The 60,948-nt window shown below is 38.6% G+C and overlaps 1 protein-coding gene across 1 annotated transcript; it reads right to left on the bottom strand.

Annotated features, from left to right (window-relative positions):
- Positions 1-1,023: 1,023 nt before the first annotated feature.
- Positions 1,024-39,882, bottom strand: mrps5 (mitochondrial ribosomal protein S5). The gene is made up of 13 exons (XM_003438318.5): positions 39,783-39,882; positions 30,482-30,580; positions 28,657-28,809; positions 26,663-26,788; positions 26,012-26,125; positions 25,448-25,567; positions 21,094-21,128; positions 6,794-6,884; positions 6,113-6,159; positions 4,857-4,914; positions 2,957-3,019; positions 2,637-2,773; positions 1,024-1,632 (listed from the first exon to the last, which is right to left on the bottom strand). The coding sequence occupies exons 1-13, from the start codon at positions 39,829-39,831 to the stop codon at positions 1,408-1,410; spliced, it is 1,317 nt and encodes a 438-aa protein (XP_003438366.2). The 5' UTR covers positions 39,832-39,882; the 3' UTR covers positions 1,024-1,407.
- Between the last annotated feature and the right edge of the window lie 21,066 nt (positions 39,883-60,948).

The following is a 60,948-nucleotide window of genomic DNA, read 5'->3' as shown; positions in this document are numbered from 1 at the left end:
TAAAAATACGTCAGAATCTAGACTTGACTAATATCACAAGCACAAAAGCTCCAGTGGCGCAATTGGTCAGTGTACAGTACTTATAAGACAGTACTTTGTAGAGCAATGCTGAGTTTGTGAGTTCAAGCCTCACCTGGAGCATCTTGACTTGATGGTCTTTAAATTGCTGAGGCACAGACCTTTCTAGTGGAGATATCATCTGAATTTCACACCCACTCTGGCCTCAGGCTATATTCATGCCCCACCCTCTCTTCCTTTCCTTCATTCAATTCTCGTTAGTACATGGGGATCTGCCCGGGCTGGGAGCCATCGCCAGTCCCCTTCAAGGCCTTCCCCCAAACCGCAGCACCAGTTCACACTTCCTCATCTCTCATTGCCCATCGTTACCGAGGATGTGGTCCCAGCTAGTGAAATGTTCAGCTTTGTAAAAGATTAAACTTGCATTTAGGCATCAACTGTGTAAAAATCAGACTACTGAGACAATGGCAGCCAGCAGTAGGTGACTTCTCTGTTTGCAATGAGTCAGGATTTCTGGAATTACTTTGTTCAATCTAACCCTAGTTCAAACTTTGCTGCTCATTTTATATCACCTATTTATCACTGCCTATATCTGTAGTTCCAAGAATATAACCATTTTCACTTTGCAAATCATTGACTCCATTTAAAGAAAAAGAAAGACAGGTATGCTTTAGGGAGTGGCTTTGTTATTCATGACAAGTTGCTACTATGACTACAGGGTGGCACTTAGATTGTAGGTTTTGTGTTGAACATGCACAAAATATGACAAAAAATCTACAATATTATTACTATTATCATTAGTTTTTATTATTAATATATATTACTGTGCACTGTTGCCCAACGGACATCAAAAGTGACACAAAAATATAACCTTTGTTCAACACTTTTCAATTTCTTTGCTCCATAGTTGCAGTAAAACGTAAGAGGTATCCATCAGCCTCAGCTAATCAGGAATTTCCCGCATTACTAAATATATCCAAGGCAAAAAAGGACAAAACCCTCCAATGATTTTAATAGATTTACACTTTATTATTAGCACATGTTGTAATTTGCAACAGTTCAAAATTAATTCTCAAGAAGAGTCAGAATGTAAAATATGTCTTCTGCTGTAACATTGTCACTATTTTGCATCAGTATCATAGGTTTGATATGGACAATGAAGTTGGTATTATACTGAAAAGCACTGAACTTTAGTCCTCAGTTGAGAAAATGATGAAACTCTTACAAACAGAATCCATCACATGTTGAGACGTTAACAAAAACCAAAATTCTAGCAAACAAGTTCCACACATACTGTTACTAGAAAAAAACAAGTCAGATAATCCATTTGACACTATTGGTTTCCTTCAGTCCACTTTGGTCTTATCCAAGCATCAGCCTTCCCACGCATTACCAGATGGTGCGTTTGACACCTGCCCAGATCGAGCGTTTCAACCCCTGTGCAGCTCGTACGTCATCCCAGTGCAGCCGGGTGTTGGGAATCTCATCCTCTGACTCTGGGTTGGGTCGTGCGCCGTCTTTAGGACTCGCCACCACCATGGGCAGAAGGCCACGCTGCGACTCAAACTCTACGACATGGAGTTGCTTCTTGTCAGCCAGAGTCTGGTGGGTTTCCTATGGAGAAACAGAGAAGGTAGACATTTTTAAATGGAAACTGTTACTGGGTGCTATGAACTTAGCAGCTTCTATAATATCAACATTTTCCATAAACTTTACGTTTTTGGAACTACAAAGTTAGTGACTTGGGACTCGGATAAATAAAATCCAAATGAGTATTTTCAGCAATATTTAGACAATTTTTTAAACATTATTTTCATAAAGTTAAAAAAAAAGTTGCTTGAAATCTAAATATATTTTGACTGAAGACCACATGAAACCAGTGATGTGGAGATAGCAAAGGAAAGAGAAGTTAGGTTCAGACTGTGAAGGGCAAAATAATGGTACCTACAGCTGCACTGAGAGAGCTTGGGTGAAACAGCCATTTAGAAAATGTGCTGGATTTATAACAGAAGACATCACAAGAAAATTATTTGAAAAATAAATGCAATAACTGCTTCATCTCAAATGTCTTGTTTTCATCACCACTGAGGCCCCAAATTGTAACTGAAAGTAAAATAAGATTAGTTGGCCAGAATTATTAAGGAGCCAGATATTTCCCCTCAGGGATAAGCTGAAAAAAAGCTACAAGTGGAGGGAATGTTGCAGTAACATTACTCAGGTGGACGCAAATACAACCCCTGTCTAAACAGGCATCCATTTACTGGGAGGTTAGCTGTACTTACAAGGTGATAATATGTCACTATTGTGTTTTCAGCATTCAGAAGGCCACCTGATATGGTGCAAATGACATCAGCAGTGAGTGTCCAGTTCCATCAGAGACCTTTACTGCAAGCCTGCTGCAGCCACTGCTCTCTTTCCCCATGTTTGCTCTCTCTTTCTCTCTATTGTTACAATGGAGTAACAGCCAAAGTGCCAAAAATGATCTTTATAAAATTAAGAAAGTTAATAAGAATCTTAGCTCTTATGCTTTCACAAAGGTTTATGTTCCTGCTAAAAACTTGTATGCTTTTCCAAAACCATAAAACCAATTTGTGAAAACGTCCCCAAACTTTTCTTACCTGACTGGCTAATCCGGTGAAGAGGGCCCGGGTGATGTTCAGGAGATTGACTGATCCCTCTACTTTGCAATACATGTCTTTTATGCCGATCAGCTTGCAAAGAGTGATGACCGCCCTGTGGCAGTGCAGACCGTGACCTGCAGACACAGAGAAATATTCAGGACACCACGGATATCTCAACTGCTGCTGAATGTGCAAACAGGTATCTTTCTGCGGAAAGCTCAGCTGTACTAGCAAGGCTGGTGGAAAATGTAAAGTTTTTTCTTTTAGACTTTAGCAAATTGTGCAATGAAAGAAGACATTTGGAAACAGAAATATACCTTTGTTTTGTTTTTTCATGCGGAGTGTCGTCCTCTTAAACTTGGAATCAATGTCATGGTAAACTATTGGAAGAGAAAAACAAGCTTAATTAAACTAACTGGCTGCAGAGCAGAGAGAAAACAAGCTGCTGTACTGAAACACAATAATCAGACAAAAATGATGCCAGAAATTCGAGTTTATTTATCTTTTTACAAGCTTTGTGCCATTTCTGAATGAAAGCACCTGTGTTATGTTATGCATCTTTTCCCCTGCTCTCCCTCAGGTCTCCTGTTTCTCTACCTGCCCACCAGATGTCCTTACACATGCCAGTATCGCCTGCTCACTGCAGCAGCTGTGGCTAATTAGTTATTCAGCGACACACAGTCCCTGAGAGGGAACTGTGTGCTGCTGAATGAAGCCGATATCATAGCTTCAGGTTAAAATCTTGTTCTTGCGTTAAAGCGCTTTTACACACTTCATGGGACATTGTAGATGAGGGGAATTATCAGATCACATGTAGAGAGAGCTGATTTGTAGCAGCTGAAGGTCCTGCTTTTTTCTGTCAAAGTGACAAAGTCAGAGCAGAAAGAAATCTTCTTAACTCCCTTTTCTAAACTTAAGTAACTGAAACACTGAAATAAAACTCTAACCTGGTTCAAACCAGTTAAAATGAGTGTGGGAATTGACTGCTAATATCAGCCCAGGATGTTTTGTTCTCTTACAGGTGAAAAGGTTAAAGGTGAAAACGTACCTAAATCAAACACAACCAAACTCGCTACTGCATTTAAAGTAATTCAAATTCAAACAGTAGCAACTGTAAGATCAGTGCAGCTCACTGAGTATCAGACAAACAGATTGGTTAAAACCTTGCAGCAAATAAGACTTGAGCGATGGAGCAACAAAGGTGACAGAAAATTAAAATTATCCAGGCATAATTGGAGCTTTGATACAATTATAACATTCAAAACAAGAAAGTAAACAAATGAGTCACACTGTCAGGTTGCAGATGGACACATAGGGAGAGCTGGCATGTGCTAGCATCATCTTTCCATGAGCCTAAAAACATTTTCTCAGTTTCCAATTCAAGCTGGTTCGAAATACAGAACCACAGATATACACGCACACAAAGACACTGACAGTGACACACATGCCGTTCTTCTGGTGTTAGGCCAGAGCTGGAAGCTAACTTTCTCCTCCGGTGGGCCAGTGGAGGCCGATGACTCATGCTCATTAATCTTTCTGGCTCTGCTCTCCAGCAGCAGCCAAAGAAGCCAAATTGAGTTTTACAATAAGAACGTAGAAGCGGTGCATTTTAACTCCCAAACCTTTCTTTACAAATGAATATTATAGATCATATCCTTTATATGAGTACCAGCAGGTAATGGGAGGGTACAGTATTGAATCAGAGGAGTACATGGAGATAAAGTTGTTGAATGAAAGTGATGCAGAGTGGGAGAAGAGGGAGCTGTAATTCTAAATTTCATGGTACTCATGTCTTCTTCAGTTAAACCCTTTACCCATGCTCCTCTAATACTTACATAAGAACTTACACTAAGTTAAACTTTTACACACCATCATGCTTGTCTTTGCATACTGCATACGTGGCATTAAGGAGTAAAAGCAATTTTCAGGAAATGAGTTTCCTCGTTAATATGCAAATTAATTTATGCAGCAATATGCCTCAACTAAGGCTATAATCAGATAGCCTTTTCAAAGTAGAATGAAGCATGAAATTTTGATTGTTCTGTATCGTGTTCATCAGATTCTGTTTACAGAGACAAAGGCTGACAGGCAAGCAATAATAAGCTAACATAAGCATATAATAACAGATGGAAATTTAAAATGTGAATAAACAGACCGAAGTTTTATGAAGGAAGAGAGGAAGAACGAAAGAACAAACGAAGATTCAAAGTCACTTACTGGTGTGGTCATTGTATCGTTCTATATAGTACAAGTAGTGGATGGCTCTGTTCTTGGCCTGCAAATAAGAGTTACATGATAAAAGACACACAGATTGAATCCAGCAGTTACAAGGGCATTAATATAGGAAAATATATTAATATTATTAGTAGAAAAACGCCGTGTAGTACAGTCCTTATTATAAACATAATGAAACGCATGAAAGGAAGTCTTGAGTCTTGTCTCTTTAGATGCCATTTAGCTCACTTAATCATCTAATGTATAATCATAATAAAGTGAGTTTAAATGTGCTATATAAACAAGCTTGATTTGATTTGAAAACCTGTTTATGTTGCAGGTTTCAACAGCAGTTACCCAGCAAACACTGCTGAAATATCAATGTTATTTCCCTAGTCAAAAGTTAAAAACTTGCATGCTAGATGATTAGATATGATTCCTGGGAAGCACAGTGGTCTGGTCAGGCAGTCTGTTACAAAGTGAGAATTATGATCAGATGAATGAAGAAATCAATTGTAATCAGATCTGATATCCCCGTGTTGATCTTGTTTCTACATCATCATACCAATGCTGGTTCCAGTATCAACCTTGCAGTGTACCTATCATGTTGCCTGAGCTAATGCTATAGCAAAAAACTATCACCAGCAAACCTAAGTTGATAATATATTTGTTATCTTGCAGACATTCATGAAGAAAATAACTGAATAATTGCATAAAGTCATGTTTTCCATTGGTCAGCTGCAGTTGATGCTGGACCAACATGATTATGATGATGCAGGAACGACACCAGCACGGGGATATCAGATAGCTACGTGCACAGGTCCACTTCACACACGCAGACTGGATCCTCACTTTAAAATGATAACATCAGATTTCTGCATATGCTGATGTGGATTCTGTCACATTGAGTGTTTGCCACTTGTCTGGACTGACACAACCATCACCTCCTGATGTCAGTTGTATATGCTTATTCAGTGAAATAGGCTTCAGAGTGCGAGGTCAATCATAAATTTGAATCTTGTTATGTGTCGCTTACCCTTTTCAAAACTTTTTGGTACAAAGTCTATTATGGATGTCCAGCAGATGACATGGTAACATCTCCAAAATCTTTCATTTAGGAGATATTTTTTAGCCAAGACCAGTCGAAAACCTCAGTTGACAGTTATTTAACAAAACATTTGCTGGATATGTGACCTTAAGCTGTCACAAAACTATAAACGGCATCTGAAGCTACACTGATATACAGTTTGTGGTCTTACCTTCCTCAGAGCCGTGTTCCTGTCTGCTGCTTTCCCCAAAGCAAAGCCTGGAAGGAGGAAAGAACAATGGTCTTAAAACACCTCTGAGTGCAGAGTGTTGAGTAGTCACTGACGCTTGTGAAGCTCAGTGTAACAGAAAATGTAAAATTCATCATAGTAGGATTCATTAAAAATTAAACCAGATTCTCTTGCAGAAATCACAGCTTGTGATGTTTTTCCAGTGTCATTAAACTAATGACTGTGAGTATTTATGCTAATGAGCAATAACATGATGAAGTTTTTGAAAAGCAGCAGTGACACACTCTATAATAAGAGGTTAAGTGCAGGCGAGCTTCAGGAAACTATGCAGAGTTTCATCAGCAGTTTTTCCTTTTTTTGCTGCTGCTTGAGGATGAAAAGTGTCAAACCCATTTCCTGCACTTCCCCATATCGACAGAGGCTGAGGCATTTTAGAAAGGCTCAATTAAAATAACTGTCAAAATCAATTTTGGCTCGGTCTCATGTCTACAGAATTCAAAACATGTTAAATTATGTTTCTTATCTCTCTTCCTCACACTATAATACCTAGCATTTTTAATAAACGTGATTATCAGGGACAGAACGTTTAATAGACTGCATTTATCATCTTAAGTTGCTTCCAGAGTTTATTTATTTATTTATTTATTTTTTAGAGATTCAAACCTGCGGCTCCGTTGCCATTTCCCACTGCGACCAAACAGCTGATGGACCTCTTTCTGCCTTCTTTGGCTGTCATGTTGAACACACTCTTCACCTACAAAACAACAATCACACACAAACACTATCTTGAGCTCTAGTGTGGCTATTATATCATACACACTGCAAATATAAACATAAATAAAGATGTGAGAGTTTTCTGCAGATGTGCTGCAGTCAGTGTGGTTCTGCTGGCTGTGAGCTCCAGCATGCTGTATAGCCTTCTGTAGCCCATTATGAAACAGCTGGAATGAGCATAAACAACTCTATAACTGAAGTCCTCTGCTGGCAAACAACCCTGCAGTCTGGGAGAGAGTTTCTACCTCAAGTGAAGCAGTTCTAGTACCTTAGGTGGGACAGAGAGAGCTGAGAGGTAAAGCAAATCTCATAATTTATGAGCCCATCTACCATCCCATCATTACCTGTGAGGTCTGGGCAGTGAAAAAGAAATGAGATCAGAGAAAGTCAAAATTAGTTTTCCTCACATGGGCTATGGAGTGATGATTGGGAACAGAGTGAGAGCAGTAATGCTGCTCCTTGGCATTAAAAGAAGTCAGCTGAATACATTTGCACATCTAACCTCACTAGAGAGGCTTTTTATGCTAGAGGGACTGTATATCTGTTCTAGCCCGGTGCAAGTGGCCAAGGATCAGTCCAGCCTGCTATTTTGCTTAGTGTGCTGCAGCTGCAACCACATTCTGGATAAGCAGGGGCAGATAATAATGACATAATGATATGTTACAACTGCAATTATATACTGAGATTAATTTATATACTGAGATCAGATATCAGGACAACAAATCAGCCAATTACTTTCATCCGTTTTATGACACAAAGGCTCAAAAGATGAATGAAAACAGGCATTTGTTGTATAACTTCGGTGTAGTATCATTTGATTTTATGCATTTTGGCTTTTACGCTCAAGTCAATAACAGCCAATAAAGTTAATGAACCGACAAAAACAAATGTGTGGAGTAAAACATCTGCAGCTATAGCACCACAACAAAGCTATTAGTTGTGCATTTGTGGTCAATCCAGACCCGCATGCCTTCCCAGATTTAAGTGACTTTCATTGATCTGTTATTTAAAAAAAATCGGCAGTCAACTATCTCTCTCTCAGAGACACACATATCCTAGCCTCCACAAAGGCTGATCAACTCTTGGCAATATGACTTTGAAACACCAGGGGGCAGCATAGATCCACTACAGAGGTTTGAAAGAAGAGCGGGAAGAAAAGAGGTGACAGAGGTAGGAGCTGACCGAATGAGGGGTAGAAGACAACGGACAGAGAGAGAACAACAACAAATTAAACTAGAATCACAGCCAGCATGTAGGGCTGCAGTTTAGACTAGATATACGTGTAATGACAACTCTCAAATTCAAAGGATTTAATATGTGGGGACCAAGGATTAGTGTCACCAATTCAAAATCTCATGAAACGTGAGATCTCGTCACAGCCTCCCGTTCTGTGTCAGTTATGATGTTGAATTATGGCCTGACGAGAGCTCTTGTGGAACATTATGACGACACAGTGACGTTGACCTTTTTCATACAAATGTCATCACTTCATTACTTGATCTTATTAGACATTGGTGTGAAATCTTGTAATTAGTGAATGTATTCTCACATTACAGTCAAAAACATGCTCTGTGAGATCACACTGAACTTGACCTTTGACCACCATAGCTTAACCGATTCTTCCTGAAGATCAAGTGACCATTTGTGCTGTAATGAAAATTCTCTGTGGGTGCACCTAAGAAAACACAATGATAGAAAATAACTGATGTATGGACATACACGGTGGTGTGTGTGTGTGTGTGTGTGTGTGTGTGTGTGTGTGTGTGTGTGTGTGTGTGTGTGCGCGCATCCTAAAAACACAATGCTAACAAAAGAAAAAAAAATCAAAGAACAAGAAAAAAGGATGAGTAGAGGGTGAAAGATCTATTTGTTGTGAATGTTCTAAAAGCTGACTCAAAAAAACCTGATGAAATGCCTGAATGTGTGAAAATGAAACATCCATTTGTGTGTGTGACATTTGGAAACGGATGTGTCTGCATCTTTGTCTTAATAAGAGATGTGCAAAGCACCAACCCTCAAAGAAGCCTCAAAAAGAACTACACTAAATGCACACAGAATAAATTCAGCTTAAAACCAAGAGGCACAGTAATGATACAGAATACCAGCGATCCCGACTAGTTCATTAAGCAAATTTAATTAAGATAATTATAGTGCTAATTAGAAAATATTTTTGGTCTAATTAGAAAATATTTTTTGTCATAGCACCTTTCATAGTATGTTTCATTAATAAAACGTTAATTTTAAAACGTTAAAACGTTAAATTAAAAGCTGGATGAATTTTACCACTGAACTCCACAACAAGCTGCAAAAATAGAACAACAGGTACCGTAATCTAAATTCTAGTTTAAGAACTGCTTCATGGAACTCTGATTTAAGCTGTTTTTTGGATTCTAAACCTTCCTGAGGAAAATATCTGACTTATTACTGGCTAAATGCTGTACTGTGTTCACCAGCTTGTCTCTGAATATGTCCATCAAATGCTTATGGAAAGCTTTATGACTGAAAAAAGGTGTCTGCTGCGGCAAAAAAAAGATTCTAAAACACTGAAGAGCTGCAATTTGGCAACCCTCTGTTGGATCATAACCACTATCCGCCCCTTTAATATTGAAATCATTCAATAATTCACTGTTCATATGAAAAAACAATGACTCCAGTGGCTTTAAGCATATAATAGCTATGATATGATTTGCAATAACAGGTATTGAGTTGGACAGGTTTAAATATTGACTACAAGACAATACTCACACAGACACACACAGGTCACACAACTGTTTACACAGAAGGTCTATATGAAAAATCTGTGTATCCATGTATTTTTAAAGTTCAATACTGGTTTAAGCATTGGTGGCAGTTTGTGTTACTTTGCTGCTTATGTATGGCAGTGGTTTGTGGTGTTCATGTTGCACTTGTGTTAGTATCTGTCTTGTTGATGTGGAAACACTGTAGTTATTTCTTCAACTCCACAGTTGGATATTGCTTCAAAAGTATTCCCTCAACGATACACTCAAATACAGAAATATTACTGAGGTGGAAAGACAAGTGAAGAAGCGATTGTACATTCAGCAATAAAACACCCATCAAATATTTATTTATTCTCTAGTAAAGGCAGAAAATCAAATATTAAAACTTCCTTTGCTCATTCTTTGCGAGTGTGAATGAGAGGGGAACAATGATAGTACAAAAAATGTAAAACTAAGAATGTGAATGGAGCAAGTCTCAATGAACTGAATGGACAAAAATCAGTCTGCTGATTTTAAACAAACAAACAAACAAAAGAATCAACAATTAAGCACAGATGCATTTATTTCCCACCACAGCCTGAGTATAGTATAGAAAAGTATTTTTTTCAGGCTGGAGCCAGAGCCAGAACTTCAAACCTTGTGGCTCTGAGTTAGGGCAGTCACATCCATAAGTATTTGCATGTGACTGAAGTGGACACTTTAAGCTTAATTCAGGTGGTTTAACTGTTTAGATACTTTCTCCAATTCTTATATATAATTCCTCATTTTCACAGGCTCAAAATTAAACTTGCAAATATAATTGGATAAAAATCCTTTGGAGTCAATGATTGCCTGAAGTCTAGAATCCATGGATCTCACTAAATGCTGCGTTTCCTCCCTGCAAAGTCTCCTACTACAGCTGCCTTCAATTAATGCATGCTTGAAAGTCATTGAGGAATATCTCATTTCTTTGTCTTGAAAAGCTTTGGGGTTGCTTTTACAGTGTGCTTTGGGTCATTATTAATTTGCATTGTGAAGACTCATCTAAATAGTATTCTAGCACTTCATCATCCCGCTTCTGCTATCATCAATAAACATGAATGCCCAGGTTCCACTTGCAGCCATGCATGCCTATGCAACAACACTGCCTACACCACGTTTGACAGATGATGTGGTATTCTTCAGCTCATAAGCAGTCTGTTCATTTTCCATATTGTTCTCTTCCCATCATTTTAGTGCAAATTAATCTTGTTTTCATCTGTCCAAACACTTTTTAGTTCTTTTTCCCCCAAGAACTACAAGCTCTTTCAGCTGTTTTCTGGCAACTTTAATCTTTTTGTTACTGACTTTAAACAATTCTGGGAAACAATTCTGTCATCATGCACTTTTAGTTTTATAACACTTATAAGGTGTTTTGGTGTTGCTGATCTAGCCAGCGCATTCCTTTCTTTTTAATCCTAATGATTACCTCCTTCACTTGCATATGAAGAGTTCCACCGAATAACTACCAAAGTTCAACACTTGGAATCAACTCCAGCTCTTTTACCTGCCTGATTATGAGGGAACCAGCCTCATCTGGTTAAAAAACTGGTCAACTGCTCACCGACTTTCATGCCTCTGAAAAAGGTGGACTATGTACCCTGTACAAATACTTATAGATTTGGCTGTACATGATTTTCATTGTGCTAGGTAAAGATCAAGGTATGGTTATACATATTATGTATTACAATTTCATATAAAGATAACCACCAGCAACATAAAGAAACACCAAGTGAATGCAAAATGAAAACAAGCCATAATAATTATGAGCTAAAAACTGAATAAAACAAGCCAATCGAGTGTGAAATTGTCTGAGTATGTAAATGTATTCCATACTCCAGTGATAAGTGGCAACAAAAAAAACAGTTGTAATAATACGAGTGAATGCAACTCAATCCCAAGTGAAGGACCTGCCTCATCAAGGGGCTTCTCTTTCCCTCCCCTCATGCTCCCTCTCTCTTTCTCTGAGTCTCTCCATCTCTCTCTACACCAGCAAACTGAAAGAGTGAATTTAGCTAAAGGGCATATCATGACTGGTGGGAAAAAATGTATTTATGAGACAAGCCAATGCTTTGAAATGGGAGTCTACTGGAGCCAGCACATAGCACCAACTTGTTTCTGACAGACTGCATTCAAAACACCTTCAGCTATGACTGTGAAAGGGAGGTAAAACATCACAAAAACTGAAGGACATGCATCCCTGCAAATATGAATAGTACTTCATGCCTACTTGTATGCATTTCTGTATGTTTTTCCTATGAGCTCCGAATAGATCTTGCACTAGCGCCCTTTCATTGGACTAACCCCACACCACCTCCAAAAAATAGTTCACCTTGAGGCTTTTATCCCTGTCAGAGAGCGCAAGTGATAAAATAGTGTTGAATTCCAGCAGAGGGAACTTCAAAGTCAAGATGTGCCTTGAGCGTTGCTAGTTACGTAACATAAATTTTAGTAAAGGGTTTATAATATGACTGCAGGGCCACAGAACAAGGATTGGGGTCAGAGTCGAAGCAAACACCAAAACAATGAAAAGACAACCCCAAGGACACATGCAAACACATGGATGCACAAAAACAGTGACTTAACGACACCTCTACATGCCTCACATATTTTTTGCCTTGCACTAGCCTTTACAAACCAAAGGGGCACACACATAATGCTCCAAAAAGTACATGCCGTAATAACTGCATGTACATTTTTCTTGCACAATGTGGCAGCAGGTCTTAAAGGGAGGCAGCAACATATCCTTCCTTACTGTCAAGTTTAAGTGTGTAAGGAAACTTGCTGTTTATGCCAGGTTCGGACCAGATGGCACATGAGCACTGTTTCTGTAAATCAAAATCCAACAAGTTATTAACTCTCAAGTTTCAGCGTGACTTATGGCTGTTGGCAGCCAGTTTCAATTAGAAGTGTGTCTAAAAGCCTCCAGTGATGTTGAGTTCTGGGCTTTACATTTGTCATTTGAGGTGAAGATGCAGTAGTTTTGGAGGAGCTTTAACAGCAGAGCAGATGGGCTGAGTTTTTCTCTGCCGGATGAGCAACAGCATGGCAGTGGGAGGATGCTTCTAACTCGCTCTCACTTCTGTTTAATCTCTTATTTTCTCAATCTGTTGCTGCATGTTTTCCTATCTCTATCAGTCTATATGCTGCAGTGGAAGGGAGGAGTTTTAACCACATGAAACCAGTTGCGCTTGCATAGAAACACCATTTTTTCCCCCTCGAGTATCTTGAGTAAAGATATCAACAAGTGAATAGTTAACAGCTTTCATTTGCTCAGGCCTAGCTACAATTGCCATAATTAGTCATACTGGTGCATAATTTAAACTCTGCTAGATTTCTTTGTGTAATTGTGACATGTGATGTGTTGAGAGCCAGATGGCCATATCTGAAGCAAAACACTAGATTCACAGACCTGTTTTTTTCTAACAGTGGTGCAAAAGGTAATCAGCTCTTTTACATAATGAAATAACTAATCGCAAAAAGAGAGTGCAGTCATACACTATGGTAAATGGCTATTACAATATTATAGCATAAGTGTCAAGTTCTTCTTTGGCCCCTCTCCACTAAGTTTAAGTTTAATTAAAAAAAAATCTTTCAGATATTTGTGACTGAGAAGGAGAAAAAGAAAGAGTTAAAATCCCTTTCTGAACTAATGTGTGTTCAAATGAGATGACAAGCTGCTGTCTAAAGACTTAGCAAAAAACAACATTTATAACAGTGTAGGGAACTGTGTGTTAGTCATGCAAATGACTCAGACATGCATGTTTGTGCTTGTGAGAGTGAAGGGACGAAAATAGGACTAAATGACATTCAACTGTAAAAGTATTTTTTGGAAATTAAACTGATCATATAGGGCGAGTGAAAAATTTGCTTCCCTGTTCATTTCCTTAATGTAGAACATTTTCATTTGTAATATGTATTACTCTACAACTTGGCACCACGGTTGATTTAGATACAAGCCACCATCATGAGATTAAAATGCACTTGGAAATCTATTAATTGATCCAGTAACTGAAGGCAATATTTTAAATTAGATTTGATAAAAAAAAAATGTGTTCCCCAAGGATTCTTTAACATCCAACTTTGGGATGAGCTTTAATAAACCGTGTGTTGCTGGGTCAACTTCAGTGAACACCGTGTTCCCAATTACAAGAATCTAACTCTAAATTAACTTTTCAAATAACTCTGTGATGTATGACTGCAAGCTTTTATTTTCAAATGTAATAATACCTGAAGAAATGCAAAATTATCTCATCTCCTTTACTGTAATTTCTGTGGAAATATTAAACTGTAAATGAAAATAACGTTGCTGAACTTTCACCAGCACAAATGTAATAAATACTTTGAAAGCTAGAACTGCCAAAAGGCTCATTTTGACTCATTTACATTTTAAAAATCACTCAATTTATATGAAACTCCATTATCTAACATTTCACCATGTTTTCTAACAATGAGTTCATTTATAATGTAGTTAATTTTGGAGTGCATGGGATAAAAAGGAACTGCTAACAGAGTTATATTAACCCCAACATAAATCAATGGGAAATGCTGCACTCAACAATGTGGCATGCTTGGTTGGCTAGCAACATGTATTGTTCACACAGATTAGTACATGAAGGCTGCTATATAATAACCTAGAGGTAGGTAGATGTCACCAATGCTTTGGCTAATTATGACTCTGGATGTGACTAATAGATAAAAATATATAGTGGAGTGTAGTTAAAATAAAAAATGAATAATTATTGGAGGACTGACTGAATCTTGCTGGGTATTCTGGCTTCTTCCCACAGTCCAAAGACTTACACCTAGTGGGGTTTGGTTATTGGTGATTCTAAACTAGCTGTAGGTGTGGAATTGAGCATGAATGGTTGTCTGTCTATCTGTGTTGACTGTGTGACAGGCTGGCACCCTGTCCAGGGTGCAGCCCACCTCTCAGCCTATGGTAGCAGGGATAGTCCCCTATGACTCTTAATTGGATAAGTGGAAGAAAATGGGTAGAAAGATGAATGGGTCGGGTAGGTGAGGGAGTGTGTGACTGGAAACAAAGAACCAAGCAGGTTGCTGCCTATGTAGAGAAGCCAAACAGAGCACAGCACAGAGAGTGGAGAACTAATCTGAGCAAATAAAGAGTGAAATTTGGAGCAGAGCAGCCAAATTGGATTGGTTTTGGAGTTGAACGTCAACGCTGAGGAAGGCTGCACACTAGGGTGGGTAGTGTTGTAGATTGAACAAGGCTCTCGGATGACATAATAAACACTCACTGTTCTAATTTTACAGCAATTAATTTATTTCTTATTTTATTGTGGCCAACTGTGTGGTGTATATAAGTTACAGGCGATGACCTGCTTCACTTTCAGCAATGTTTTCTTAATACCTTCTTTCTTTTTACCCACGTAATTTTGGATAATGTGAGGTCTTATGTTTTACTTCTCAATAATGTTTTTGTTATACAGTGATTAAATTATTGAAATCTGTCAAGCCACATGCAAACTGGTCCCTTGTGGACATACCAGGCTTCAGTTGCCTAGGTGACCCTCCAATGTATTTGCTACCAGATCATATGTCATTCAACAGTATGCTCTCACTGGTAATTTGCCTAAAGGTTTTATCATGGATCCTGCTCTGTTTGCATTGCCAGTAGTTATTATATCAGTAATTCCTTGGAGTTGCTAAATATCATTCACTTTCTATGGACTCTCTAGTTATTGTTGTTTGTTGTTCCTTTGTGGATTCTTAAACAGATTTCAACTTTGTGATCTGTAATGAAATAATATGAAATCACACAAACTCTTTGTAAATCTAATAAACCCCCCAAAAGTTCTTGTTTGAAGTACTTATTTCATAAAGTCATAGTTACAACTAGAAGACTAGTATTGTTGCAGTGATTCTAGGGGTTTAGAATGTTGGTAGTTGTAGTGTTAAGAAACAAATAAACCTGCATTTGACGGCTTTATTGTGAATTTCACTTTTGATATTAGGATGAATACATGCCTTGACAGTTCAGTGTGGTAAACAGCTCTAATCCAATTCAAAGTTCCTACAAAGTTGCTTTCATCCAGCCTGCTCTCAGTTTACTTTCAACAAAACTTTCAAGGTTGTTGACTTCAGGGAGGATAAAGCAAAGAAAAAAGAAAAAAAAGAAACCCTCTTCTGACACTGACAACACTCCATCTCCGTTAATGAAATCACTGAGTCTTGTCCAAGTGTGTGCTGTACCTGGAGAGAGGCCATGAACATCACTTTTGTCTGCGTCGCTCTGACTCTTCTCCATTTTATTTTCAGTTACCTCAGCTCTCTGTCATCCCCAGCTCTATTCTTCATCACACTGAGTGTGCCAGAGCCGTGTGCTTTAACTTAATAGGAATTTTTGAAGCTGTAGTTTTTAGTGTAATTGTACTGGATTAGATGATTTAGATGCATTTTGGTGCACATTTTTCATTTGATGATTCTCTGTATAGCATGTCCTCACATACGAGCACAAATTATTTTTTGACTGCTTGGGGAGGTGGATGAGTATGAAGCGGGGGACCGCAGTAATCATTTTATCTTCATTTTTTGGAATTTTTGTAAGCCAGACTTATTAATAAAAATTAAATTAAATTAACTGCCCAGTCTTAACGTGAAAGTGGCTTTCTCCGAGCTTTTCATAAGAGCTGCAGGCTAAAATAAGGCAGGGTGGATAGACTGAACAATAGTAGTACAGTTTTCAGCAGGAAGACCAAAATAGTGTACTAAAAAGAGCCTATGAGCTGAGGGCAGCTGTAAAGTCAGGGGATAATTCAACACTGGTTTGTCACTACTTTTACTCAACATAGGACAAAGCAACCTTTGCTTTTAAAAGAGCCATTTTGACCAGTTTTTGCCTAAAAGGTCTGTATGGAGCCACAAAAGATATTTGGACCCTACAGTGAAGGTAATAAAGCCTAGTCTCCTTTCCACATTACTAACAAGTGCAAATTAAAATCCTTCACAACATGTAAACATTCTACAATACTATTATTTGATATTTAACTGGTATTTATCTAATATTTAACTTTCTAGTTTCCCTACATTAATACCATATTTTTGTTGGATTGATTATGTTACAGGACTAAAATAATGAATATGTAGGCCTACAAAAATAGCCTGCTTTGATAATAAATAAAGCACATACAGTATCTCACAAAAGTGAGTACACCCCTCACATTTATTTAAATATTTTGTTATATCTTTTCATGGGAGAACAGTGAAGACATGACACTTTGACTTGTACACTGACTACTTTACATTATATCAGTGTACAGCTTGTACAACAGTGTAAATTTGCTGTCACCATGCCTATTATGTGACTTTTAGGGTTAATATATCTAAATAACCCAACTAAACAAAGCAGTTCTTATCATCCTTAATGTGGATTTCTTAAACTGAAGAATCAACCTTTAAGTTATGGATGAATTTTGTTGCACCTATTTTTTGGCTTGCCAGGAGATCTTTATGTATTTTTACAGTCTGTAATTTGCCAGAAGCACCGCGTACTGGAAATCCAATCCAATCCAAAAGAGACAGTATGAACATGTGTGACAGATAAAGACTCGCCTACAAAGATATAACTTAGCAGCTAGCTACTAAAGGAGACATGAGTAGATCTCTAAGTATTTCTCTTGGCATGAACATCATACAGACTCAATGTAAAAGAGCTGAAATGAGCTGATACTGTCAGACAGAAAGGAGTAAGTTCATTTCAACAACCTTAAAATAACAATAAAAGGATATGTGTGGAATTTATGCATCGCACATTCTATTAATAAATTAAAATGTGAAATAACAAACATACATTTTTTTTAAACTTTAAAATTTTTTCACCATTACATACAAATGTATGTACTTATTCCTATTTACATTTAATGAGTCTTTATTAATGTTACACAGCTTCAGCCTTTTGTTTCCTTCTTCTCACCTTTCGACTTTCAAGATAACTTTCATAACTTTTCCTCCACCACCAACTTCTTCTCTTACACTTTTTCTCTTTCCCTCCTCTTCCCTCCCTCCTGCTGGATGTATTCACTAATGGCATGCCAGCATGATCGTCCTTGGGAGACGAGCCTTTTATTCCAGTAAGCCTTTTTCATTTCATTAGGCCTGGATTTATAGTGGTGCACACTTACGCTCACACTCTCTCACACACGCACAGAGGGTATATTTATAGAAGGCGATGGCACCATAAAAGCGTCCATCGGTTTCCAGGGGGAAGCCTAATGTCTGTGACACCACTTTTATTTATGCAGACAGGAGCTGTAGGGAAGACTATCAATGAGACAAACACACGCACAATATCTAATGACGTGTGTGTATGGAATAGATATATCTGGAAACAGTCACATTTAAAAAATTAAAAATCATACACGCGTGTATATAAAATATATGACTTACATTTAAGGTACAGACAAACAGGTATTCAATGAAAATCAGATATTCCACGTGTGTGCACCCCCCTGTCTCTGCTGCACATCTGGGTCTCCCTGCATATGTGACCTTGTAGAGTTACCCCCATTAGTTCAGTAGGGTCCATTAGCACTAATTGAATTAAGGTAAGTTCCAGGATCACTAAGACAGAATCTAAATGAACTGTCTATGCAGTGTAGCTTTATTCTGTTTCTCTTACTCTTTCTCTCACACACACACACACACACACACACACACACTGCCTTCAAAATACAATTTTTCTTTATACTGAAGCACACACGACTGTGGTAGCTAAGTGTCGGTTCACCGGTATTTAACACGAATCCTCATATCTTTTATCATTTACATGTAGTATTAGGCCATATTTTTCATGCTGAAATATTCAGATTTAAGCATCAGGGGTAATCAAGTTTTAAAAATCTATTAATCTTCTCAGTGGAGACTGATATACTACATGTTATAAGGCAATAAGAATCAGTCATTTTTAAGGATGAACCAGTCCAATATTTGGATCAAATATCTGCCCATTAGTGACACAAAAAATACCTCAGGGATCACTGACAACAGGACGATTTAATCCATTTAACTCTATGTTGCTCTATGTTTACTACACCATTTGTCAGCAGTGAAGCAGGTACTTTCAGCTACATCAGCAGTTAGTAGGGATTTAATGTGTGTGCCACCATGTTTTCTTTGTTTGCCTCTTTGTTTTTTTTCATTCTTTAGTTTGTGAAATGAAACGAACAAAAGCTGCAACAGAAAGAAACAGAAAGACTCCTTTGCCTCTTGCTATATTACATCAGGTTTACTGCTTGTTGGGAAGCTTTTATTGTACCCCTGTTAACATAACTGTTTCTGTCAACTCAGTTGCTGTTATCTTCACATTACCAGTGTCTCATTAGCTCCATTTTTAATGTACGAGGTTGTGCACCCACAGAAAAACATGGAACAAGACACTAGCCTATGACAGTAGCATGCTATGCAGTAATGACTGTCACACTGCGCTGCAATTAAACACATGTAAATAAACTGGGGGAATAACATAAATCTACTTTTTGTCTTTCCTTTTGTCTATTTTGGTCCCACAGTAATTTATCATCTTAATAATAAATACCAATTCAGTCAATTTACAAACTGTATTTAAATGCAACATTCTAGCAAAGCAATCCTGAAGTCAAGTCTCGAGGTGCCTTGATGTAAATGCAGCTTATTAATTTCAAGCTATAATTATTGGACTCAAATAAAGGTAGTTCAGTGGATCTCTAGCATGCTGCTCACTAATTGCACAACTTTATACTATTTATCACCAGGATGGAAACAATATAACACTTTTCTGGCTTGCATCAGCTTCAGGAAGTCTTGGTGCCACTTTCATTTTCTCCAGTCTTGGGTAAAACATCCATGGACTAAAGGAGAATGTTTGTTTATTGGATCATTGACTTCAACGGTTGGAAAATTTGGCCTGAAAATTTTATACCAGTAATGAAAAGGCAACTGATTGTATTATAACTTCATTCCTTCCACAGTTCTCTTATCATGGGACAAATGACACAAAATGGTACTAGTCTTACCTTTTTCTTGTCCAGTTCAGCTTCTACAGTCTAGTTTACGAATGCCTAAAGGGCAATTCCTAATCATCAGCAGCCTCATAGATATTCTTTTGGGGAGAAACTGCAATCAAAACCCTCTGATATCAAACACAACGCTGCTCTAATCTGAACCTGATATCCAGCAGCAGTGCTATCGTTAGTGTGACGTTAAGTCTCTTCTTTGTTATTATGTCTCCACTGAGGCATGTGACATCGTTAGGTCAAACTAAAATGACCCAATTTTCCTCCTTGATCTTTATCCAGCAAACTGTTATTTTTAAAAAGTAGTCATTACATAACTTAACTACGAGAGACTGAGCTTTTTTGAATTAAAATATCCCTTATATCAGGGTGGGGAACTCTGGGCCTCAAGGGCTGGTGTCCTGCAGGTTTTAGATCTCACCCTGGGTCAACACACCTGAATCAAATGATTAGTTCATTACCAGGCCTCTGGAGAACTTCAAGACATGTTGAGGAGGTTATTTAGCCATTTAAATCAGCTGTGTTGGATCAAGGATACATCTAAAACCTGCAGGATACTGGCCCTCGAGGCCTGGAGTTGCCCCACCCCTGCCTTATATCGACAGCATAAAAGTTACACTGCCAAACAGTTTCATGAGTACTAAAAACCTCCAATGGTCTTCAGGATTTTAAGGGTTAATTGTGCCAAGTTATATTCAGATCTTAACAAACTGCATACTGTGTGAAATTCTAAGAGAAAAAAAAACTGCAATTATATCCACCAAACTCTTGAATGAACAGCTTTGCTTTAGGGGTATCTGTATGCTTTGTTTCAAACATGAAGCAAACGTGACCTAGATATTACACTATTTGTCTTCAGGGAGTGCTAAACCAGTCCAACTGCTCAAATGCTGCTGCTTAGTTCTCAAATGGAGCTACCCTTGCTCAGCAAATTTGCCCCTATCACCATCCATGTGTACACGCCACGCTGGATTTTCCACTGCTTTGAAATACTTGAAAACTGTTTGCTCCCTTCGAGGCTTTCTGCAATATTTTAATGTACAGTCAGATTTATTTAGAAAATGACACATAAAACAAAATAAGCTAGAAGTTCCTAGAAGTCTGGGGGGCTATCAGTACAGCTGTATTTTGTCCAGTCAGCTAATGCAGAGAGATGACGGTTCTTATTAACTTGGTGGGGGTAATAAACCAGCAATTAAAATGAAGTGAAACAATTAAACCGTCAAAAACGTATTCTCTTAGTGAAAACTGTTAATTTGATGACCATGCTGTATAAGGGATCATCCTCTTTTATTAACAATACAGCCTTTTTTAAATTTTTGAAACAATTTAAACGTAACTGTTAATCAACATCGTGGAAAACGTTGTAGTGCCTTGTGTGTCGTTCAGTAAACAGAAAGGGACAAGTGACACTAACCTCGATGACACGTGAATCGAAATCCCCGTAGGTTTCTGTGGACAGAAGAAAGAAAGACAAAGAAAGAAAGAAGTTTAGATAACAAAGCTTTAACACGCAAATGCATTTAAGCGCACACATCCGTACACACATACACTATAAACAGATTAACCAGGCTCTTGCGAGCGTAACAAATACCCAGAAGCCCTTACAGCAGCGTAACGGGTCTGCACTTTTCATTGTCAGTGACCTTTGAAGGATGTTACTCTCCCAAATGCACCCTGTTCACTTCTAACCAATTAACAACAAACAAAGGAGAGCTGACTCAAAGGCTCCAAGGGGAGGACGCACACACGCACACACACCCCCACCACAGCTGGTATATTGACCCAACATCTGTAGGAGACCAAAGCTGATCAGAGAGAAGTAATCTATTTCCAGCTCCCTTCACATCACATTCACCAGACCCCGAGTGTATCCTTGGAAGCGTGAGAACAACAGACGTCAGGACAGCGCGTGAAAGAAGGTGTTCGGGCATACAGGGGGGAAGGTGTGTATGTCAAGGTGTGAGAGGGCTTGTTAGCATAGAGGCATGTGGAAAGGGAAGAGAGATATAAAACTAAGGAGGAGGTGAACCAAGCAGAGTCTTGTCTCCTCATCCTTTGTGGTTTGAGGTAAACAAGCTCAACTCAATTCCAGCAAAGACTAATGTTTAAAGATGTAATGAGGCTGGGAACAGGAGGCTAGCTGTTTCATCAGTGAATCAACCGGAATTAGCCAGCAGTGTTCCTCAGAGTTTCAGATGAAGAGTTGACTGGGCAGGAGCCCAAAACTACGGGCTTCAGAGCAAAGCTCTCTATATGCACCGGCTTTTGGCTGAACAGCTGGTTACATTATCATATTAGTTTTTTTAGTCTAAAAATAGTTTTTGATCATTGGACTATGATGCATGACACACGCACATCGTATGATCAGTGAAAGAGATTCATTTTCCAATGATTTTGGATTTTATGTTAATGACTATTGATGCAAATAAAATCAGATGATCACAGACATAGGATGAGATACAAACTTAAGACATTCATACAAAAGACATATATGTATTTGTTTTCCCACCTCTTACATCAGCGCTTTACTTTGTGAATTATCCTGTCACTGAGTAACTTTCTTTGGTTTAAAAATCTCCACAAAATTAGTTGATTTCTATTAAATGAGAGTACATTTATATTTCCAGCAACAATACATCAACAGTCATTGTGGAATATGTTGACCAAACTTAGCGTGAAAGATTTGAAATTACCTCTCATAAGTTATAATTGATCATTAGTTGTCAATAATTAAAGTCTTATGGGCTCCACTGTAAAAGGGGTTGGAGATGGATTTTAAACCCACTAAATGATCAGCAAAAGTAAATTTGTTTCAAGAACAATCACAATAGGATGTTTTAAAGCTATCGGCAATTCATAGCACTCATTATGCAATTTCTTTCTAGAAGGATAACTTCGAAGTCAGTACCAAGTCTACATAAAAATAATGTAAACGTGACAATAATCACTTTTCCTTTAGTTCAAAAATCACCAGAGAGGCAACTGATTCGGGAGATACTGTGCAACAGCAACAACAGAATCCTAGGCAAAAATGTGTCAGGAGACTGACATCGGGATCTGTAAAAAGAATTAAAAATAACAAGTTTCATATACAAACTTTATACCAAGAAAATGTGATGAAAATACTGGTGCTTGTGTTAGCATTCTGAACAAGCTACATACAGTTACAGTCTGTTACATTTTGCTTCACGGAGACTTTATCCTTGTGCTAAATAGAGCAGGGCGATATGACCAAAAATATTTATCACAATATACATTTGAAAATTTGCGATAACGATATAACTGACGATATAATTGACACTAGACAAAATACTTTACAACTCTACAACTTTATTAGTGCAAAAAACCCCATCAATGTATTTTCACTTAAACAAGCAGCTGTTTTTTATGTGCATTAAAGTTATATAAAAACGTAACAGTGCAAATTCCTTATGGACAGTTTAACCAAAAGGCATTTCCAGTGGAAATTAGCCGACATATCCTCAGCATAACCATGTATAATATCCACAAAACTTAAAAATAGGTTATACACACACAATACGGTAATATTATGTTGAAGCACAGTACGTATCACTCCGCGAGGCGCCCGCCTACGATAGCTGTAATGCTCCGACAATCCATAAAGCGGTGCGGGTTCGTACCTTAGCAAAGTCGTACTAAAACATTTGACAGATGTGTACCACATAAAATCTTTTCGAGGTCAGTAAACACAACCAGAATTCATACATAAGGCACGCGGGATTATAAGGGACACTGTCGATTTTCAGAAAAATCAAAGGATTGATTTTAAGTGTGCCGTATTTTCCAAACAACACGGTAATAACGACGGCCCGCTAGCATGCTCTACCAAAAATAGTGCTTTGTTGTGTATCTGACGGATGAAAGCTAAACCAGTTCCACACCACTGAAGTTGCAGCATTTTTACAAACCAATTCTGGTTCATCCGTTTCATTTAACGATCCACTTTCGCTCTTCTCATTCTGCGTCGCCGCCATGTGCGTATGTAAACATAGGCACTGCGCATGCGCGTTTTACCCACATTCAATCACGATATTTCATTTTCCTATCGTTGCCCAAAATTACACCGGTATTACCGTGAACAGTATGATATAGCACAGCCCTAGTGCTAACCAATTATGAGGACCTATCATTGCCGTCATGGTCCACATGACTGTGATTTGTAGTCACATTTCTGGGAAGTGGCACATCAGGTTACAGGTTACAGCTGTGGTGTGCTGTAAATTGAGTTTTAAGGCTGTGGTTATAAGACATTCCATTCAAGATGTGATGGACCAATAGCCCCGCATGGTTCATTGCAAAGTAACAGTATGGTCATTTGGGTTTCTTGTACAGGAACGGGGGGAAAAAGGCAAACTGCGTGGGAGGAACGAGAGAAGCCGAGAGGGTGATGGAAAAGGAAATGGAAGAGAAAAAATAATGAATTGAGAAATGACTGGAAGAGATGAGGAATGGGAATAGGAAAAGAAATCTGGGGTAAAAAGACAAAGAGTGAACAGGAAAGCCACAGAGAGAGCAAAAAAGAGAGGGATGTCTTTCTAAATTAGAAAATTGTCCCATTTGACACTTTCGTCAAATTCTCATTTTCATCTCTAGCAGTGAGCCCCCATGCTGACCTCCTTCTGCTCTCTCTCTCTCTATCACACACATACACACCCAGCATGCCCCTTATTACACTTGTATTGCTTCATCCACCTCATCTCTCTCCATCACTATAGTCATCATTACGTCTCGCTATGTCTTTCAGTGTATATCTAAGTGAGGTGCCCCTCTGAGACCTGCTGTGTCATGATCTAGACTCATTGTTTATATTACTCCATGAGAGTGAGGTGGAGATGTCTGCACTGTGACGGTCAGCTCAAGCTGGTTGTATTTTGTTCTGCTACTTTTCTGGATTTACTAAAGACTGTTGTAAATACAACAAGGAGCAAACCGAAGGACATCGTTACCTAAACCAAGGAGGTCATGTTTTTGATAGCATTTACGGCTCATTTTACTTGTAAACACAGTAGTTCGAAAGGTTTTGAATAGACTCTGATAAAACTTATATAAAACTTGTATGGGTGTAGAGCAATGAGTGGGGTCGTGTTAAAAATCCATTAACATTTGGCTTGTATCCACCAAGGTCTATAACTTAATGATTTAGAGTTGAAACTTGACAAAAAGCCTTAAAACTATGCCTACATAATTAACTACAGTACTGTGTGACGATTTCAAATATCATGTCATTTTTGACCTATGACCTCTCCTTTGAGGTCAACAGATTGATCTGAAGGTCAAAGTGATAATAATGCTGTATAGAGCCATCTAAGATTTCCGGCTGAACTACTTTTTGCGTATAGTTGATTAATTTTATTATGACTTTTTTATGGACATTAAAAGGAACGGGTAATAACTGTTTAAATACACAAGTTTAATACATGTTTAAGGTTCCTGAATAAGTATTATTATTATTTTTTGGAATCCAACCTTGTGATCAAAAACGTTTTCACTTGGTGTTTATTACTAAACAATGAAAAAAATGCTATACATGCACTATCCACATTAATGAAAAATAATTAGATCTAAAATTATGTCAAGTATATCAACATGGGTTTCAACAGGTGCACTTTGCACTTGTTTTTACTGCACTATAATAATCTTGAAGTGTCTTTAAAAAGAACTCTCTGAGTGCTTCTTATTTAAAATCGGTCTTTGCAGTATATGACTTACATATTTCTGTATAACAGCAAGACTTTGTGAGCATTTACCTCCATTGGGTCCAGGGTCAGGAGGACCCAGGCTGATTCCCCCCCAGGAGTTTCCTGTCCAACCTCTCTCCCTCTTCACCTTCATCTTCCTCCTTCTCTCCCACTCGTCCCTCTGACGCACTGCAGAAAAACACAACAGACGAATTTATGCAGAGGTCACAGCTGACTACAAGGAGCACAACACGATAAACATCAAAGGTGCTATCTGTCAATGTCAAATTAACTGTGTAATTACTATTAACAAACGAGATCACAGTGGAGACAAATTAGCGGCTTCTATGTCCCAACAGTGGCGCTTCTGTTTTTCAAGATTAAGACCTCATTTACCCCACCGCTCCTTCCTGGTGGCTCATGAAAAGTTAATTTATTTTTCAAGAAAAATGATTTCTCTTTGGCTTTTCTAACCCTCAGAAGTGGAATATAAGCTGGCAACTGATTGACAGCTGTGATATTGGATAACAGTAGCTGGCAAAATATTGTGTTAATAAAGTTGTACAGGTTTTTGATCATTCTGTGCTTCTGCACAGATAACGGTGACGTGTGATGGGATATTTGTGTCTTCACCTAGTTCAGCTTGAACCTCCTGCTGCTCAGCTTCGCCTCTTCGACTCATGCTCTGCAAAGCGCCATCCTTCAACACTGGACTGTTGAGTCCAGGCCACAGAAAACCGCCACGACCTGGAGGTTAAAAAGAGAAAAACGGAAATTAATTACAGGAATAAAGAATGAGAGGAGGAGAAATCAGTACTAATTATTTTGCAAAAATTTGCATTTTCTTTGTATATAAAGATCTAAGGCCATGATACTTGCTGACAGTGGATGCGGACAGCTGTTGACAGCTATGGACACCGAGCACAAATAGTTGTTCGCATTACCTTCCATACCTGAGAGAGCTCTGCAGGATTCCAAAATGATGGATGCTCTCTTGCAGAGCATTAATAATTTAACACTAAGTAATGAATATTCTAGTTTGTCATCTTCATCAGCGGCTTCTTAGCTTCAGCGTGAGTGTCAGTGTGTGATTGGCAGCGCTTATGTTAACAGCTGAGCAGGAGAAATTAATGCACTTCAGAACAAAGAAAATCATTTAGACAATTCAATTGTATTATTTAAAGAGACTGACAAAAATGAGAGAAAATTATAGGAATTAGATTTTCTGTGTTTTACCAGCTTTACTCTTCTGTCAAGAAGAAAGGAACGCAGTGGAAGTCTCACCCTCTCCAATGGTCTGTCCTCGGTTCAGATCTCTCCTTAGTTTGCGTTTGGTACGCTTCCCTCGACCCTTCCTTGCTCCAGCACCGGACTCAGCCAACACACCTCTCCATAGCTCTTCAGCCGTTACTGTAAACACACGGGCACACACACACACACACACACACACATTAAACAAACATGGTCATACTATGTTTCAGAATAAAGGTTATCCATTGTATGCTCTTTGGTTATTGACTTATGACAGTGAAGAAGCGGTTTCACAGTCCAAGCCACACCTCTTGTCACATCCATCTTTTTGTAACGAACATGGTGGTGGTGTAAGAAATGTTTTAAATGTTTGTTTGAAATGAAAAATGAAAATATTAAATAAGTTTTCAAATGTGAGAATTCACTGCTTTTCTTGGTCTCACATTGGGGTAAATTTGTATTTGGGGCTTCCTGTAATTGTTGGACAGACAAAACAAGACAATGATAGTTATTTTCAGCACCTCATTGAGTGAGCTAATACCAGAGGACTGTTAGCAGTGACAACAATTTGAAACAGATTAAAATATAAGACACACCTGAAACAGTCTTGTTAAAACAAGTGTCTCTTCTGCTAGCAGGAAAAATGCTGCCAGCAGAGTAGATTTAGAAATTAACAGTGTCTGCCACACCTTCACCTTGACTTTAGCTCAACTCACCAAGTCAAAACACTTAAGAGTCAAAAGATGATAAACATATCAGAATTTGAGTTCGTCCTCTCAGAGCTGACATCGCACATTAAAATTTTTAAACAGTAATCTCACAATTTAAGATCTAACTAATGTAATGTGAGAATGCTTGGAGCCTTGCCCCTTTAAAAGCCACAAATAAGGATGTCCAGTAAGTGACATAAGGGAGCACCAGGGACCGTAACTAAAAGCCAATAAATTTGCAGTGGATATACAGTAATCACTGTAAAGTGGTAATGCATCACCAAAGGCCCAAGTTAGGATCTGCAGTACATCCACTGATTCAGACGCATCTGAAAATCAGTAAGCAACATGCACAATAAAACGTTAAATAGCCCAATTAAATCTCTATAAGCGAATACTTAAAGAGTCTTCCTGGAGAAATACAAGCCAGGGACAGAGTCAATGTAACGTGACAGGCTGTTTGACAGTGTATTTTTCATGTAATCACAATTCAAACTGTAAGCGTGACATGTTGACAGACACAACATTTTCTTAATTACACGAGAAATGCTGAGGCATTGACTGTAAATGATTAAGACTGAAAAAAGGAGTAGTTATGAAGCGGGTGATGAAGCATGGCAGAGAAAGCAGGAGATAAAAAGAGATGTTTTGACAGCTTCATATATGCCCACTTCAAACACTGTCATCAGTCCCGACATGATTTCCAAACAAGCTCTGCTAACGTGCACCTGCATTTACCAGTGAGAACATCTCTTTGAACATGGCCAGATGAATCCGGACACTATAATAATATGCACCCATTAACATCTGGTTTCAAGACATCACCTGTAACAGTCTTGATTGTTGTACAGGCTTTAAGCAAAGCCTGAAAAATGTGACTGCTGAGATTTTCTCCCAGCCAGACTGACCATGACTAAGTATTAATAATGTTAATATGTTCCATTGATCCAATTAATTCACAGCACTTAAGGAAAATACATTTTATGAACTGTTGTGTTTTTAATTTTTGTTGTTTTGGGATTTGTTATACTTGTGCTTTGCTACTGTTTTAATTTTTTAAATGGAGTAGCTGATAAGTTTTGGAACTCAGAGCCATCATCTTTTAAGACAAAACTTTAAGAGGTTTGAGCTGATACAGGCAAGGTAAGGTAATTCTGCTCGTTCCGATGGTATCAACTGTGTTATATAAGGAGACAACTTAAAACATCCTAAACAGCTATGCTTTTGCAAGTCATGCTATGGCATCCTTTTAATATTATAGTGGGAGGATGATGATTGGGGGGAAGAGTTTTCAAAATAATAATTTCATAAACTTACACTTGTTGAAGAAGCTGCCGTGTCTTGTTTGCTGCCATGTTGTTGGAGGGAGCGGTGAAAGAGCAGAGTGTCTTTGCAGAGACGCAGCTGAGGCTCGACTTGCCAAGAGAGATGCCTGTACAACTCCTCCTACAGCACGGAGGGATGTTGCACCTGAAGACCAAAGACACCGAAGGAAAGGCAGATCTTATTAAAAATGCATTACTTGCACGATGACAACATGCAAAGATACAGTCATGACAGTATGTCCACTCAAGTCAACAGCTGGGCTAATAACCAAAGAGAATACATTAAATGAAGATATATAAACCACCAAGCTGTTGTAGAATTTCACTAGGTACATTTTCACATGATATAAAAAATTCATATCACAACATTAATCATATGATTCTGTGGGTTTACTTCCCTAGCACACAGGAAAGACACAAACCTAGGCATATCTTAGAGCATCAGCCTCCACAATTTTTTGTAAAAAGGGAGCTACTTCAATGACCTCCAGCAAAACACAATACTTTACAAACATACGAGACAACTGTTCCCACTGAAAGTGAAAACAGCAAACATGTTCTGCCACTTGTGGCAAAAGCAAACCATTGAGCACAATCAGGTTATGAAGGCACACAAAAAATGACTCAACTCAAGCATCTCTGGAGCACTTGCTAGTTAAACTCCATATGACAGTAAGAGCGTAACCGGTAAGAGAGTGTAACCGATGCAGTTGCACGGTGGAAAAGGTGAACTATAAGCAGCTAGTAAAAAAGTTTGACCCAGGACACATCATCTCATGCAGAAAACATTTTTTTTTTTTCAGTTTTAATATGTGACAATACTGTGTAGACTCCTGAAGAGCTACAAGGTGAAGTTACTTTGGTTATTGTTAAACTAAAGTGTTAAGCAGTTACACTCTACTTTCACGTAGGATTTCCAGAGAAAACACTACCTGGGCTACGTTTCTGCTCATATTTGTCCTATGCTGTGTCACTGGATATAATGTTGCTGCCACTTTGTGGCAAGAGATTGACACTTTCTTTCACAAGGTTTGTCATCAATGACACTTGTCAAAACAGCAATGGCAATCACTGATAAAACGTCATTTATCACATTTTGTTCTTTTTTATTGTCAGAAATTATTACAATAAATAATAACAATAAAACATTTTATTTGTAGGCGCCTTTCAAGACCCCCAAGAACAGTAAAATACCAAAGCTGAAGTATGCATAAAAATAACAGCTGGAAAACAAGACTGAATTAAAAGTACGGTGAAGAATTATAGAATCAGCAGTGCAGAATCAAACAGAACAGGCAAGCTTAGAAATAAGTGCTTTAAGGCTGCAAACACTAGATTATACACCTGCAAGGTGTACCTAACAAAGGAGACACTTTATGAAGCACACAGCTATTCTTTTGAGTCTATTTCGCAGAAATAATCCTCAGAGCAACCAGTTTCACATTTAAACCATTACATTCTGTTACTTGATCAATATTTAGGGCATAGCAAAATCGATTAGGGAGCAATGGTGAGGTACGCGTAACCCGAAACTTGCAACACAGACACAGTACCACCCAAAAATGAACACAATTTGTTGAATATGTCGTTAATTTAACTCCGTGGATGCTGCTGTTGGTGAATGCAGTTCAGGTTTTTGGCTGAAGAGAGCAATTTTCACGATGTGAGTGATGATGACAAGCTCTTCCGGGTCAACTAAGCAAACCGGAGCAAAACAGTAACAATTCAAAAACATCAAGACAACAAATACACTCCGATTTATAAAATGGGCTATGTTTAAAAAGCTGTGAAACAGAAAAAAGGGGGAAATAATTCACCTCCAAGTGTGATGCGGAGGGCACAGCACACCCCGATGGATGCCGCCATCTTGGAATTCTGAAGGACCTTTACAGGACAACTGGGGTGTCTTACGATGCCTGTTGAAAAATCGTAAAATACAGCGAATTTCGATTTCACAGTGATTGAGTATAATATTATTCCTGTAATGATCTTTGATCTTGTTTCTTTATATTTTGCTTACCAGGAATCAGACTTTCTTATAATTTTTTTTAAAGTGGGATATCACCTGTGCATGAATGAAGCTCAGAATAGTTATGAAATGTCCTTGCTACTAAATATTTCACTGTCGACTTTTAGTTATATTATATCAACATGAGCCACATAGTGCACAGAGGTTGCCAGCTTTTTGCAGAGCCAATCACTAGAGACCTCCAAATATCATGTGACCTTCAGATTCGCTCATGAACAGTACATACAGAGATTCATAGAATGGGTTTCCATGGCCGAGCATCCAAGCCTTACATCACCAAGCATAATAAACATGCCGGATCAAGTAGTGTAAAGTACTCAGGACTCGAGCAAGTTTGGTGTGGAAGAACTTGACTGGCCTGCATACAGTCCTGACCTCAACCAAATAGAACACCTTTGGGATGAATTAGAAACTGTAAGCCAGGGCTTTTTGTCCAGCATCACTTTCTGACCTCACAAATGTGCTTGTGGAAGAATAGTAAAAAAATTCCCATAAACACACTCCTAAACCTTGTGGAAAGCCTTCCCAGAGGAGATGAAGCTGTTAAAGCTGCAAGTGGTGGGCCGGAACCATATTAAATCCTATGGATAAAGAATGGGGTCGCACTCAAGTTCATATGTAAGCAAAAGTAGGTGAGCAAATGCTTTTGGCAATATAGTGTACTATCTTGAAAGCATCTGATTGGCAACAGCTTCATTTTTCAACACAACAATAAAGCCAAGCAAACTAAAATATATAAATATTATCACTCATGAACTGGCCTCCCCAGAGTCTGGGGTTCACCATTAAAGCAGTGCGGGATTGTGTTAGTAGTGAACCAAAGAACTGGCATCCAAAATCTAAAGAAGAATTCTGGAATGTCCTTCAAGAACTATTCCTTTAGGCTGCTTGAAGAAATTTAAAGAAAGGTTTCCCCTAAGAGAGATCAGGCGTTAAAGAATAAACATGATGACACCAGATATTGACTTTGAAGCTTATTCAAATCCTACATTCTGTTTTTCCCTTGTATACTGAATTTCCATAATTGCATTTTTCATTGAATTGGTGCCATTCCCATTTTTCCGTGTTGGCTCAAGAGTTTTGCACCAGCGCTCTATGTGTAAATAACGTAATCATATCTTTGATTCCTTTATTTACCAAAAAATTGAGCAGACTATGCTCTCTTTATAACTGTGTGTGTAAGTCTAACAAGCAGTCTCACTCAATTTCAAAAAGACACTCTGTGAAGAGTTTGAACATGAATGATATGTTTGTGGCTTTCTGGTAAGCTCTTATGTCTGAAAGAAGGAGAAAACAAACAAAAAAAATTTTTCCAATGAGGATGTCTGCTGGCTGCACATAAAACCCAACAAAGTCTTAGTTTTTCCTCTTTTGATATTAATTATCACATTGAGAGGAGAGAAAACACGGTAATTACAATGTTGAGAAGCTGAGGAAAAGATGCAGGAGAGAGCTGAAGTAGCTGTGGGTAGAAAGACAGGAGGAAGGGATGAGAAGAAACTGCGAAGAGAGAGGGAGGATGAAATGCTGTCTACAGAATAGGAAAAAGGAGGTGGATGTCGATGATGCACACAGTATGAATCGCAATGGCAATCTGAAGGACTCTCCTGGGAAGAAATGCATAGTTTAACATTCTGACAGTTCGAAAATATCTAGACATGGTTTTAAAAAAAATATTGGTCACTGGAAAAAGAATATCAAAACTTCATGACTCTGTATATTACTGTATATATAATGGCGTCTTATGAGTGGTTGTAAATCGTACCTTAATACCTGTATTATTTCAGTATGCACTGTAATTTTGTTGTCGTTAACCCAACCTTTCCCATTTCTTTGAAGTGTATTTGTGCAAATCATTCAACAAGTATGTGAGCATCTAAAAAGAGAAACTGAGCAGTGATTCTTGTTCCATTTGAACATGCAGGCATGCCATTTGTATAATGATGCAAGCATGTGGCGAGCACCTACAGCGCACAAACATACACACACACACACACACACACACACACACACACACACACACAGCTGTCACTAAGCATGTGCAGCGGGCCACCAATCAGCGCCTTGTGCCTTTGGCCATGATTGCCATGCAGCAGAGTGACTGATAATTATCCTGTATGCATCTCAATTTCACCTTATTCAAGATAATTTCCTCAGTATTACAGCCCTTTTCCCCGTAGATCTGCAATCAAAAAGCTGCTAAAGAAAGGACAGCCGTCCAGCTGTGTGTCAGCAGGAGATGGTAGCTCCCTGCTGTTGAATGGATCAATGCCTTTCATACAGTAACTTTTTCTATAATAATTGCCCCATAATGACAGCTTCATCCAGGGTTTTATGTAAAAGAGTGAGTCACTTTTCTTGGCTTTGTACAAGAGAGCGGAGGAGTGGAGAGTGGGAAAATATATATATTTTTGAGGTAAACACAGTGCTGCTGGAGTTCAGCGCAACTTCAGTCAAAGTAAGAGAAGTTTGTCGTGCACAAGCTCTGCTCACTATGTAAATGTTGGTAATGTAATTTGGTTCCTGTCAGAGCAGAAGGGTCAGCATTTTGTCTTCTGTATGGAGGAGGCTATTAGACTGAACTGAATTGAGTAGTCAGTAAAACTGGCTGCAAAAACAAGTCAAACCCCATAGGCTGCTATGTTAACGTGTTCAAAATTAAAGATAAAATTATTATTTTTATAGCCTTGTAGTGTTTTTTTTTTATACCTATTATACCTATTTATATTCTGTTAAAGCTTAAAGCAGTGTGCGCCTGCATTTGACTGACAGGTGTGCAGGCACGGAAAGAGTCTATCTTTGTCTGCTAGGTTTTACTTCTGGTAACTAATAAGGCTCATCTGGACCGCTGCAATGTTTTGAAGCATTTTTAATGGAATTAGGTTAAAAGGGTGCTCATATGGTATAGCTCTGAATGTAGCCTCTCATTCGTTTCTTCTTCGTAGCAGCAGCAGAAGGTTATATATTACATCACGTTTACCTTTATTTACTGAACCTGAATCAAACTGAATTGAAATACAGTATACAAGGCAAAAACAGTGCAATTTTAATAAGCCCCCAAATCGTTTCTGTTCATCTTGAACAGAAACAATTTTTCCTTCTTTCCCTTCCTTAAGAATAGCTTCTTGACAGCCATGCTTCCACTGAGACCATTTCTAATGAGGCTTCATTGAACAGCTGATGGATCAACTGAAGGGCAAGATGTATCTCTCAGGACTTGTGCCAGGTCTTTGGTGGATTATTTTTCTATTATTTAAGGACATTAATTTCAGATGCTATTCTCTGCAGCAGATACACAGGACAAACTGCACACCATCACATGACATACTAAGTTTTTGGCTGATAGCTCTTTGCAAATTACCTTGTTGGATCAAAACTACCCTTTTATCCCCGTGCTAATGTATCTTTAACATTTTTCATATTCAACTGAAAAAAAATAGCAACAAATGATATGTTTTTGCAACAGGCTGTTAGAAAGAAAGTGCCCAAACATACAATTAAAATTGGTTATTTAATAACTTGTCTGTTATGTGTAGACATAACACTGGCTTGTGCTTTCAGTTAGGTGCCTTTTTATGGTTAAATAATCTATAGGTCACTGTTTTCAGAGAAAAAATTTAAAAAACCTCCAGAAAGCTTTAAGAACTATTTCTTAAGACGAATTTAAAATGTACAAGATAGTCTGGCACCTTGGGAGCAAAATATAAAGAAATGAGGGGTGGCTCAAGACTTTTGCAGAGTCATGAACCACCCTTGCATATGTCATTTTGAACTCCGCACAGTCTATAGCTTAAGATTACAAACAGGTGCAACAGAAAAAGACCAATTTGTACACGCCCACACAGCCTCTGAAGGGAGCCTAATCAAACCAATCGAGTGAAAACACATGCGGGTGTGTATAAAATATCTCAGAGTACATGCAGAAAAAAAAAAACTTTAAAACCCATAAAAGAAGACAATATTTAGTAACTGTGTATATTATTTGGTGGTGTATGGCCTCCTGTTTGTACTGGCTACCAAACTTCATTAAAACAATTTAAAATGGGTTTACCTAAGATGAAAATCAATATTCAAATCAAGTTTTACAATTTTTTAAATTCAGAATATATTATTTACAAACAGAATCGAGAGAAAAACTTTAAGGGTTTTCAGAGTCTGTGCAGGCAGCACCGTTAAGTTAGGCTTAGTTTTTTAACCGGGAGTCTTTAATTCTTCTGTCACTTTTTCCTCTTGAGACGATTAAAATCTGTGTTGAGCTGTGTGGCAACAAATATTATTTTTGAACATAAAGTACTGACTGGCACTGGCTATATCTAGAAATCTGTTACTGTAACTTAGCCAGTACATTACACCTATTTAGCCTACCAAGCGTGGTTGCCACGCTTTTAATATATACAAAGCACAGTAGAATTGTTTTTTAGAAAGCTCTTTCACTGGTAGGCAATTGGCCTTCAAAATGTCGTCAATGAACAGACTTTCATCTAAAGACCTCTAAGGTGTACTGGTGACACACACAACATGCTCACACACTGACTTGAAACACTGAGTACAAACAGCCTGAGGAAGGAGGAGCATGGCGGTCAAAGACAGAAGGACAAAGACACACAGCGAGAGAGGAAAAAAAAAGTATCATCCATCTTTCCCAGGTTGGCTTTGGAGATTAGACATATATAACATTGCCTGTCAGACTCCCATCTCCCTCTAGGCAGGGAGTCAGAAGTTGGGACGCCTGTGTGTGAGAATGATTTTAGTCTGCTTGTGTGTCAGAAAAAGTAAATTCCCAACAAAACTTTATTTATAACCCCTTTTACACTGTAGTGTAAGAAACAGTATTGCAGCCAAGTATTAAATCCTTAACTGCAAAATAAAACAATGCAAACAAAAATATAACAATATCAGTGTTAATGTTTGAAAGTTAAGCATTACTCTGGGAGTCCTGCAGATAATGTTTCTCACTAATCCTGCAGCTGAAACAGTCTCATTCCAAAGTCTTTAAATGATTTGTGAGGGTCTGTTACATTTTAAAGCACTTTTTGCTTCAAGTTTTGACATGAAGGCTATTGTTCCAGAATCCCATTTATCTGGATTAAAAGAGTGATAGCCAAGAAAAGTCTGCATAAGGATGATGAGGTGAGGATGGGCAGTCAATGAGAATGATATGGCTGGTTCATGTCTGCTGAATGTTCTGCGTGCTCTCAGGATGTTACATAGTGCTGTCTTGTCAAGTCTCAATCCCACAAAAAAGAGGAAAGAATGGTGGTTGCTTGGTGATTTGCATGGGGTTTTTCATATTCAGTGACCCTCAATCTCAAATTGTGACACTGTGTACATTTAGAATGCAGATAAAACAGAATGCAAAGATTTTTAAACCTCAGAAACCCACATTTTATTCACAATAGAACACAAAACCACATCACATGTTTAAAATGAGAAAATGTACCATTTCAAGAAAAATATTAGCTCATGTGAGAGCAACACAAAAGGCTGGGAAATTCAGTGGTACTAAAAAGAAACAGCTGGAGGAACATTATTCAAACCAATTTAGGTTAATTAAAGCTCCATCATGAAAAGTGATTCAGAATTTTTGGAAAACATGGAGGCCGTGTTCTCTGGACTAAAGAGAAGACGGGCCATTAGACTTGTTATCAATACTCAGTCTTGGTTCTGTGATTGCATGGGTGTGCAGTGGAACTGGCCACTTGCACATGTGGAAATGGACAATCAGTGCTGAAAGGTATATATGGTAACATCTGCTCCCATCTAGGCAGTGTCTTCTTCAGGGAAGGCCTTGCATATTTTGGCAATACAATGCTAAACCACATACTACATCTATTACAACAATATGGATTGTAGTAGAAGAGTCATGTTAGGTGTAGGCTGTGTGCAGGCAGGAATGGTGGACCCATAGTACAGACGCTCGGAGGCAAAAAGGTGAACTCAAAACAGCTTTAATGCTGAACTCAAAAAAGGTAACAAAACTAAGACTTCAAACAAACTCAGGCAAGCAGACAAAACACACAGCATAATAAACGGTAGATGAGAGTAGATCGCGACAATGACAAACTGAAACACAGGGCTTAAATACATAGAGGGAGCAATCAGGGAATGGGCAACAGGAGGGAAACACAGCTGGGGCAAATCAGGACTAACGAGACAAGGAAAGCAAAACCAGATACACTAACATGAAACACGGACTTTCAAAGTAAAACAGGAAACATAACACAGAGACGCGAACTTAAGAAGGGGATACAGCCGACAGGGGAGACAGCAACTATAGAACACAGAGACATAAACCATAAGACGGAACTCTAAGAAAGAAACCAAAGACTAGAAATGATAAATAATATAATAAACTTAAAAGCCCTGGGTCAACGACCCAGGCATCCTAACAGTACCCCCCCCCCCTTAGCGCTGGCTCCCAGACAGCCCAAACCAAAACACCAAAACAAAAAACAACCCAACCAGGGTGGGCGGCGGGGAACCGGACGGAGGGACCGAAACAAAAACACAAGGAGCCAGAAACCAAAACACAGGGAACAAAGTCCAAAACAGAACAAAACAACAGCACTGAGGCCCAGGAACCGTCCAAAAGAAAACAAACAAAAGGGCCCAGGAAAGGCGCAGAGGCCCAGGCAACAGCCTCGAAAAGGTTCAGGGGGCCGGCCAGGAGGACGACGGCCCAAGAGTCCAGAAAAAAAGTTCAGGAGGCCGGCCGGGCGGGAGGCATCGGGGGCGACGGAGCAGGTCAGGAGGCCGGCCGGGCGGGAGGCACCGGCGGCGACGGAACAGGTCAGGAGGCCGGCCACGACGGCGAGGACGCCCAATCATCGGCCTGGAAGGGGGCCGTCCACGACGGCAACAACGTCCAGTCATCGGCCCGGAAAGTGGCCAGAAAGGACGAGCAGGCCAGACAGGACGTGCAGGACGAGCAGGCCGGACAGGACGTGCAGGACGTGCAGGACGAGCAGGCCGAGGACGTGCAATCAGAGGCCTGGAAGGAGGCCGTCGCTGTAGAGGCGCAGAGGCGCGTCTCGGCCACGCCGACGTCCGGCATGGCCGAGGCAGGACCAAGCGAAGCTGTAGCCGAGGTCAGACCGGGCGAAGGCGAAGACTCGGAGGCCGGACCGGGCGAAGGCGGCGCTGCAGGCGACGGCGTGGGAGCCGGAGATGGTGGTGCTGCAGGCGACGCTGAAGCTGATGAGGAGGCTGCTGCAGGCGAAGTAGATGAAACTGCCGCAGGTGGTGTGGATGAAGCTGCCGCAGGCGGGGATGCTGCAAGCGACGATGTGGGCGATGTAGGTGACGTAGGTGGTGGCTGAACGGTCTCCCCGGAACCGTCAGTAGAGATGAGGATGTGTTGGCTGGGTCCTCCAAGACCCCCAGCTGACGAGGCAGGAGGCTGGACGGGCTCCTCGGACCCACCAGCGGGAACAAAAGGCCGGATGGGCCCCTCGGACCCTCCAGCGGAGACGGAAGGCTGGTGCGGTTCTCCAGAACCCCCAGCGGGAACAGAAGGCTGGACGGGCCCCTCGGACCCTCCAGCGGAGATGAACAAAGGCTGGGCAGCTGATGCAAAAAATATAGCCCCAGAATAAATAGTCCCATGGCCCGAAGAAACAGAAAAAGTGTCCTTTTCACTCACCACAGCCGGCTGTTTTGACATCCCGTAGTCCGGCTGTGGGGTGACACGCCGGTGGCGCGGCCGCTGCTTCCTCCTCGGTGATGGCTCCAATGGGCCGGGCAACTCCAAGTCCGGCGGGCTGGGCAGCACATCTTTCTCCGAGTTGGGTAGGTGAGCGGTAGCAACAGGGGGATGCAGATGAAGCTCATTAAGGAAAAACTCCTGTATGAGTGGGTGAAGTGAGTCCAAAAGCCAGGGGAGACCAGAAACCAGTCGCTGTAGCCGGTTCGCTACAGCACGCTGAAATTCCTCCCCTGGATGATTCAGCCACAGGTCACATAAGTTTTCCACTGAATAAATTATATCCTCCCTGAGCTCATCAGACGGGGCAAGTGCTGCTGGGTCCATGTTCTGGTCGCGATCTTCTGTTAGGTGTAGGCTGTGTGCAGGCAGGAATGGTGGACCCATAGTGCAGACGCTCGGAGGCAAAAAGGTGAACTCAAAACAGCTTTAATGCTAAACTCAAAAAAGGTAACAAAACTAAGACTTCAAACATAAACTCAGGCAAGCAGACAAAACACACAGCATAATAAACGGTAGATAAGAGTAGCAATCGGGGAATGGGCAACAGGAGGGAAACACAGCTGGGGCAAATCAGGACTAACGAGACAAGGAAAGCAAAACCAGATACACTAACATGAAACACGGACTTTCAAAGTAAAACAGGAAACATAACACAGAGACGCGAACTTAAGAAGGGGATACAGCCAACAGGGGAGACAGAGCAACTATAGAACACAGAGACATAAACCATAAGACGGAACTCTAAGAAAGAAACCAAAGACTAGAAATGATAAATAATATAATAAACTCAAAAGCCCTGGGTCAACGACCCAGACATCCTAACAAGTCCAGGTACTGAACTAGCCTCCATGCAGTTCAGACCTTTCTCCGACTAATAAATATTTGACACATTATAAAAACAAAGATGACCCAAGACTGCTAAACAGCTAGGATACTATATCAGACAAAAATCGGATAATATATCTCCCCCAAAAGTCAAAAGCAATGGCTGGGACTACGAGACCATGACATGAGGAGTTGGGGTGTCACAGCCCTTGTCCCCCTAATGCCACGCCCTGTTTGAAACAAGCAGCTGCTTCCAGTGTTAGCAATCTCTTCATATGTTAATCATATCAGTGTTAAGATCAAAATTTTCGAACTACAACTAGCAGAAATGCTACAGTTTGCCATGTTGCAACACCATGTTTCTACAATAGCACAGAACTAATAAACCAGTGCAAACAGCAAAGATCTTGAATAGCTGAACAAATGCATTTATTTATAGTTTGGACTCACACTTTAGGAAATTCAAAAGAACCTTGAATTTACCCGAAGTAAGGAGTCAGAGACCGGCAGAGAGAGCAAAAGCACAAACTAGCAGCAAACAGGAAGAGAAGGCATATACTTAGACAGTGAGCTGACAGCTTCTCCCAGCGGAGTTGTCTGTAGGTCATCTTAACGTGACGTGGATCGATACTCCAGCTCCCTGCTGTCCCCTCTCTGACACCTCCTCTTCCTTGCCTTTTGCTCCTCCTGCTCCTTTCCTCTCACAGACAGGAGGTGACATCGCACCTGGCTTTAACAGTACAAACCAATTAACAACTGTCAGCAAATCCTTCCTGCCTTTCTTCTAATCTCCTTCTTAGTGCAGGGAATCTCTCACAAAACATATGAAAAGCACCTTCATTTCAGATCTGGCTGGAGATGTTTTTGTTCACTCATTTGTTTTAATTGAGCTTTGGATGCAAGATGGACTGCAATCCAGAGGCCTCTAATAGAGATAAACAGCATGGGGTAGTGTTGTGAGAAAAAGTCTTTGGCTGAACATTTAATTTTTAAATATGAACTAAGAAGCAAGTTGCTTAATTCTTAAAATATTTTGTTTCCCTTGCCCCTAGCAATTCCCTGGTACTCTGCCTTTCATAGAAAGCTTTTGCTCTTATTGTTGTTCTTTTAAAATATGCAGTCATTTTAAATTGAAGTCAAATTCAAAATTATTTCTATTTAGGACAAAGCTAAGGTATATCTAATAATTCTTCTGTTATCTTGATATGGATAGAAAAAAATAAAACTTTATATTTGGTTGTAAATAAAATTAAGATGTTTTCATTAATTAACTACCTATTAAATGACTATTCAGTGTATTTGTGAGCATTCTGCTCTATATGTTAGTTTTTTACACTATTGCTGCAATAGTGTTACAATATTGCAACATTTGTAATGGAAACATTCCCTTCCTTTCTAGAAAAGAAGTAAATGACTAGTTATTGACTGCTCCTCAGTTCTTATTCTTAGTACACATAATGTCACACTTACAGTACATGACATAACAAGATGTACTTGTATGAAATTAAACCACAACTGGAAATAATTATCCACTAGCCGCTTTATTAGGCACTGCTTTGTAGGAAACTGATGATCTAATGGAATTTTCCTGCACAACCATCGCTAGGATTCATCGAGAATGGTCAGAAAATATCCAGTGAGTGTCAGTTCTCAAAGCAAAAATGTCTTATTGATGCCAGGGGTGAGAGAAAAATAGCCAGACTGCTTCAAACTCATAGGAAGGAGGCAAAAACTTATATAACCACTCATTACAACTAAGTGCAGAAAAGCATCTCTGAATGGATATCATATTGAACTTTAGGCTACAGATTGACTACTACAGCGGAAGACCACACACACACTCTTAGCTCTGGTCAGCTAAGAACAGTAAACTATGGCTACAGTTCACATGAGCACATCAAAATCGGACAATAAAAAGACTAATTTCTGCTGCCACATTCGTCTTATTGGGTTAGACTTTGGAAATCTATCTAGGATAATCTATCTAGGTTAGGATAAAGTTGCAAACTAAGGGATGATATTCAACTATGGGTAATTTATTAACACGACAGGAGCAGCTTGTAATCAGAAAAGCACATCTCATGAGGGCTGCATGTGCTATCAGCTACCAAACCAATTAAAACATCAAGATGAATGAAGAGCTGGTATAGAGACCTGTGCCTGATGTCCATTCAAGGCCAGATCATTTTCCAGATAAGGTCTAAAGTCAGTGTTGTCATCCCTCTGTTCTTCAGCCATTTAACTTCATTTCACTGTGGACCCCATTGCGAAGGCTGTGAAATTCCAGCCACAGTTGAAAAGAACCTAACACCAGAAATTTAAGCATTACAAGAAGCCTTGTTACTGCCCGTACTGCGTGACTCCATTTGGTTGGAGGTTCCAGGTAAAGCAAATCTAAAATGAGGTGGCTTGGTAATTTGTATGTTTTCATCACATCTTAGTGTAATGTCCCAAATAAACTGACAAGTGTACCATTGTATCTATTGATTCTTATTCTTTTCTATATTCTATATTTATATATTTTCTTCAAATACAACACTATTGTAATTTATTTTATTTTATTTCTTATACGTTGATATATTTTGCACCTTTAGAGAGGAAATCTGAAAATTGCATATGCAAGAGGGTCAGTTGCAAAAATCTCTGAGGTCCCATCTCTTACATGCAATCTTGTCACTGTGCTCTCTTTGTAAATAGCAACAGTAGTTTTTTCAATTACCAACAATTAGACTCCATTCACCTAGGATGTGTAGTAAGAAACTCAGTGAATATACTCGAGCTTGTTTGCTTGTAAGAAAGTAATATTCTGTGTCATGGTTTTAAAGAGACTAGACCCGAGGAGCAGGCTCACAGAGTCTTATTTACACCAGGATTAAGATGAATAGAAGACAGGTGGTTACCCTAACGATTGCTAAGAAGTGTTCAAGGAGAGTCTGCAAAGAGGGAGAGAGGTAGTTAACAAATGACAGTGATAAGAGGAAGGCTGCAATTGCTCAGTCAATTTAAACTTTGAGTCCTTAATTGTCAGTGAAGTGTGTTGAAGCATGAGAGGGATAGCTAGTGAGCAGGCGGGGGCTCAGAGACGAAAGAAAGAGACTCGGTTTCAGGTAAGTCTTTGTGTGTACTTAAATACACTTTACTGATGAACGCAATGAGTCACAGGTGTGAGAGAGCAAACCCAGGATTAGGCAACTCTGTCTGTGGATGGAGGCTCAGGTAATCTGCCCACCTCTAAGAAAAGAGTGAGGCAGAGAGAGAGAAAGAGAGAGAACAAGGGAGGGGGAAAGTAAACAGACGAAGATTTCCCAGACCTGCCCCAAATCCTAACACTATGTTAATAAAAGAGCAAATAAATGCATTGTACTCCATGCTCTAAGTGATTTTTGGAATGCCAGATTTAATAGTAAGCTACTTTCAGGGTCACCACAACATGTAGCTTTGCATATTTGATTTTATTTGAATTGATAATTATTTACCACAATTCCTACTGTGAAAAACTGATGTTTTTTTAACATCTGCAGTTTTTCATATTTTTTACTTTATCCCAGGATGCCTTCCTGAATTTTCATTTACATTTTGAAGACGTGCCCTGCAACTGGCTTGGTGTTTTTTAAAATGCAGTTAAAAGGGCGTGATGTAAGCAACTTGACCTTTTACCGATATCTCGAGAAGCAACAATTGTAGCTTTGTTTTTCCTAAATCCATAACATGGTGTTTTTGTTTAGTGACTAATTTCTATTTCCAAAAGTACCCTAAAATGTATTGCAGGCTCAAATCTATTATGACTATCTGATTCAACCTAATAAGCCCAAAGCTAAATTGTTCTAATATCAGAAGCTATTTTGTGAAATGAAGGCAATCAGAAGCTCACAGCGAACATCTCCTGCCAGATGTAACATTCCATCCGAAAAGCCCTCAGTGAAAGCAAGCGATATCTAGCACTCAAAAACAACTGGAGAGAGGATATCTTTAAGTAAATGGTGTGAATACTCTTACTTGCTGCTGACAAGCTTGACAGTTTATCTGATAAAGCTGTTATTTAGGAGGCGATTGGAACTGGAAGAGTCAGTGAGTAGAAAAAAGCATTACTGTTGCCAGAAAGAGGAAATGGGGAAAAGAGAGGCTTAGTAAGAGGTGGTGGAGGTGGAGAGGAATCTGATGAAATTCACTGCACTTCAACATTTGTCTTCAAGGAGTAGAGAAGGAAAAGATACATGTACTATAAAAACTATAATGGAGACTCAATTTGGGAGAGTTGGAGTGAGCAAAGATGCAAAGGAGTAAACAGAGTAAGTGGGAAATGGGGAAAAAATGCAGAAAGTTACCAAGTGAGAAGTTAGAGTAAGCAAACTGAAAGGGAGAGAAAATGTGGGAGGAAAATTAATGTGAGCAAAATAAACTGGAAAGGAGATAGTAAGAAAGATATTTATTGGTAAGGAAGGAGTCAAAAAACAGATAATGCAGGAGAAATGAATAGACTTATAAAAGAACATAGGGATTATAAAGACATAAATAGGGAGGAAATGTTGAAAAAAGAAAAAAGAAGGAGGTAGGTGGCAATCATGAGTGAAGGAAACAAAAAGTCTTTGATGGGGCAGTAAGGCAGAAAAGCTCTCTATAAATGCCAGTCCATGGTCATGACCAAAATACCAAGGGTAGTATAAAAGACACGACGAAGCAAAGGAAGTAAAGGGGAGGGGGCAGTTTCAGAGAATACAATAAATGAAAAGAAATATGTAAGAACGAAGGACGCGAGGGGCAGCGGTGAAGGTAGTGATTCATAAAATGAGGATGACGATGTCAAAGAAGAAAAGAAATAAAGAGGTTGAACAATTTAAGTGCAACAGGAATGAAGGAAGGAGGAGGAAAAGAAGGAAAGGGCATAGGAGAACTGCAAGCACCTGCTAGCTGGAAAGGTAGCCAGCATATATTTTCAGGCAGATATGGTCTGTGCACCTGAAAAAACCCCCAGAGAGATTAAAAAAATTTAATTTAATTTAATTTAAGACCACATAAAAAAGAAGAGGAAAAGCCAGAAAAGCAGAAAAACAACAGAAAGTTAATGAGACATAAAGTGCTGAAGACAAAGGTTGAATATATAAGCAGAAAATCATATAGGCACTGAGTAAAGAATGAGAGATAAATGAAAATTATTCAGTTTGTAAAATGCATGAAACAAAAGAAGACCTTTAGGAAAGAGAAACTACAGAGCAGTAAACACACACTTCAGTGGTTCTCCACTTTTGTGTGATGAGATGTATTAGTTTCAGTTGTTTTATGGTTAAGAGTCACCCCTGTTTAAAGCCCAAGGACTCATAGTGTCTCTTACAGTTATATAACATTTATCCCCGTCTGAACAAATGTTTCATAAGTCAAAAAATTAGAAAAAAGATGGTGAAGACAGGAGATAAAAGTGAGAGTCACCTCTGTCAATAAATATTAAAGGGGGGAACTTAAAGTCAGTACTGTACAAGCCTTCTGTTGTTGAATTTGTTTTGTTCACTTTTCAGGGTCCATCCTCTTCTTTTTTTTTCTTTTTGGAGAAAAACAAGTGCTTTGGCAACATCTGTGCTGGAGCTCATTAGATTCTACATCACACTGCTGACAGTCGATCTCTCACAGTTCTTTGTGGAGCAGAAAACCTCTGCTGTTTTACTTATTTTGGTCTGGTGTTGTGGATACTGCAGCTAATGCATGATTTAACTGCTGTATAACTTTAGTAAGATCATCTCATCAGCTAAGAATTGTACTACTTACACACCGTATACTTAAGCATTGGTCCAGTCTTTATGTCATCTAGATCCTGATAAACATTTTGAAGAGTTTGAACAGCTTAACATTGTACTTTGGCTTTGCTTATATTAGCTGCAGTTGTCCTGTTCTTCAGATAAGCGCTGTTCATTTACAGCACAACATCTTACTGCTTGACATCCAAATATATTCAACATTTAACCTAATCTGAACCTCACTCTGCCACAGTACCCTCCCTGTGGGCATCTGTTCATCATCTACTATTTGTCTCTTTCTGCCGACTTATCTTAATGTCAGACACACTGTGTCATCGCACCGAGTGGTAAAAGGAGCAGGGCCAAGCAGCCAAAACTGGAGACAGCGTCATATTTTCACCTGCAGTGATGATGAGCTGGCCATGGCCAGGATTATTCATAATTACTCATTCTGTCTGACACTGGGATGACACAGCCAGACACTGTTTGGGCTCATCTCAAAAGATCTTACTTATTACAGTTACATCACAGTCAGCTAAGTTTAGCTTACTTGCAGAAAAGAAAAGGCACGAAGGCTTTTCACTTTTGTCTAAAGTCATTGTTTGTGGGCTACTCTGCCCCCTTTGTTGTCATAAACATAAAGTAAGCAGATTCAGGAGATAAGCCAATGGAACAACAGTAGTTACCTTACAAAGGAAAGGGATGGAAAAACTCAACAGTGCTTATTGTCTGCTGCCTTGAGTCAGGTGAAACGTTGAAAGCATCATACAGAACTATGTGTCGCTTCAACTGATGCTGTTTTAAAGTGTGTCGAAAAATGTCCAAAATATTAAAAAATAAACTTTCTCTCTGTTTTTCTTTTCTTTTTTTTAAATTTTAAAACATTATGTAAAAAATTTTCTGGCATCTGGTAGTTGATAGTTTCATATTTAGCAGGCAAAAAAAAAAAAATACCTGTGGTGTCATTTTTGTGAATATTTTAACTCAGTGAATGTGTCTGTCATTATTTTCAAATGACACAGAAAGAACATCAAAAATTTACATATTCTGTACTCTGCACTCGTGCAAAGGAGTTAATTGTGAGCTTTAGCAGAGAATACATCGATATTATTATAGTGAGTAATGCAGCATCAAGTAGAACACAAACAGCACGGCTCGGGAGGGCAGCCTAAATGCCCTGCAGTCATGCGAAGTTAGACCAGTTAGACAGGAAAAAAACGAGAAAGAGAGAGAGATGTGTTCTTTTTAATGATTGCCATTCAATTATTAATTTAACCAGTATTTTGCACTTATTACACTTGTTGAATAATGTAAGCTGATAAATTATTTACTATGAGATAAAAATGGCTCATGTTATAACTGCTGGCTCACAATTAGCTGACAGTAAGAGAGGACAGCAACAAGAGAAAGAAATTAACTTTAGAATGAGCTTAACCCCTTTAAATTCTAAGGACGGTTAAACATACTGTCACTTGGGCTAATATCCTTTCATGTTTTGCTGCTTGCTGTTGCAAGCATAAATTATTTTGTGAAGTCAGTGGCTCTTTAGGATAAAATAAGCGCGGCAGTGTGTGTAAAATCTTTAATTAGCCCCACCATTAAAGCTCGTGATCTCATATTCTAAATGGAACACATTTCATTAGCTCATTAATGCTACCATACACCAGACCATCTTTGATTATGGGTGCCCTTGTGCAAATTTTCTCCTTACAGCAATCGCCTCCATAGGTAATTTGTGCAACCTGTTTTTACAACGTATAGTCAAATTTCAAATTAAGAGGCTTTAGTAGCAATAAGTGCATGAAAATGTTTGCTGGTGTTTTTCAATAAAGCAAATTATGTAATTATAAAACTGTTGCTGTGCTGTTTAAATGTGTTCATGTAGGAAGGATGGCTGTGGGGAAACATGCTTGAAAAATAGCAGTTATTGTATGAAACAACATTTATTTGGGAAACTCAATTTCAGACTTTTTTCAGTAGTTTTGTTGGAGTGGCCAGAACAGATTTTAAATGTGGACACTCTACTGTATATGTCGTTTCAGTCAGTAGGAACAAACAACAAACATGGTCACAAAAAATGGTTCCAACGTCAGATTACATGCATAATACCTTTTTAAAATTCGACAGCAAAAAAGCAGCAATGGTGAGGGAAAAAGCATACAAACCCTATCAACACACAGCAACCACAGATATTTTTAATCTGGTCACGGTGAAACCAGATCAATACTAAACACAGAATACGCATCATGTTTCTCTAGCCATCCAGAATGAGTCATGCCGCATACACCAACAGTCTTTTCAAGCATCCTGTTCATAGAACATGGACTGAATCCAACACTTAATGGCTGCTGCGCTACAGGAGAGGATGTTTTACAGCAGTCATAATTTCCCCTTAGTAGAAACACTTTCTACATCCAGTCCGAGTGCTTTGTCCTCTGAAGACATACTTCTTCTTAGCACTATCCTTTCAGATAAAATATGATCTTTTTCTCTAATAACAGCATCTATTTTGAACTTTCTGAAAGTGGAAATAGGCTTTCAAAGATGAGGATGTAAATTAAGAATTTTTAGAGAAGCTTTGTCTTTATAGCACTACAGTTTGTAATTCTGTGTATTCAAAACCAAACACTTCTACCTGCAGCTCGAATAATGGACTTATCAAGCTCGTATTTCAATAATAAAACTGAAATAAACAGTCATAAATGGAGGTTGATTGGCAAATATAAATTGGCCATGTTTGATTGGCCATCGTGTGACTCTCCAGCCCCTCACAAGCACATCTAGATGAGTTGCTAAAAAATGCATGGGTGCAGTGCCAAGCCCAATTTTAATGCACAAGTGTTTTGTTGCAGAGCTATGCAATTCTCACCACCCTTTTCCATTTTAGGATGCTTCCATTTAAATTTGCATTTGTATGAAGTGAAAACTTTATAATTGTTTCTTTTATAATCTATTGCTTTACTGCCTCAGTCAACCTAAGATGCTGTGTTTCTGTTAAGTTTTACATTATACATTATAGCCAAATCAGCAAATCAGGATCTGTCTCAACAATAGCAGATAGATTCATAGACATATGATAAACTTGGGTCTTGGGAAAAACCTGGACAACAATTCCTTTTTTTCCTGATTAAGTGTCAGATATGGATAGTTGTTTCATATAGTGTAAAATGTAAACCTAAATTAATTTTTGTACCTTAAATGTATCCGTGATTGGATGTGGCTCTTTGTTTAGCCACATCTGCACTATCTTCAACACAAGCATTTATCTAATACTGCAGTTTTCTTTATTTCAAAATAAAGGTGCAATCCTCAGGGCTAAAATATAAAGGTAATGTGGGAGTGTGAAAAAAGCATTCCTTATGTGGCCACTTGAAAGTTAGCTAGAGTCACCAGTGTCAAAATGCAGGGCGTTGTGGATAAAGAAACTCCCCATGAATTACTTTGATGATAAGTGAACATAAAACTCACCGTATGGTTCTGGCTCCAAACCCAGATGGCTCGAATACCAAATTTGAGAATTCAAAATGGTTGTCAACAAATTACTGGGTGATTCTTGCATGGTAATTTCATGCAAATTGGCAGAACAAAGGAGTTCCTAAGTAGCGCCTATTTTAAAAAAATCACACAGGGCATGATTATGCACAAATCATTCCCATTGTTGTTGGCAATTGTTCTGTGATTTCAGGTAATGTCAGAGCAGTGGGAGCTGTGCGACATATTGCATGTCTTTGTAACAGGTTTAACCAAACTGTCAGCATCTTCACTTATTAGATAAGAATGAACTAATGCCTCACATGAAAAATTCTTTCCTCCCTGCAAGAGCAGAGTGATCCTCAATAGCTTGCAATGTCAGCATGAAACTGACACAAACACCCCTTAAGTGTTGCCACTGGGCAAACTTTATGGGAATGCTCCACTTGTGATGTCACGTTTCATGAACTTCCTTCCTCACGCCATTTTCTCTCCTCTGCAGCTTGACCGATTTTAACCCTCAAGCAGTTCCACAACACTCACCACTGATTGTATTATATCTATTTTTGATTAAAGCACCTTGGGACAACAGTTGTTGTGATTTGGCGCTTTATAAATTGAATTGAATGGAACTGAATTAGGTTTATATTAGCCACACGTGTCCATCCATTCATCACGCTTGTCCTATTCAGGGTCGTGGGGTTGCTGGAGCCTGTGCCAGATGCTACAGGGCGAGAGGCAGGCTACAACTTGCATAAGTTGCCACTCTATCTCAGTGCTAACACAAAGAGAGACAAACAACCATTCACGCACACAACTGCAGAAAACAATTACCAGTTAACCTAACATACACATCTTTGAATTATGAAAGGAAGCTGGAGGAACCGAACCCACAAAAATATAGGGACACATGCAGAGTCCACAGAGAAAGGCCGAGCAGAGGCGCATACATACATACATGCATACGTATGTACGTACATATGCATTATCAGAGTTTCTGTTTTCTCCCGATTTTCTTTAATATGAGTACTTTATGCATCAAGCCTTTAATTGAGCTTTTCCAATGAAACAGGTGGAAGGTCAGTGCTATGCTCAGAGGCACAAGTGCCCCTAAACATAAGAAAATGTTTTCTAAATATGTTTGCCCTGCTCAGTAAACAGTGTAATGAGTAAGCTGTGGCCTGCAGTGGAATCCATGGAGACTGAGAAGAGTTAGCAGGCAGATAAAAGTGGAACCATGCGGAGCTGAGGGCACTGCAGATGAACATTAAAGTTACTTTGAACTCCTGTAACTTTAATTCTCATTGACATGGAACAATGTAGCTGTGAGCCACACCATGTACACTACAATTAAGATCAGTGAACCACATCCACCATAAAATAATCCTGTTACGCTGTCTCTGTCCATCTGTCTGCTAGCCTGACTGGAAGCGCTTGTTTCCCCTACTGAGGGTCAGGGACAGTGAAGGGTCATGGACCGCCAGCAACATTTTCAGACAACAGATCCCAGGATTGTGTTCTTACAAAGAAGAAAGACTATATAAATATACTGTGAATGATTTGCTTGTATAATAATGGTGAAAAACTGCACATATTGGCTGAATAACTTTGCTGTGCTGCCACATAAGCCGTACTCTAAAAAAAACCAGTTCCTATTTATTTGGCAGTGGATACCACATCATAGTGTTATTCAGCACACATATTTTCCTTGTATCTGATTTATGACAATCTAAAAAGAACAGAAGCCCTCAAACAAACTGGATTAGGAGGACGCATGGGTGAGCTAGTGAAGGCTGAGGGTTCGAGCTCTGCAGCACCCCTGGGTGGATCTCCAAAGTCATGTATGTCTATGACTGTTATTTAAAAAAAAAAAAAAAGCTTTTAAAAGTTTTGATTTTTAGATGAAATTTTGGGTTATTTTCCTATTCTATGACATTATATTTTGATTTCAGAGAAAAGTGTCTCTTTACTGTAGTCACTAAGTGAGAAGCATTCAAGTACGCAGGAAAAAGATTAGTGCTAGATGTTTCGACAAATCCACCAAAAATATGACTATGCTGTTGATTCTGATGATCCAGCTCAAAAGCTGGGAGTCTGCACTTTCAATTTTATCCCTCAACAAAGAAGAAGTGGGGCGCCAACTGCTAATTTTAGCATCCATTTGCCTCCTTTTTGGCTTACAGATCCGTGCTTGCACAGTATATCTGGTATCAAACCCACATTTTACTAACTACTGTATGACTGCAAGATAAGTAAAAACCTTTTTCTAATCATTAAGGTACATTTAGGACTGTGTCTCTTGTACTTGAGAAGCTAACAGTAGGTTAGCAGCTAACAACAGCTTGGCTAATAATACTCACAGTAGTTATGAAAACTAGGGTTGCATAAAAGTAAGGTTGTCTTGAAATAAGCTGCCCATTATTATTGGAAATATGGATAGAGAACTAGATATAGTTAGTTATACTTTAAATATCATTAGCCACATATCTCATTTCAAAGTATTTGCCTCAAAATTAAGCACTTCACTTTAGACAATTTAGATGAGGGGGTTGGATATAGAATATAGCTATCCACCCCCTGTGATTTTTGTAGTGATAATGATAATGATAGACATTAAATATTTCAATATGTTATTTTGGGCAGAAACAGAAAAAGATTCATTAATTATTTTACTTTATACACTACACTACTACTACAGGTAATTGAGTGGTAATAACTTTTTATATGGACAATTTACAAAAAATCTGCTTACATCTAATTTAACTAAGCTGTGAAAATCTTGAAATGAGTAAGTTGTGTGTGCATATTTGAAATTTATTTGCCATTAAAGGAACATATGCAGTGCTCATAATGCTGTTTACAAAGAGGAACGATAGTATAAGCTTCTACCTGAATATCTCTTCCATCTCAGCTGGGTTTCTCTCTTTCTGTGTTTCCCTTTTCTCCTCATTCCCGGGTTTACTTTGTTATACATAAATGACAAGTGTTGTAATTATAGTCACGTTTTGTATCTATCTACACTTTCACAGAGGAGCTCTGACAGCCGAGCAGAACTTTGACACCCTTGGCGCTAATGCTTCACAGCCTATCATTAAAACAGACACTGGGGTGGGGACAAAGCAAGTGAGAGCACGTGTCATGTAACTTCTGACATTGCGGTTTTGAATTTGGCTTGTAGTAATATATTCCCATTACAAAACTATATTTGCGCAGGGAAAGTCAGCGTCTGTGTGTTACTGGCACAGGGGGTGCTTCAGGCGGGGTTTTAACAGCAACAGTTTTATCAACCTTCGAAATTAGCACTGACAATGGGACAACTGCTGAGGGACCGTTCTGCTCCCTACTTAAACTGAGCTTTATGTTTAAGTTTGGCTTAAGTTGGACTGATTGACAAAGTTCATCCCTGAAACAGACATTGAAAAACAAGACTAGATAGTGAATTTAATTGCTGAATTGGTGCTTTTGATTATAGCACTTAAGCTTCTTCAAAGTTTCAGGCTACAAAAACTAGATTGTTACTCAGCATATATATATATATATATATATATATATAATGTTTAAGAGGTCTACTTTATCTTTTGTTCTGGATTTCTTAGTGGCCAAGGCCTTACACTATGAAACAAGCTTACATAGCAAGGGTCTCTTTCAATTATCTGCATTCAGTGATCCTACCATCAGCAGTCAGGGTCACACCAGGCTGGTTATCAATTAAATTAGTCCAGGGCTTCCTCCACACATTCACATGCAAGGAGTTGTGTTAGCATCAGAGATGGGCACTACTGTAATCCGATTACTTTTTTCAAGTAACGAGTAAAGTAAGGGATTACTAATGCAAAAAAAGTAATTCGTAGATCAATTGTAGATCAACAATGGATCATATGGATAATATAGAGTGCAACCATGCAGCGTTTAAAACTTTGAAGTACTGAAATTACTTTGAGTTTGATTCCCTGAAGCGACAAAGACATTAGTGTCCGCTGTACACTCTGCATGGGAAGAAAACTTCTTTCTACAGCGAAAAATTAACTTTCATATCTGAGGAAGCACCTAGCAAGCTGGCACAGGAATGTGAAATTCACAGAGAAACCCCCAGATCGCCCCACTGACATGACCGCTGCGGCACCGGGCAAACCTCCATCCGCCCCACTCCTGCTAAACAGGTGAAAATAGATTTAAGAGCAACAGGACAGCTGAGTCTTTGATTTAATTTATCTTTTGCTGTGTTTTACTTGCGTCTATTTGAAAGAGTGAGTGTAAATACAAAAAATTATTTTATTTAATATGCTGGAATATGCAGAAAATAGGTTTAAATATTAAACAAATTTCTTCTTGCATATAATCTAATTTTTCCTAGATGCAATGAGTATAGTATATATACTCATTTAACTATACTCATATATATGAGTATAGTTAAATGGGCTGAAAGGTCTATTGCTCTATTAAGTACTCAGGTTGTGTATCATGTTTTTAAAAAGTAACTAAGTAATAAAGTATCTAATTACTTTTGAAAATAAGTAATCAGTAAAGTAACGGGATCAGTTTCTTGGAGAAGTAATCAGTAATTAGCAACTAATTACTTTTTTCAAGTAACTTGACCAACACTGGTTAGCATCATCTGATTAATTAAATTTTTTGATGTGTACTGGCAACAGAGTGTCTAATTTTACAAAGGGAGGTAAAAAAATAATAATATGAAGATATAAATAATAATAATAATAATAATGGATTGGATTTCATATAGCGCTTTTCAAGGCACCCAAAGCGCTTTACAATGCCACTGTTCATTCACTCTCACATTCACACACTGGTGGAGGCAAGCTACTGTTGTAACCACAGCTGCCCTGGGGCAGACTGACAGAATAAAGACTGAATAAAGACTGAAAGAAACACATCTGCAAAGCAGCAATGTGATTGTCTGTAACTTCTGTAAAGTAGTTTAGTAATAGAGAGATCTGAGGTCTCTTTCAGGAATGGTGACACTACTCTTTGGAGAATTGATTGGCCAGTAGGGAGTGATTTCATACCATCTGATCTCTAATCTGGAACATGGCTTGCTCCAGAGCTGCAAAGCCTACAGCATAAAACATCATGGCAATATGGTGCCTTTATAGGACAAGGAGTGAACCACCTTTAACCCTAAAGTTGCCTGAATAAAGTGGAGTCCTACTTTGTAGCGCTGGTGTTCAACATATAGAAATAATCTCTCAAGACAATAATCAGAACACATGAAAATAATCTTTCATATGTTGGGTTTGTCTTGTTCAACAAATCAAAGAAAAAATCAGAGCCTTGTGAGTGGGAAGATGTTTGTCATATGCATTCTATTCTGATATCTTTTTCTTTGTTTGTGGATGGCAAAGCGGCAGTCTGCTTCACAATGGTGTCTGATTGGTAAGGATGGTAAATTATTTAACATATAGAATATACAATAGACAAAGGGGATACAAAGCTTTATGCAGAGGAAGATATTATAAGAGAGGAGCTAAAACATTATTCTGACTAGTTCTTGAAATTCAGTGATTTGCCACCACATCCACACACAGTAATTACACACAGGTGTCCAAAACAGTGCACGAAGCAGCCCATGAACCGTGATTAATGGCTGTTCACATCAATCATCTTATACAACCTGTTATAGATTAAAGATATAGGATTAAACCAGTTGTACTGATGAGAGCAGACTCTCTCATGTGTCTCTAATATCATTAATTACAAATATTATTATTGTTTTGCATGATGCAATGCAGCATAAGCATTATTGTATTTAATAACTCTTAATGTTACTACTAAGGAAGTTTAGGCCTCTTTTAGGCGTACTAAGATTCCTTTGACTTCTCCAAAATGTCAATACTGTCTCTTGATTTTCAAACCACACTGTTACATATTGCCTTCCTACTGGATTCACTGTCTTTCTGCACTGATTTCTGAATTAAAGCTGTTGCTTTGCATAACCTTCTCTAAACTCCTCTCACAGGCACTGAACTCTGACTGTGTTGTCAAGGAGACATCCTGAAATGCATTTGTACCAACTAAAGCTTTTTGTTCACCCAAACCCATAATTCAGATAGACAGTGAAATCAGCTTTCAAAGCGGTCTCCAACTGGGGCTGTAGTTCCTGTATAAAGACTGAAAAACATGCTTTCATCTCTCATTTTTAGGGGTTGATTTAACTACAGCCACAACTGAAAAAACTCAACGAAACATATATTTTACTTTAATCCCATATAGACCTACACATAGATATTGAAATTTATGCCTCATCAGTCTCTTAATGAGGAACACAGTCTTCTATAACCTTTTAAGAGACACAAACACAAAAATGATGTTTCGTCATTGGTCCAGGGAATCAGTTTTGGATGTTCTTGTCTAGCTGAGGGCAAATGATGTCATAATGCTGAAACTGTGCCCAGCAGCTCATTCACTTAACTAAGCAAATATCCACACATGTAAGCACACACACACAGATATGCAGCCATCATCATTAGTCATTTATGTTTTAAGCCATTTTAACCAACAGGACAGTAAACAGTGAACTGCAGGAGAGGAGGCCATCATGCCATCTGCTGAAGCTTTATGGATGCCATAAAACATCTTGAATTAACACTGAGGTGATAAAGTTTCTTGGTTACCTTACACACACACACACACACACACACACACACACACACACACACACACATATATATAGCACAAACAGCTTTTCTCATTTCTTAATATTTTCAAATGGAACTAATTTGACCTTTGAGCCATTTTGGGCACAGCCACAGTTCAGTGCGGCGTGATAATGGCAAGATGTCCTTTACTTTGATCTAACACACAGAGACACACATACACATACACTTAAACAGTAAGCAATGTATACGAGACCTACAAATTCATGTTCACTACACCGTAATAATACCAAGATTTAGTGGACCGTAACACATCGTGTTGCTCTATATATGCGCATGACGGGGTATGTACTTGCCATATATGGGTAAATGTAGAAGAAGTGTAGGATTGCAACCCTTTAATGTCCTGATAAAATGCGCATTATAAATTAACCTTCTCCTTTCTTTTTCCCCAAATGTTTTCTAAATCTAAAAACATTTAGATACACATGCATTTGTATACATTCATTGCATTTGCATTTGAGATTGTGAAACCTTGTTCCTTTGATGGCATACACGATCTTCCCCCCTTGATTTAATGGCTCTTATGGCTCTCTGTAGCATGTCTGAGTTATCACACACACATCCAGACAATCAATGGGGACGGTGATTTATACAGTTTATCACTAAGAGGATGCACAGACACTCATACACACACAGATTGGCACAGAGACAAAGGCATGTTTTCATAGAAGTATATGCATGATAAAACTAATAAAATGTTAGAAATATGTTAGAAACATCTCTGTGGAGATGCTGCTAAGACAATGAACCCCCCCCCCCCCCCCACTGCACAATTAGCATAAATCACTTGTAATTTCATTGTACATGTACAATGACATTAGAAGGCTATTCTATTCTATTCTAGTCATTTGGCTTATCATACCAAAGCAACCACAGGTGATAGCAATAATATTAATGGCACCTCTGTGATACTCATATTCCACCTGAGATATTCTGGTTCTAAAACCACTTGTATTCTGGATGAACATTTCTATCTATTTGTCATTTAATAATAAGAAACCATTGATGCATCTGTTCATCCATTTTATTCCACTTGTTGCTAGAGGGCTGGAACCAATCCCAGCTATCATACTGTAGAGAATCTTGTAAGATAGCTAGTTGTATTGTTTACTACCAGCTGTATTCACATCAGTACAACAGAACAACAGGAGTCTTTTATACATACTGTGTTGATTTAGACAAGTATGTGCAAGCTTAATGGTATGTGCAGTATAACGAGCTTATTGTCAAACCTTAAATCAGATAATACTACTTATTTTCTGGTTCACAGTAAGAATCAATTTTAAAATTCCCTTTAAGAGACCTCCAGTGAGCTGTGATAGTGTGACACAGCAACATTCAAAACAGCAGCCAAATGGAAATCAGCAATCAAATCAAGAGTATTTCTAATGTGTCATCATGTGCTGGGTTCAGTGCCACCTTTGAAGCCAGTACTTTTGCATGACAACTAACAAGCCCAGCTGCTTTTTGGAAGTACCAGTGCTCATAAATGGGTTCTGGCATTAAAAAGCAGCATGGTGATTGATGTGTTCAGATACTCGGTTCTGTATGGAAAACATTTGATTGCAGTTAACTACCTGACAAGGCAGAAAACCAGAGGCTATCAAGCAACAGACCATTAAGTAGCCCAACCTTTTTACTTTTCATGCCATTGAGCACATTAACTTTATGAATGATAAAAGCCACATTCATGGCTGTACATTTACATGCATCACATTCAAAGGTTTCTTTGATAAAAGGCATTTTTAGCCCATCCAACTGAAGGACCATGTAGCGGAAGTTTGTCATCCGCCCCTTCATCCACCATTCAGAACACCATTCCTACAGTACGGTTGGAATTTATTCAAACTTACAAACATTGACTGCCACAGCTCTTTGCTCCAGTCCAGCACAATGTTGCAAACTAACTAATGTAGCACTACACTTCGTACCATCACGTAACCTTTGAATACCAAAAAAGTCAGTAAACTTTTTCCTCTCCTTTCTTTCTTACATCTGTCTCCATCTCCCAGTTATCTAAATTATCTCACATTATTTTCTCCCTCTGGGAAATAAAGCAGCTGTACCTTTTGCTAGCAGACGCATTATGTGACAAACTGTACAGAAATAATTTGTGTGTTTGCTGATATTTATTGAGCTGTTACAAACTTATTTTAAATTACCTGCCACTTAAAAAACATTGCTCCCTTTATCCTTGCTCCTCTTCTGCAGCTCTGGCTGGATGTTGAAGTACTATATTCCAAAACTTGAGGACATCTGAACCATAAATGGTATTGCAGATAATTCTGCCCATCTTTAACCTGAGTATAGCACAATAAATACACGGGTCATGTGTTTTTGCCTCTTTCATCTTTTTGTTTGTGCAATAATCACCAACAATGGATACACCAATATGATTGTCTTTTATTTGTTATTTCCCCCCAGTTTAGGTTGGAATTGGTTTGGTGTTTGAAGGGCTACAGTACCAGAAAATAACTCCCCCCAAATTTCTTAAATCTAAACTTAGAAGCTTGTTTTGAAAATGTAAGATTAGAAAGTAGTAGAGAGAACATTTGTGTTAAAATTTAGGGTGTAAAGTAAAATAAAAGGAAAAATAAACAGTCCACTTGGACATTCTACTTAAGAACTGTAGTGAAGTATTTCTACTATGTTACCTCTCAGTTCTGATGATCTCGTAATGGGTTTTTACCCGAAAAAGTCCTGGTCAAATCACATTTGTTGTTTTATGAGAAACAAATTGTGAATTGTGATGTATCATGCTCTAGACGAACTACTAAATCACTGACGTTCTGGTTAGTGTGCAAAGAGAACATGTCACTGACAACTTATATAAGTTTCCATGATTAAAGGGGTGCATTGGATCTGTGTTGCAACAAGATAACTATGCAAAGTACTTGTGCCTGGAAACTGTAGTTGAGCTCCCTGAAGTAGCTCACAGTCTTTGCTTCAGTTAATTATTTTCTCTATGTCATCTCTTTTGCTCTAGACTGTAAAGCAGCAGCTTTTGCCTTGTTGGTGTTGTGACTGGTAGAATTTTCAGCTCTTTTCCCTTTGTGCACTTTATTGGTGTATAAAGCTAATTTTCCTCCATGGCAGACAATACTTTCTATTCTGTTCGATTCCCCTCTTTGTATTCAGTAGCAGCAAATTCTTTCTGAATTGATAGATTCAGGGTCTGTTCATACTTAGCAGAAAGTGGCTTTGTGTTCAATCTCTGACTCACCTTAGAACTTGCCAGAAATGCCAGTTTTTTTAATAATTTCCCTGCAGTTTCTCTTCTTTGTCCTTCTTTCACTGTCGCTTTCATAAACCTCAGGCACAGTTTCCGTTCTGTCTGAATACATAGTCTTTTAATTTTCTCATTCGATCTTAATGTCTCACAGGTTATAAAAATGTGTGAAATTTTGACTTGAGGAAGAAGCTTTTGAGTTCTTTAAAAAATGTCTGTCACATTGATGTGAACAATATTGATTCAGAAGTTACAAGTTTTTTGTTTTTGTAGTTTGCTGCTTTGGTTAGGTAGCAGCATAGTAAGTAAGTAGTAAGTAAAGTTTATTTATATAGCACCTTTCACAGACATGTGTCACAAAGTGCTTTACAAGGTAAAAACACAATACAGTCATAAATACATCATATTCAATTTTTCAATTCAATTTTATTTATATAGCGCCAAATCACAACAAAAGTCGCCTCAAGGCGCTTTATATTGTACAGTAGATAGCACAATAACATCATATGAACATACTATAAGCAGTATGTTCATAAACAAAGCTTTTCATTGATCAAATCATTTTTAGAGCATATCTGCAGCTCAAGCACAGAAAAGCTTTCTGCTTAATCGATAGCTAAAGACAAATAAGTGATGCCACCACCATACAGCAGTGTGCAAAATTCTTTAACTACTCGTCATTTCTTAATGTTTTGCTGCCAAAGAGACAGAAATTCTTATATCTTTTTAAAGTGGTCTTGCAGAATCTAGGTTTTCTCAAGGTCTTTCAAATTATTTCTTTGGACACTGGATTTTGCACTCTGGTGATTTCAGTTTGCTTGAAGGAGAAGGAGGAAAATTGTGGAGTGGTCTACAACGTTTGAGTGGTGGATATGAGCAAGAAAGAACATGTAAAATGCCACCAGGGCAGAATCACTGTGGTGATCATTTTGTCTCTTTGGGGTGATTTTTGTGTTAGAAGAGGAATTAGAATAGGATTTGTGTTGGTGTGCAGAACTGTAGTGAAATGTTTATATATTGGTAACTAGTAATTATTGATCATTTCTTTTATTTGGGCTGCCAGGACAAAAGCATGGTCAATATGTAATACATTATTTGACGTAATGACTTCAACACCAATCTCTTTATTGTGCAGTGTGTCCTTAAAAAGTAGTGGACAAAACAAGCCTAAAAAACTATTTAGAGCAGAGGAACAGTATATAAATGTCACATCTTTAAGAAACAGAAAAAAAATTCAGCAAATATCTTGCACAGGACCTGAAAGATACATCTGACGCTTCAGTTGATCCATCTACATGAAAGAAAGGCCAATGCATGCCAAACTGCAAAAGAACTGGACTGAAAATCAGTGGCAACAGGTGTTATGTAGTGATGAAACCAAATGTTTGGCTCAAATCATCATCAGCACGTTGCAGCTGGCAGCCAACATTGAAAGAATAGCTTTGGAATGTTTTTCGAGAAGCTTGGGCAACTATTCCCCAAGACTTTCAGGCTCCTTAGAACTGTACAAATTCAGTTTTTGTCATACATACTGAGAGCACAAACCTCAGCCAAGGCAGCTCATGTTCTGGGCAGTCCTTTTTTTAAGGAGATAGTATTGTTTTTTGTATATATTCATTTTGTTTTCTTCATTCTGTTTAAATGTACGTTATAAATTTTGTAGACCTGTAAAAATCAGATAAGGATAGCATGAATGATGCTTACTTTGGTTACACAAACATCATCTAGGAGTAGGTAATGGATAACAGATAGTGACTGATGCATAAATTGAACTTATAAATGTATAATATTATACTTCAGTATCTTGCTAAGTAGTCTGGCAGATCATTCTTTTTCTCTTGAATTTGCATGTTGGAGTTAACTTGAAAGAAAGGTAGATATTAAATGTAAAAGTGAGATCAGAGATGTCAATTGTGACATGACATTTGGATGCAACATTGTTTTAAATACGTTCACATAGCATTATCATCACCTTAACATTAAGATCAATCTCATGACCTTGACGGAGAGGTCAGAGATTATAAATGACATGATATTTAAAATCTTATATGGTACTTTATATATGTTGACGGTACACACGACACATACATGCATGCAGCCGCACAAACACCAGCAAAACTCCTTGGCTTAGGTAACTAGGTGTAACTCAGGACTTATGCACATGTGTGTGGATAAAGTTACAAGAATCACTTTGGAATAATGGTAACATCTATTATCAATCCTGGAATGAAGTCTTCAGAAGGTAAATTAGAGAACAAAGTGAGTTACAAGCTTTAGACTTGATGAACAGATAGATTGAGGGAACATGTAATCACTGAAAGGTATTGAAAAATAAATCAATTTGTTTTCGTTCCATTTTTGGAGCTTCAAGAGTAGTCATTATTAAACTGTTGAGCTCGGTATGGTTTTTTTTACGTTCTAAGTATAGTTTGACTTACAGTCTTATTAATTATCAAGATAATTACTAAAATTTCACAAAACAAACACACACAAACATTTTTCAAGTAGCTGGCCCAACTGTAAGATTGCAAAACTTTATATTTCAACAGAATCATGTCATAACCTCCAAAATGCACACCCAATAGAAACTATCTGCTCGAAGACCACCTAAAAATAAATAAATTA

Source organism: Oreochromis niloticus, linkage group LG13 (genome assembly GCF_001858045.2).
Source record: "Oreochromis niloticus isolate F11D_XX linkage group LG13, O_niloticus_UMD_NMBU, whole genome shotgun sequence".
Lineage (NCBI taxonomy): Eukaryota > Metazoa > Chordata > Actinopteri > Cichliformes > Cichlidae > Oreochromis > Oreochromis niloticus.
This window is presented reverse-complemented; position numbering and strand designations above follow the sequence as displayed.

Coding starts and splice junctions, on each gene's coding strand:
- mrps5 (XM_003438318.5), bottom strand. CDS start 39,831: ATGACCTACAGACAACTCCGCTGGGAGAAGCTGTCAGCTCACTGTCTA. Junction 6,885..21,093: donor TCGATTCACGTGTCATCGAG/GTTAGTGTCACT, acceptor GTTGTTTTGTAG/GTGAAGAGTGTGTTCAACAT. Junction 1,633..2,636: donor TCACCGGATTAGCCAGTCAG/GTAAGAAAAGTT, acceptor GTTTCTCCATAG/GAAACCCACCAGACTCTGGC.